A 72,089-nucleotide genomic window follows, 5' to 3' on the forward strand; every position below is an offset into this window, starting at 1 on the left:
GTGAGGGGTTGTCTGTTAAAGCCAAAAGTCCCTTATATAATAAAGTAGGTTTTCTGAATGCATATGTTAAAAAATTGACAAATTAATTTACCTGTTTTTACTTATGTAGACACATTTGTATAATTGAAATTATGTATGAAAAGTTTAATTTCACAGAAAAGTTTTTTACATGTATTACTGTTATTATAAATTTATACTGAATAGGTCTAGTAAATGCGTGTATTCACCTGTCAGAGAGTAAACAAATGCACACGGCTGGGGCGAGGCTTAGCTTGGGATGTGGGGAGCACATGTTAAAATTGCTGCAGAAGATCTCACCAGGCCACAACAGAACCAATTACTGAGCTTGATGTGGTGTGATCACATGCTAGTCATTCACCCAACATTGTTTATGAGCAGTAACTCTTGGATTTAAATATGTAGACTATAGTTGTAGATATGTAATATTTATTTATGTCAGTGAAATTACTACAGTGTTTTTTCAACATGGTCTATTTGCTAAAAATTGTTAAAAATAATAGTGAATTAATAACAAAAATAACCTATTAATTTAATTATAAGCATTTTAAAATTAAACAAGATGTTAACTTTCACACATGACATATGGGTAGGAAATTTTGTCCATTAAATCCGAAGTCCAGTAAATCAAGGTCTGAAAAATCAAGGGTTTACTGTGTAATTAACAGTCAACCACACAATTGACCCTTGAGCAAAGGGGGTTTGGACTTTGCAGGTCAACTTATATGTGGATTTTTTCAATTGACCCCCAAAGTTCAAACCCATGTTGTTCAAGGGTCAACTGGTAGTTGAGATTCCATATAGGCAGAGGGCTGACTTAAGAAATATGCAGACTTTGCCTATGTGGGCAGTTGGCGCCCCTAAGCCCCTACATCATTCAAGGGTCAACTATATACGATCCATAGTGGTTTATTACAAATTATTGCCATCTTCAGTTAAGAAATGTCATTTTTCTACTTTCCCATTCATGAAAGCATTTTTTAAACAAAACAGAACAAGTTTAAACATATTTATCTAACAATTTCCTCAAGAGATTAAATGCAAAAACTAGATGTGTCTGGAAAGCATAGAAATCTCCTCAGTGTACTTTTTGGTTGTGTGTGTGGTGGGGGTAGTTTTGCAAGAGGGTAGAAAGAAAAAAAAGCACCATCAGGGGGTACCAGGAGAGAAAAAACTTCAGAATCATTGTCTGTATTGAAACACTGCTCTCTCTGAACTATGATAATGGAGGTACTGGAACAACATAATTAACTCAGGTCCAGTACATTGACTTATCTGGTCTTGGCAACGTGCACTGAGAAGGAACCATAATGAGGCAGCCACTCACATCCTTGGGCACATTCAACTCAGCAATGGCTACTGGGGTCATGAGAACTTTTCTAGGGCTCAGTGTTTAAGATGCCTTCACCATTTGATCAGTTTTTAAATACAAAAGAACCACAGCCACACTCTCCTGTTTAAAATGTGTATTTGTTAGTGGGATTAGACTTAAAAATTTTAAGAGAGTGAACTTGTTCTGTCCAGCCTTTCATTTTGAGGTTTCCAGATACGTCTCACCTAAATAAATACTCTGCCTGTATCAGTTAGCTGTTGCAACATTAATCTCAGTGGCATTAAACAAAAAACATTTATTTCTCATAGTTTGTGGGTCATTAGGTCAGGTCAGCTAGGGTAACTGTGTTAGTTTGTCTGGGCTGTTATAACAAAATACCATAAACTGGGTAGTTTACAGACAACATATATTTTTCACAGTGCTGGAGTCTGGGTATTACAAGATGGTGGTGCCAGCAGATTCCACGACTGGTGAGTTTCCTAGTTCATAGACAGTTGTCTTTTCTCCGTGTCCTCACATGGTAGAGGGGGCAAGGGAGCTCTGTGGAGTCTCGTTTAGAAGAGCGTTAATCCCATTCATGAAGGCTTCACCCTCCTGACCTAACCACCTCCTAATACCACCATCTGAGGGACTAGCATGTCAACATATAAATTTTAGGGGACACAAACATTCGGATCCTAGCAGTAGCTCTCCTCCACAGGTCTCTCACCCACCTCTGGGGTCAGTGGGCAGCCCAGGCTGATGTCTGCTAACATCCCATTAGCTAAACAATTCATATGGCCAAGCTTACAGTCAAAAGCTAGGGAAATACACTTCATCTGTAGTAGGAGGGATTACAAAGTTCCACAGTCAAATGGATATAGGGAGAGAGAAAGAACGGGGGACAAGAATTCAATTTACCACAGGGCCTGGAAAGAATATCTGTCAAACAGTACATTCTAACAATGTTTACAGGAGAATTTCTGGCTTTTACCTGTTCTACAACACTGTAAGTAGGACACCTTCCAGCCAGACAGAGGGTGACACTCATCCACAGGCTGTCTGCCACAAGGCAATGGAGGTAATGTTGACTTTCTTGACTATCCTGGCCTTTAGAACAGCAGAACTATCTCGAAAGATGTGGGAGGGGAGAGTTATATAGGTGAAGCACAGGGGATATATTGGTGAAACTATTCTATATGACACTGTAATGGTGGATATGACACTGCTTTTGTCAGAACCCATAGAACTTTATAGCACAAAGTGTGAACTTTAATGCATAAATATTTTATAAAACATCATTTAGGAGATCAGGGATCCCTTTTGGGCCCCCCAGTGTATACAGCTTGCTCCTTTTGGAGGTGGGTAGAAAGCTTGAGATGCATCCATGACATGTCTGCAGAACTGTCTGAAAACTCCAGTTCTGGACAAAGCTTTGCTAGCACAGTTTGAAGAATAGGATTAGCACAAAACTCAACTGTGCTCATGAGTGAGCACAATTTGAATCAGCAGAAATGTACTGAATATTCTGAAACCTAGAATCTAGAATGAGAGTCCATGCTATCAGAAACCAATGGCACAGTCAATGGAGATGGTAGAGGGCAAGTTTAACAAAACATATGTAACTCAAGGAGATACAGTCATAGAGAAAAAGACAACTTTCTAAAAGTAAAGCTAAAATAAAATTTGATGCCTGGATTTTAAAATATGGTAAGCAATCACTGCTAAGAACCAAACTAATGTTGTGAGTGAGCAAAAGGAACAAAATGTCACATAATGAAGTCAAAAACATTAAAAACTAGAAACTATAAACAAAAAGATAGAAGACCTGAGGGACAGATTCAAGGGGCTCTTATGAAAACATTACTACATTCAGAAGCAGAAAACATATCACAGGGAATAACATGGGTAAGAAAAGTAATAATAAAAAAGGCAAAATAAAAAGAAATTTCTCTAAGTTAAAGAGTCCAAATGAAACTGAACATACCCTCAAAAGATTACTGAAATACTCCAAGGGTAAAGAGACAATTTTATAAACTTGCAGGAAAAAAATCCCAGATCACTTATGGTGGTAACTGAATCCAACTGGTATCTAACTTATAAATTATACTCTAAATTAGCAGGCAATGAAATGACAAAGCACTATTGAGAAAATATTGGAGTAATATTCTATTGAGAAAATTCTTGAAGTGAGATCCAAGAATTCTATGCCCAGCCATGATATAATTTAATGCAAAAGAACATTTTGGGGCAAGTAAAGATTCAATGTGTTGCTGTCCTTGGAACCCATCTGAAGAAATACATAGAACTATTCTAACCAAATAAAAGTAAATCAGAACATGAATCTCAGGATTTGGGAAAATAAGAGACTGCAAGAAACAGAGTTAAATATAAATGGGTGATATTAACGATGGTACTGGGAATTTATAATATGCCTTAAGACTTTTTTAAACAGAAAAGGAAATCCCTAATAAAAGTTTGAAGCAAAGATTCCCAACTATCTCATCAATGAAGTATGTAAGCATGTGTGTCCATGAGCATATGCACATGCTGGGGATGCGGTGGATGTACAATACAAAATAGAAAAATGAAAGATCTACCAGTAAGTAGGGATGGGAGGAACTGTGAAGGGAGGGGTACCGGGAGCATGGGAATTATGTAATTTTTATATATTAGTTGAGAAATCAAAATTTAGTAAGGAACAAGTGTGATAAACTACTCGTGTAATGAAAAATAGTATCATTTAAAAATTAACAGTGTGATAAAGAGATAAAGAAAATTAAGAAAAGTAAAACTAAAAAGAACAATAAAGAATAGCAAAGAAAAATATAGAAATCATAAAATCAAGTGTGTCAGGCATAATTACTGTGTACTGACTAGGTTCTCCTATCAAAAAACAAAGACTCTGATACTAGTTATAATATGAAACCCAGACATAAGGTATTTCTGAAAACACACAGAAACAAAATTACAAAGAAAGACTGAAAATTAAGGGAAGGCAAACATATACTTAGCAAATACAAAGGGAAAAAAATAAACTCAGCATTAATATCAACTAAAATGTAACTCAAGGTCAAAAGCGTTAACAAGGCCAAAGAGGAAAAATGTAATGAGGAAAAATTAATTAACAAGTTATGTATAAGTCATAAACATTAATAGATAAACATTACAGCAGCCATATATAGCAAAATCCCAGAAATACAAGGAGATATTGATGAAAACATTTTTAATGTGGAATGTTTTCAACATTCTTTCAGAATTTGACAGTTCAAGTATATAATTAAAGAAAAGACACAAGGGATTTGAAAAAATACAATAAACTATACAGGTTTTTTTCTTATATTCATGTAATACACAAGTTAACCATGTACTTGGCATAACAGAAAACCTTGTTAAATTTCCCAAAGCAGGTTTCTTTTTACTTTCAAACAGGAAATCAATATTAAAAAGATTTTTTTAACCCTCTAATTATTGGAAAATTAAGAAACCTCTTCTACATAATTCCTGGTTCAAAGAGGAAGTCAAAATTGAAATCACAAATTAAGTATCCAACAGAGCACAGAAAAGCACTTTATATCAAAACCTACTGGATACAGTTAGAGCTTTGTTGGGGGGTGGGGTGGAGATTTATAACCTTGAAAGAAAACAAAATTACACAAAGTCATGAATATCATATTTGGAACAATTTAGATATTGTCTTTCCTTGATTTTTGATAAAATGGCCCCTGAGGCCCTTTCATTGATTTTCAGGATTTCTTCATTTGGACTATTTTCCTTTTTCATTCCGTCCCTTTGTCAGCGTCACAGTAAGAGCGAATAAAGCGATCGAGAATTTTTCTGTCTGAAATTGTGAAGAAAAATAGGATGAAAATTTCCATTTAACTATTTAAGTGCTAAATAGAGAAATTCTAGGAGGCAAATATCTTACAATACTACTCTATATCCAAATCTGATGAAACCAAAATGACCAAAGGATAGTATGTCTAGTGGCTAAAAAGGCACAGTTGTGTGATTATTGAGTAAAAAGAGCAAACTTAACGTTCCAAAGATCAGCAAGTTTTCATGGAAAGATCACAGGTTTTAGAATGAAACATGTACGTTTCAGTTCTGCACTGGCAAGTATTGGCAAGTCATTTGACCTCTCTTTTTTTAAATTTTCTTATGTTTGAGTGTAGGTAATAGCAGTTACGTTTCACGGGGTGGGAATGGATCAGGAATGCTGTGTGCGAGGCACCTACACAGTGCTGGCCCATAAAGACACTCAGTAAATACTATAGCTCTACCCATTTATTATTGGGTTCACAGTAGTACATAGTGATGATAAATAATAAGACAATTATTCCAAAAGTTCCACTGAAGCCAGGGCTGTTTTTCTTCCCACCAATGTGGGTAGACTGCAGTTTTCGAGTGATAAATGACCATGGGAAGGCCCTTCAATTCTCTCGTCTCTATTCCCTTGTCTGGAACACAAAGAATCTTGCTTGGCCTGAACATCCGTGGTTCCCTGGTCCTAATTACATATTTTTTAATAGTATGGAATGGAGCTGTAAAACTTTGCTAGTGCCCAGCAATTGCCACCTCTGCAGCCCAAACCAAAAGAACCAAAAGAGAGGAGGAATGCAAGTGATGTCATGTTACTACCGTCAATGTTGCAAAGCCAGCTGAGGTCTATAGATCAGGTGTTTGTGTGTGTGTGTGTTCCTGTTTTCTCTCCAATTGGGTTTGCACTTATTTGTTTTTATGATCTCACATTTAATTTTGAACCATCCCTACCCTATCCAGACCTTTTCTGAGCCCAGCATTTTTAAATTGAAAATCTGTGCAATGCACTAATCTTCCAGTGCAATTCCACGGCTTGACCCCTGCATACATGTAACACACACCCCTATCATAGTGTAGGTCATGTCCACAGCCCCAGAAAGACCCATCATGCTCCTTCCCAGTAAATACTTCCTACCCCAAGACAGATAAGGTTCTGATTTCCTTCCTCATAGATAAGTTTTACCTGTTGTGGATCTTCAAATAAATGAAATAATACAAAATGTATTATTTGGTTTCTGGCTTCTTTTGCTCAGCACATGGTTTTGGGGGTTCATACCTTGTGTTGACTATATCAATAATTCATTCTTTTATTATCTAGTAGTACTTCATTATGTGAGTATATCTGTTTATGATGGAGATTTGGGTTGTATGCAGTTTGGCACTATTAAGAATACAATTGTTCTAGACATTTTTGTACAAGTCTTTTTGTGGGTCTTGTTTTCATTTTTCTTGGGTAATACATAGAAGTGGAATTTCTGGGTCGTGGAGTAGGTATATGTTTAACTTTATGAGAAACTGCCAGATGTTTCCAGAGTAACTTTACTATTGTACAACTACCAGCAATGCATTGCTCCATAGCCTCAATACTGGCTACTGTTAGTCCTTCTAATTTTCAGCCTAAAATGTCTCTATCTTTCAATCTTAGATTTGACACAATCAAATCTGGAGTTGATTTTAAGAGAAGTGAAAAATAATCTTTTTCATACCAAAGATAAGCATATAAGATGAATCAAGTTTGGCATGAATTAATAAAAAAGATAAGATTATGTCAAATTTAATGTCAATTTAAATGTTCAAAAAGGCTGCCAGGTGTAACCCAAATACTATCCATATTTATTATGTATAGATGCAGATTTAGGCCCCCATGACTTTGTTTATGCTGTTCTCTCTGCTTAGGAATGGCCCTGCTTCTCCTTGTCACACAATTCATCCTTGACATGTAAAGAAGGCCTCCTCTGAGCAGCCTTCCCTAACCCACTGTCAGCCACAGGGCTGGGAGTACCCCTCGCAGGCATCTACTGGACCTACAGAGCACTTGGATTGCCAAGCCATCACAACTACGCACAGTCTTCCCCTGACACTGAGTTCTCTGAGAAGGAGGATTTGCTTTTTATGTATCTTTGTATCAAGTAAGCGTTACATATACTCAATCAATAAAGCTGATTGAGTGAATAAATGCATTTTTAACAATACTGAATACACCCTCAGAAGAAATACCCTTTGAATAGCCGTATTTGTGGAAGTTTTAATTGGAGGAACACACAGGGAGGGAGTCATAGCTGAACAATTCTGAAAAGCAGATTTCAGATAATTTTGTCTTTCAAGAGAGGGATAAGCAGGGAGATGACTGTCTTCAATATATAACAGAGGCCCAAAAGGTGAGCTCTTGGGTGTCTGAATCACTCGGAGATTAAAACCATTTTGAAAACAGAATAGCCACTACAGACATCTAGTTCAATTTCTTCAGGTTGTAAATACAGAAAGTCAATACTAAATCCTTCCTTCTTCCCAAGCTTTATTTTGTGTCTTCCTGGAGTTTTCTCAGTCCCCCTCACCCTGCCACCGCCCCAACCCCCTGACTTAGGCCATTATGTTGATCCTGCCCCTTCCCCTCTCTCTTTCAAACTATACCTGAATGGACCCCTGTGCTGTCTAAGAGGGATAATCCCATAAAATAACTTAAGCTGTGGTGATAATGAGTCAGCCTAACAGATCTTCGAGGTTTGTATTCTCCTGCGTACCTGCTCAGCCCTGCCACAAGTGAGCACTGCTGAGATATTCGCCAGCTGGAAAGCATTGGTGTCATCCCAGACAGTGGAAATGACAAGAGCTTTCGGCTTCAGAATTCAAAAGGAGCCTCCAATTTGCTTGTCAGCCTCTGGCACAGCTGGCGTTGATAAGTAGGCCACTCTAAAGCAAAGCTAAGACAGAAAAACTAGAACCCACTGGAAGCAGATCTGACATGACCCAAGTCAGTGCAAAATGGCAAGGCTGTGGGGTCTGAGCATTGGGGTGCCTGCCCTCCAGGCTGTCCCAAGGAAACGAGGGAAGCAGACCAGCTAAGAAGAAACTAAAGCCTAGAATGGCCCTAAAGCTGCCTTGTCAAGTACCAGGTCATGTCTCAATTGTCCAGGGAGAAAAATCCAACTGGGGGACAGTGTTTCCATGAAGGATCAGCTTACCCAAGGAATCTGGAGAAAGCCGATCCAAGTGGAGCACTCTGAAGAGTTTCTTTTCACCCTTAGGGGACATGGCTGAGGCTCCTATTGCAAATGACACAGACAGAGGGTCCCAGCACCCAGCATGGTTTTCATGAGGGCCAGAGAAGGGACAACTCCATCTGTGCCCCAAGTTCTGCTTCCAGAAGACAGAAATACTCAATCTACATGGTCAAACATATGTGGCTCCTATAGGTGAGCAGAGCCCTGAAAAATGCAGATGATGGTTTTATACATCTGAACTAAAGCTGGCGAAAGTCTCAAAGAGCAGGCTCGGGTCACTGCATGCTTCTGCTCTGCCTCCTGGGGACAGCTGAGCAGTGGACCCTTTCAACGAGCCCTCGATGTCCTTCTGAGCTGTCAGACTGGCCTAGAGGCATCTGTTAACAGGAAGGAAGTTCCCGGTGGGAAATACAGACTTCTGCTTCTGCCTTAGAGTGAGGCAGGATGTCTGCTGCTGGTACTTCCTTAAGACCCAACACTCAAGCTCTGCTAGGGGCTTTTGAGGCATCAGCCCTCAGTTTGTAAGGGTGGGAGATACCCCTTTCCCCCAAACACACACACAGGCATACCCATGCATATAGACACGCACACATGCACACACATAAAGCACACATATAACCAAGCACACACACACAAGCACATTCATGTACATCTGCTTTTCATTCTTGCCTCCAGCGGGGTTTCAGTCCGGTGTGGGGCAGCAGATCCACGAATAAAAGGGTTTTATCAAGGATTTCAGAGGAGCAAGCTCTTCTGATCATGGCTGTGGACAAAAGTTGGGGACCTGGAAAGGGAGGAGACAGAGAGCTGCGGGAGGGTTACTGAGTAGCTGGTGGAAGCTCTGAGCTCAAGCCTGACCACAAGGCACAGAACAAGGCAGTGACCCCCAGGTAACCTAGAGCACAGGCAGGGTGAACAAGAGGGCCCACTGGGTACAGGGAGGAATATTAGAACCTCTATTATGTTTGTTTTTACTTCCTCCTTCCACATTTTGTCTGCTTTATAATGTACGTAATACATTAGTTTAGTGGTATATGCATACACTTTATATAAATATACAGGTCTGCATTGGGTCATGTGCTCAAAAATGAGGAGTTATAGGGCACGAACACTAGCCTTGGGGGCTGAGAGGCAGCTGTCAAACGAGTATAATTTCCTCTCCTTCAACTCCTGTTCTCTGAGTTGACACTTTCCACACTCAGACTGACCAGTTGCCCCTGAGATGTTCCTAAGTAGATCCCTGTCACCAGGCCCCAGCCTGGGATAAGTCCTTGTTACGTGGAATGAGCCAACAAGGTCCTAGGAATGGCACTTGCTCTCTTTGAGGATATGACATGTGAAGATACTCATGTACACTAAAAAGCCCGTCACAGAAAAGCACCACCACACAGGAAATAAAGGTTACACAGAACAAAACAAAACTATGAGACAGTATAAATGGCCACTGGAGAAATCTATTAACTATAAGAAAAAGTCACCCTGGAACAATTCAGCCACAGGCAAGTGAGGTCAGAAATGAACAAATAGTTCTGTTTCCCTCGTAATAAGTGGGGCTACTGTTACTGGGGCCTCTTATAAGAAAAATTTATTTTCAATGGGTGAGGTTTGCATAAAAATTATGGATTTTTTGAGGCAATATTTTTCTTTTTGTGAACATTTTACTCCAGTGTCTGGAAGCTGGAACAATTTCTACTTGGTGTAAAGCAGTGTATTATGACCTGCAAATTCATTAACAGGTAACTCAAGACCTCATCTTACCTTTGTAGGAAACACTTTGTAGGTACTCATCTAATTGAGAGGGAGTAAATGAGTTCAAGATCGTTAGGAAATCCAAGTAGGCTTTTCCGTAGTCACTCTGGTACGTGCTCTGCTTCTTTGTGCGGTCCTGATTCTTCATGTGGCTGTACAGTACGGAAGGGACTGGGGACGCCAGGGAAGGAAAGACACGGAGGCCGTCACCAAGCAAGGAACTCCTGCCCTTACTGGTTGAGCACATCCCGGACAGCCCTGAGCCCACCCTGGTGCCTACTTAACGGTACTGGAAGGGAAGGCACTGTGTGAGTGACTCGGGGCAGGCAGAGTGGCTAGGACTCAGCGCTGTTGCTGTGGGAGTGGGAGTGGGAGGGGTTGGAGATGATTGCCAGAAGGTTGAGTTTGACCACTATTTTCAGAAAAGAAGTTTTCCCTGGAATTGACTCTTCTGCAGGTCAGCATATTAGGATGATAGCATTCCCCACCTGCATTTGTTTCCCTTTCATGCCATCTCCCAGGCAGACTGAGACTCACACATGAGAGGCCTCCCCCAGGTACCATAGGAGCAGCAGTTTGGAACAAAGATGACATCTGTAGTCAGCACTATTGCATATTCAGACAATGGAGGTGTGAGGTGCAGACCACTTACATTTGATTCTGAACATTACTCATTTAATGAAGGTTCTGATAGTCATGGGGTTATGAGAAAAAAAAAAAGCAATGAAAATGATGTGAGAATCTGTCCACAATTTGTCCAGTCTTTGTAAACCTTAAGGACACCTTAAACACTGCTTCAGTTCCAGGTTGCCTCCTTAAAATGAACCATTGGCCAGGTGGAGGGACAGGGTGGGTGAGGGAACCAGGCACCACCATCTGAGGAGTGTTTAGCATGCAGGAGACTTAGAAGGCAGACACTAAGATTTTCAGGGAATGATAGACTTACACTCTGTGGGAAGAAGAGAACCAATGGCTGGAAGTTGAGCAAGGAAGATTCTAGCTGCTCAGAACCTTCAAACAGTTGAAATACTACGAATGAGGGAGCTCCTTGGGGACAAGCACTCCTCTGAAGAGTCTGAGCAGGAGTGAAATTGCCCCTTGGCAAGGATGGTATAGTGGTGACTGGCACAGACGTGAGGACTTAGAACAAGTAACTTCTCACCTGCCTTCTAGCCCCAGGTGCTAAGCTGATTTCTGTGTAAAGTGCTACTTGGCCCCAACTCCATGCCAGGAATCAATCACTCTCTCAGCATGACCCCCAAGAATCCTCTCAACCAGCAGTGTGGAGGTGGCTGGGTCACAGAACTTTTAAAAACTTTTCTGTTGAAAACAATAGAAACCTGGGTCATGCACACACTCCTCTTAAATCTAAAGATGCTTGAAGGGTGTGTCTTGTGGATAAACTTTCAGTGAATAATTGACAAGACTAATTTGATTCCCCCCTAATCTTTTTCCCTGTCTATTGATAGCAGATGAATCCTTACCTTCATATTATAATGGAGGGGGGTGTCTCTCAATCCTAACACCTCCCAGGTTGAGGATACACTCATTTCTTGGAATAAGCAGTCCATTCTCTGTGTGGCTGACTCAATCCTTGAGTTTGAGGCAAGTTACTATGGAGGCATAGTTTTAATTCCATTCAAGGACCACTGGCATTCTCAGCGACTCTTATTAAGATTAAGAGGAATTGTGGAACAAGAGGATAGTATCTATGAAGTTGCTTTAAAAGCTACAGGTGAAAAATAAAATAAATAAAAGATACAGGTTCACTTACCTAGACCCTGAGAAGCAATTGGTAGGCTTGAGTAGCATCCATATTTGAAACTAAAATCCCGAAACTCAGGAATTTTAGCTGGAACTTGGTAATTGCGTCGAAATTCAGTGTCTGCAGGATGAGGAAGTAAGTTTTTCCATTCTAGAAACATCTGAGAACTTTGCTTAATCTTCTGAGCTGGAGTGGGGTAGAAACAAAAGGCAATGATTACTCCTTGTCATTTATTTCTAAATAGTGTCATATTTTCATTCCATTTTGCTTCAAGCACTAGTTTCTAACTTATCACACTAAATCTCACTCTTTTTATATTTAGAGGTATGGTCAATTTCAACCAAGAAATAATTTTCTGCTTTATCAGGCACAGGAAGTACATGCACAAGTGACTGGAAGGAGTTTCTAATGAATATATGTTGGTTGGGGAGGAGTGCTCTTTGTTCTCCAAGGACACAGGGGGCATTCCTCACTCCAGAAGGCCTGTGTTGTCCCTGGGGCAGGCACAGATGTTTTAGTTAGGGCTAGGGTTGCCAGGTAAAACATAGGATGCCAGTTAACTTTGAATTTCAAATAACGTATAATTTTTTAGTGTAAGATAGGGTAAGTACTTGGTATTTATCTACTGTATATCATTCAAATTTAACTAGACATCCTGTACTTTTATTTGCTATACCTGGCAGCCCTGGAGCATGCATATCATCCCCATTATCTGGGAAGAACAACTCAGAGCTTATCCTTTACTGGTGGAGGGTTAGGCAACATCATTGTCATTAGTGGACAAAAGCACTTATTTCTTTGAAATAAATCTGCTAACAAATATTCACTAAATCTATAATCATTAGATATTTATTGAGCACTGATTGAATGCCAGGTTCCACAAGCACTCTACCAGATCCTAGAGGAGACAGTCATAAGCCATCTCACTTAGGTGAGTTCACCTTTAATTCTTGCTACACAATGTTGGTTCAGAATTACACAACTCCAACTTTATTCAGGACAAAGAGGTTAAAACCATGGATGCCATGAGCAATGTCCAAAGAGTGCCAGTTTCTATTGAAGCTAAACTTAATTCTTGTTCCCAATTAGTATTTCAATAGGTCTTTTCAAAATATATCCAAATGTACATTGTACATCATACAATATGTGATGTCATCTACTGGCACCCAAGAGTGTTTTGTTATTGATTTTTTTAAAAATGATCTCTGTCTAGATCAGCATACTTTTAATTTAGATGACTCAGGAAGAGAGGACGAGGGTACTCAATGATCATGATGAATCCATAAGGTGTCCAAGGAGAAGACAAGGTTATAAAGAAGAGGAAACTCTAGGGCTCAAAATCAGAGATCTCTTAAAATATATTAGAAAATCATCTAGCATTGTTCCTAGTAAGCACCATGTAATTACTAATAGCTTTATAGGAGAAAAACAAACAAATTTCTGTTGAAATACTTAATGCTCTTACTCAAAAGCAAATGTGTTCAGTTCCTAGATGTGTTTCGTGCCAAGGTTAAAGATAATTAAGCCATTATTCCACCTTAAGACTACCTCAAACAAATATGATTAGAAAGATAGATACAAAACAAAGACACATGGAATGTGATATCTTGCAAGCATAACACTTGGAACAATAATTATTACATGGAGATAATCCATCAGAAGTACCTGGGATAGTTTTTCCAAATTATATCTGCTGAACCTCATCCCAGACATTGAAAATCTCTAGAAGTAGGAATTAGGCACTTATATTGTGAACAAGCTTCTCATATGCTTAAGAATCATTGACTCAGAGCCTTGAATAGGTGCTATAGAAGCCCAGAGAGAGTATAATGAGCTCTATTATGGAAAGGGAAGGAAGATGAGAATTAAAGCAGACATAGCAAAGGGAGTACTTTGACAAAGGACCAGCACTGAAGCAAAAGGTGCAGTGTATCATGAAATGTAGTCTGGTTGCTGGGTGGGGAAATGTGTAAGGTATGCAGGGTGGGGAAAAGTAGCTGAGGGGGGAAGCAGGAGAGATAAGTTAGGAACCAGGCTGTGAAGGGTCTGAAGGGGTTTTTCTGTGGACCAGCATGGACCAGCATAAAAGTAGAGCAATTGGAGATGAAGACCCAGAAAAGACAATAATCAGGGCCTAGAATTACTCCGAGTTCCTTTGAAGATAAAGATGAAGCTATATTTTTCATTGATCCTTAGTACTTATCACAGTAATAGACCTCATTAAATATTTACTACATTAATGAGTGAACAAAAGAAAAATTAGGACATAATTGCTATGGATTAGCAATTAATCTGAAGCACACACTAGTGACTGCCTATGTGATATATGCTTAAAATAACTCTTAGTTCTTAGTTCTCAACTAATGCTTTCATTGGTTTTATAAAATTCTCTTCAGCATTCTTAAGAAGAAAAGTTCCTGATACAAAGGGGCCCAACGAACACCTTAAGTCCCCATAGTGATACTGAAGTATGGACAGACAAGACAATGGCCTAGGGCTAACCACCCTTCCGAGGCCTGGATTGTCCCTGCTCCTCAGGAGCTCAGGCCCCATTAGTTTCTTTTCTGTTTAATAATGGTGACATATATATACTACAGCACTTAGAGACCAAATAGAGAAACTGGCCCCTTCAAGATTAAACATGGCATCTGTTGAAAGGCCCAGTTCAAACATAAACCTACAGCAAGGACTATTCAAAACCACTAGGACCCTTAATCTATAGGCAAGTGAGAACCAGTTTTGATGCTTTTATCTGTTGTTCTAAGTCATCCAAGTAGAGTTCTCCAAGCCTGAATTTCTTGAGAAAACAAGCACCTTTTAGTGCTTCTCAATCATTCACCATAATTCAATAATGAGGATTCTCAGGTAAGACTTGATCCCTGAGCTTCCGAGGCTTAAAGTATTAGAGAAACAGATACAGAAAAGATAATTACAATATTATGTGATAAATGCTGCAGAACAGGAACTATCCAAACATTTCAGAAGGCAATTGATCCCAACTTGGGGGATGAGAGAAGACTCCTGGGAGAGAAATGGAGCTTACATTTATACTTAAATGATGGACAGACATGGGCTTAAAGAAGAAAAGGAGGGGCAGTCCACAGGGAGGCAGCAGTGTGTGAACAGGCATGAGGCTGCAGGGGGCTTAGTGAGTCTGGAAGATGGAAGGCAGTCTCATAGTGTGGGGACTGTAGAGGAAAAATGCTGGAGCAGTGGGCAAGGACCAGATTGTACAGGACCCTGAGGGCAATGGGGAGTCATTGAAGTGTTTTTAGCTAGAAAGTGATTGTCAAATTGTACCCTGGAAATTCACTATATCTATAGAATGGGCATTGGACTCAAGGAGACAAAACGAAAAAGGGAGTTGGATTCAAGGTCATCCAAGGGAGAGACATTGGTAACCTGAACTAAGGCAGGGGCAGTAGGAACGGAGAGAAGCAGATGGAATTAAGAGATTTAGGAGGAGTCTTGATAGGTTGTCAGCATTTATTTATACAAGGGGACATGGTAATTTGCATATGCTGAAAGGACAACTTTGGAAGCTCAATGACATCTTTTAAGAATGCTGGCATTTCAGATGTTTTTCTGTGACCCTTAATGTTTATCTGCAATTTGGAGATCTTCTGATTCTATCCCCTTCCTAACCAGAGATCTATTTAGCACAAACTTGAACCAAAAAAGCTCTGGATTCTGGTACATCAGAAACAGGAGAAGGGTGTAGGGAGATTCTGGACCTGAAAAAAAGGAGAGGTTCAGGGAGAGTATGCCCAACAAGCAGGAAGCTCTCAGTCCCTTCCCCAGTGCTGCTCTCAGAATGCAACAGCCAGTGTTTATCTTTCTGGAAATGATCTACAAATACTGGCATTTGGGGGTTTCCCAACAAAAAGGAAGCTCACCACATAAGTCAAGCACCAGCCAACAAGCCTCATCTCTGTATGTAGTTTCCAATCAGATTTGAGTATACCCCTCCCTTGTAAATTTTGTGAACCCTGGAGCTTAATATTTTGGGTAAATCCACTTTAAGGAAAAAAAATTCCACAAAAGTAAGACTTAAATTTTATTAGCTTCATAGTAAACTGCCTTCACTCCCTTGTAAATATGAACAAAAAGCCTCCAGATCTTCATTAGACCATTAAGACACAGAGAAAATAGAGGCAAAGCAAAGAACAGATGAAAACACTAAAAATTTAGTATATCATAAATATTCTAAAATTTATAACAGAATTACTACATCTATAAAACAAGAAGAAAACAATATTTTTACAAAATAATCAGAGAGAAGAAAGAAAGCTTGGAAATTTAAAGCATGAGAGCTGAAATTAAGAATTTAATATAAATTGGATTAAAAAGTAAAAAATGTTTCAAATAAACATAATAAAAATACAAAGAGAAAGATACCAGGAGAGAAAATTGGAGGATCAAACCAACTCACAGGAGTCCCAGAAGAGAACAGAGAAAAGTAATGGGAGACAAAGAGGAAAAGGGTATATGGGAGCTATTTCTAAAATCGAAGGACCTAAGTCTCTAGATTGAAAGATCCCTGATTGTCCAACATAATAAATGAGATTCTCACTAATGCATGCAAATGTGAATTTTTACAGTGTCAGGAATAGAGAGAAGATCTTAAAAACTTCCAGGAAAAACATTTGAAAGAATCAGGAATCAAAATGGCATCAGTCTTTTACATACCAGTCCTGGGTGCTAGAAATCATTTGGGGGACCTGAGGGAAAATGATTATCATCCTAGAATTCTATACCCAGCCAAACTATCAAGCAAGTATAAGGAAGGAAAGAAAGACATTTCCAGATTGGGAAGAACATACTCAAAAAAGTTCCTCCCACACCCTTTTTCATAGGAAGCTACTAGATGATGTGTTTTAACAAAATGAGGGAGGGGGAACAAGACAGAGAAATATGTGGACTCAGGAAATGAGATTCAGGGCAGGAAGAGACCAGAGAAATGACCAGAATGATGAAAAAGGAAGTCCCAGGACACAGTTGGGCAGCAAATTTACAGAGCAACTCTTTTAGACTAGAGGAGAATGATGGAGGGTGTCAACTCTCCAGTGAAATCTTGAACTGATAGAATGTCTAAAGCTGTATTTGGGAAAAATCTTGGTAAGTGTGCAATAAAGTATTTGAAAAAATTAGTGACAGGCACATAGAAAACTAAACAAATGAAAAAAATTAACTCCAATAAAAAAAAGTAAAAAGAAACATAATCATAAAATACCACCTGGCTCAGCAGTAAATGTTTACATATCGTAATACATCATATCATCATAATCACAATAACCCCTAGCATTTGAGTTAACCAAAATTTTGTAATATAATTGTATTGAGAGGATGGACGGAAGGAGAGTGAGGAAGAGTTATAGGAGAGACAAATCTTCAATTGCCATACGGGAAGTCAGTAATAATGTCTAAAATTGATGGACAAAAAAATAGCAGGATGAGCACATTATTTTAAAATACAGAGGATAACATAACAAAAAACAGCTGAAGTGACTGAAAATGATTGTCAATGTGGAGCAGGACTGGGCATGGGAGGGGTGGGTAAAGAAACTTCTGCTATTCATTATAAGCCTGTAGGAAACTTTCAAGTATATGCATGAATTGGTTTAATAAAAGTTCTAATTTTTAAAAATAGTAAATAAGCAGTTAAGAATTGGAAATAGGATGTTTAACTCAATCCCTTCGTCTTCGCCCGGCTCACTTATTCTTGTCCTTCAGCCCAAGAAGCCTTTCCTGGCCCTCCTCCCCAGGTTCAGCTAGATGTCCCACTGTGCACACCCACAGCACCCTGCATTTCCCACAACATGCACCATTTTATACTTGACTGTTTCTGTTGATAAATTGCCATTTTTCCTTGTCTGTCCTGTGAGTTCCTTCAGTAAAGAGACAATTGGGACTCCAGTGCCTAGCGCATTAGCAGGAAAGAAGAGAAATTGACACACTTACCTTCAGCTCTGTCCACAAAGTCTCTCCTAGTATGGGAAATAAACTGATTTGATATGGCCTTCCTGACCTCATCCATCGAAGCAGCGATTTTCCAAGGGAGGTAGCTCTTCACTGACTTTGAGTGACCTGGTGGTAGTGTCCAGTGAAAGACATCCTATCAATAAAAACATAATTTTCAAGAAAATTCTCATGAGTTCACCTAATGGTGTGTTAGTGCATGTGTGTGTGTGTGTGTGTGTGTGTGTGTACATATTCTTTTAAGTCTTTTCTGCTCAGGCACCATGCAGATGCTGTGTGTGCAGGAGCCTGTCCACAAAAGCCATCAGTTTACCTAGCTATTGGTTTACATAGGCACATTGTCACTTCTTTAACTTTTATGTTGATGAAAAAATATGTGATTGAAAAGTCAAAAGAATTGTGTGTGCCTCCAACTAGAAATCTTCAAATAAGACCAGAGGAAGAGAAGACCCGTGAATTTTAGCTCTGGCCACAGGTAAGATAGCTGCTACTTTGCCTTCAGAGCCCCAAGCCCTCTCTCCTCTTTGCCTCCAAAGAGATTTGCGATTATAAAACTTGGAACCTCCACCACGTCTTTCCATCTTCCCTCTCTTTCATCTTGCTTCCTATTTCCCTGAGAAAATTGAAGCCAACAAAGAGAACCCACACAGCACACCACACCACCTCCCAGCCACTGCATCTGTGTTGGCAGAGGAGCTGCTGGTCACCCAGCAGGGCCTGACCCAACCTGGTACCCTCAAGCCTGCATTTACTTGGTCTACTCCAGCACATCACCCCAACAATTCTCACCTCTCTCTTGGAACTTTCATTCCTCCCTCTCTCCTGGGAGGTTGCCATCAGTATCCAAGCCTGCCTTTATTTCTCCTATCTTAAAAAGAAAATTCTCTCTTCATCCTACTTCCCCCTCTGGTTACTAAAATATTTCTCAGTTTGCCTTTACGCTAAAATCCCTCAAAATAGTTAGGGACACTCACTGTCTCAAATTTGTCTTTCAAGTTTCTTTTAATCTTCAGGTTCTCCCTCCATCCCCTTCTTTCCCTTATAATTTTTCAATGTGAATTTCACTTTAATTTAAAAAATATTTTTAAAAACGAGGGGACAGGGGAAACGTAGTTAGAAATGAATGTGAAAAGGTGGACAAAAGAGTCTAAGAAGAACCATAACTGTAGGTGATGAAGGATCTTTGGGATATATTTAAATTCTCAGTATTGGATTATTGATACAGTATTAAATTCAGCAGATATGCAGATGTTATCTTACTTGACTGAAGCGAGAACTGTGGCTCCCAGTTTCTCCTGGAGTCCCAGCTTTGATCACATCTTCTTTGGAACGTAACTTCCAAACGTACTCATCATTGTGCTGTGTCTGATTGGGGAGCGGGTCACTAAGTGAATATGTGTATCCAAATCTTCGGGCACTTTTTTGACTACAAGAAAAGATAGTGGAAATTAGAGGAAGGGATTAAATACTAAGTCTCACAGCAGTACACATGTCAAAGAATTTCACTCATTACATTTTTTTTAAGATTGGCTGGCTTACGACTCAATGTCAGAAATCATTTAATTTCCAGAATTCCCTAAGAGAAACAAATCCTGGATCCATGGGAGGCCTAAAATGAGATTTTAAAAGAATAACAATAGGAAATTCATTAATTTTTTAATTCATTTTTTAAAGAGCTGAGTACTTTCTGTAAAAACAGTACTTTGGTGTCACCAAATAGTCGGTGAAGGAAAGTTTCTCTCTATAGAAGTATTCCAGTTAAGAAAAGGAAGAAAAATAAGCACTGGGTTATCACTGGCTTATGAGTCCCTGGGGAAATAAAGCACTTCAGGCAGTGACCAGCAGTTTTCATTCACAGCTCAAAAAGAGGGACAACAAGGTATGATGTGCTAGATGGACATATACAACATCACCCATTACATATTTTTTCAAAATATTCAACCTAAATATGATGAAGTTTTTGGAATGTCAGATTACAGGAAATACATGAAATGAATATTTTAATAACATGATGGGAGTGAAGTAAGAAAAATGCAGAACAATTATCCATTTCTTCAACAAAGAAATTTTCAGGGAAAAAAGAGGGGAAACCTGTAGATTAAATGATGAAGAAATATAATAACCAAATGGAATGTGTAGACCTTATTTGGATTCAATTTCAAACCGACTATTTTTTTAATTATGACACAATTGGGCAAACCTGATTGCTGATTGGCTATATTTGATATTAAGAAAAATTTTAGGTGACATACTAGTATTGTTAGATATTTTTAAAGAGTCCTTATCTTTTAAAGATACATCACAATTATTTAGAATAGAAATGATATATAGTTCCTGGGATTTACTTCAACATTACCCAGTGGGAAGGCTGGGTGGAGGGTGCACATAAAAGTGTCCATGTGTTCTTGATTATTGAAGATGGGTGATAGCTGAAGATTCATTGTATATATCTAAAATATTTCAGACTGACTTTTTTTCAAAAACAGGGCTGGGTTATGTTCAGATTATGTCTGTAAGAACAAAACATCTGAAAAGTGGGATACAGCTGAGTGATGGACTATTTTACTTGTCATCCAGATGTGTGGTCCTAAATCAAACAGAAGTGATCACAGGTACACAAAGATTCTCCAAAGGGAACAGAACACAAGTAGCTTTAAAGGACTGATTTTCAGATCTCCATTTCTGGGTATACTCTCCAAACAGTCACCTGCCTGAGAGCAAACCTGCATAGCTATGGGTCCTTTCTTTCCCACAGCCCTTTCTCCCTTCCCCACTCCACCATAGGGTCTTACTAAGGTGCATTACACCTCAACTGGGATAAGCCTCCAATCGAGAGAGGTGCCCAGTGGGGGAAAGCTTTGTCCTAGATTTCAGGGCAGCCTCCTTGTTATCCAATTCCATACACTTGCCTAGGTCTCAGGCTTACTTCTGAGAGAATGAAGGGTGAGCCTATAGACTGTGTGGGATACTCTGAATTTAAGTACATGTAGTGGCATCACTGAAAGTAATATCTAGTTTTTCATTTCCTAAAAATTATGAAATGTTCATTCCTTTTTAGGGAGAAGCATCTGGAAAGAGAGCAGAGAATATAGAATGCTTAAAATGCCTTTTTCCCTACATATTTAAAGTATTTTTTCAGCCTTTTAAAAATCTCTAGGATATGTCTTCATTGGAAAGAAAAGCTCCTCTGAGTAGATGAAGCAGTAGAGGATAGTAATGCTGATTCTTTTAAATATAACTGGACTCTTTCCCAAAGCTACCAAATTTTTGAAGATTCACTGGATAAAACTGATACATAAAAATCTTGTGATTTTTATTCAGATTTTGTGTTTATCTTTCAATAAGGTATTTAAATTTTATTTTTAAACCAAATTATATTATGAAATATTTACCCCAATGCAGCCAGTCTTCATTTTATTATATGTTGTAAAATATTAACAATACATGCTGGCTTGCCAAACAAATTAATTTTCAACACATACAACTTTATCTTTTTAAAATACATAATAAATGTTTAAGTTGGTATCTAAAGAATTCAGTGAAATTATTTCTGATTTCTATATGTGAGTATTACTTAATTACTCCCAAATGTTAGGCACCAAAGTTCTAGACACTTGAGAACATATTTAATAAGGAACATGTTTTTTTTTATCATACTCCTTACTTCACAGATAACATATATTTCATTGCATTATTTTTATTACTTGGATATAATTCATTATATTAGACCTGAATCTTTTTATAGTTCTCTGTCCACTTTCAATAACCTAACCTAAAATATGCATTCCATAATTTATCAGTAGTTTTCATAATATTCATCAAAATGTATATTAACATTTATTTGAACAGAAAGTGGAGTCAGATTTTATTTTGACTGTAAGTAAACCTAGTTTTTCTTGTTGGTTTGATAACAAGGGCTGATTTTACCAACAAGGTAAGCATGGTGAAAACTGTATAAATTAATCTTCAGCTCTAAGATTTTGATTAAAATGTATTTTAAGTATGTGATGATAAAAGCTTTTTATCAAAAAAGATTGTATTGGAAAACATGTATTGAAACTACTGTTCCCATTTTCTAAGTCCTTTTTGAGTATATAATATTAAACAGGTTTCCTCTGAGTGAAAGAGTAGCATGTAACTTATAGTCATTTGTTAAGATGTGCCTTTTCAGTACACTTCTCAGAAAATGAGACAGGGACTCAATAACTGGATGACAGATCACCTAATTATTTGCTTTCAATAAAATTGAATGAGTACCCATCCATGGTGTCACCAATCAATCATTAAAGATATAACTTGGAGTTTAGAGTATAAATGACACTAATGGAGACCCTCTATTCATGCCTTCGTATGTGAGCAAGGTTTCTCAACACTAGCATCTACAAATTTAAAAAATTTTTTTCAAAGAAGCAGAAAAAAATTAATGCTGAATGCAGTCTCATTCCAAAAGTAGTAATACTCAAAACTAGATACAAAAACTAATTGAAAACAAAACAGTCTCATTTATTTCATTAAGAAGAAATACCAAAAAATTTACTTTTTGTATTTAGTAATTATTAACATTTGTAATGTATTTATTGCTTTCAGCAAGTGTATTCTAAAAATAATTGTGATAATTCAAAACTTAGGGTCACACAACATGTTTAAAAATTAATTTCAATTAAAATACTAACATAGTTGCCAGGAAGTATAATGGAGCGATCAATAAATTGCTTTTAAACACAAAATATGTTATAGCAGGGTAACATTCTATGGAGGAAGTAGAGTGGGAGTAAGAGTTCAAGAAGGAAAAGAGATGAAATCAATTCTATATTAAAGAGCTTGTTTGTGCATTGTTTAAAAGGATCATATAGTCCAGCCGACATGGCTCAGCGGTTGAGCATCGACCTAGGATCCAGGAGATGGAGGTTTAATTCCTGGTCAGGGCACATGCCCAGGTTGCAGGCTCGATTCCCAGTGGGGGGTGTGCAGGAGGCAGCCGATCAATGACTCTCTTGTCACTGATGTTTCTATCCCTCTCTCTCCTTCTCCCTTCCTCTCTCTGAAATCAATAAAGACATATTTTTAAAAATAAATAAATAAAAATAAAAGGATCATATAGTGTGTATCAATTTGCTAAGGTGTTTAGATTACCCACTGGTTATATTCAAAGAAATGAATTAACAGTTTTATTTTTTAATGTCAATATTCAGGATGGGCTTGAAGTTTTATCTTTTGCAACTATTTAAGTTTATGATGAAAACTTTTCTTCGAAATTAAACATTTCAGTTTGAGGCCCACTGACCTAGAATTCATTAGTACCCATTTGTTTCTGGCTTTCATCCCAATTGTTTCTTCTTCAGATAACAGTTACTGTCTGGAAAGCTGGCAGAATCATTATTGTCAGAGGATACATCTCCCAGTGAAGGGACATAATGGGACTCAGTGGGATAGCCAATAACTCGGAAGTTGAGTCTTGCAGCCCTGAGGAACATCTTGCTCTAGTCACTGTGCTAGTGCTTTCATTCTGTCCTCTGAACCACCACCAACCATACCACTGAGCCACAGAGCCACAGATGACTTGTTACTTGCCTCAGGTAGCAGGATAATGCAAGTCAGAGCAGGGAGCTGAGGTTAGAATCCGTTTCTGCCTGACTCCACAGCCATGGTCTTGCCAATACTCCATCTGACTTCTTGATAATTTGAACTTTTAAGCTAAAAAGATCCCCTTTATTGGAAATAATTCACAGAGTAAACCCAGGCAAGTGAAGGGTCTCCATGTTAATTTCCCACCTACCACTGATGCCATGAAAGATGCCAGGGCTTTCCTGGTCCCACTCTCCCTCATCTGCCAATGAGCTCAGAGAGGCAGCTGACAGAAATTCCCACCGCCCACGATTCAGGTGGAATTGGAGAAGTTGCCAGCCAATATTGCTGTAGGAAGCAAAAAGTGGAGAAGTGAAGGTAAGGGTGAGGGGATTGTGGCACTAGTGTTGATAGAAATGCTAACAATTGGTTATTCATCCATTCGTTCCACTGTCACTGCCTGCCTACTATGGCTCAAGTGATGGATTCAACTCATTCTCAGTATTTACACGGCACAATTCTACTAGCCTACTTATGGCTTTACTGTAAACCATGACACACAGTTACTTGAGGAAGAATCCATGGGTCCATGTTCTTAGTTTTCCTGCAGGAGCTTTGGACACTGTTTGAAGGGGGAACTCTCTGGTGCTTGGAGAACTGGGCATGCAGTAGGTCCCAGCTGTGTGCATTTTTCATAAGCCCTCTCTGGTTCCTCCTGCTATTTGTTTTTAATTCTGAAGAATGGAATACAAGTGAACAAACTAAAGTGTGACTTAAGTGGGGGTGTACCGAGTTAAAGCAGGTGCTGCTCCCATCTTAGGCGTGAACGCAGCCTTCATCGTGGTGGCATAGGGGTCCCAGTGGGTATCACCTGCCAAAAGTACAGTGAAACACTTTTAAATGGATCAGACCAACATATATTGATCAAATGTTGTTTTAATAATTAAAATAATTTTGCAAGAGAAACACATTTTGGATTGTAATTTTGAGCCTAGAGGAATAAAGGCCAATTTGTGGCCTCTCCTAAGGGACAAAGCTCAATTTAATTATCTGAGTTTTGCCCCTAAATAAAAATAGGTCTATTGTTTTTCTTGAGAATTCATACATGCTATTTTAAAAACTTTAAGCAATATGTGAAAATATAAAGCAGAAAGTTTATTTGAAATTCTATCATCTTAAAATGCTCACTATTTCTGATATACTGACCAACTTTTCATATATCACATTAGACAAACCTGTAAACCCATGAAATGATTGTGCACAAAGGGGCTCAGAGTTTGTATATCAGGATTCATTATGAAATCTTCTCCTTGTTCTTTCTCCCTGTTTATTATCACCCGCCTCCCTGGCCCTCCTCCCAGGTAGCCCATGTGAACAAGTGTGCCTGTTTCTTTCCAGACTTTTATACCTGCTGATATAATCATATACTGACTTACAGATATATGTATAAATACATTGACATATGGCTTTGGTTTTCACTATTTTTTTTACAAAAATGGGCTCCTGAAATCTATATAATTAACCAATGTCACCCCAATAATTCAATAAAAAAGTTTTTAAAATGGGCTTGTATTCCACAAAGTGCTCTTTTCTTCTCTGTCATATAACAGTGTTGTATGGGAAACCCCTCAAACTCAGCCAGGCTAACTCTAATTCATCGATTGTAATGACTGTGCAAGATTCTGTGGTATAGATGTTATTTAAAATTCTGAGTGGGTGAGATCAACAAGGAAGGAAGCATAAGCAAAGGAGATGAAGCCTGGGGCATGCAAATGTCAAGAGGTCAGGGAGAGGAGGAACAGCCAGGGAAGGACACCGAGAAGAGCAGTCAGCGAGGTAAGAGGAAAATCAGGAGTGTGCAGTGTCCTGAAACCAGAGGAAGAAAGTACTCACAGGAGGAAAGGATCACCTCTGGCGAATGCTGTTGGCTGGGTCCAGGAAGATGAGGACTGAGAATTCACCATTAAGCGGACACTAGCAACAACAAAATCTATCTTCCCCACCTGCCCATTATCAACAAAGCACCACCAAATTTCTTGGGAATATATATTTTAAATTTAATTCAGTCCTCTCATTCTTCATATTTGAGCAGTTACCTGTTGCTTTTTACATTTCACTAGAACCTGGGTTGAAATGTGCCCTTTAATGTTTGAATGTCTGGGGTCCATCCCGCCACCTCCAGAACACTTAGCCACTTCATTGTATGTTTGCTCCCACTCACTCATCCTAAATACAACAGCTGCCAAGGATTGTTCTCAAATACCTCTTCAATTTTCAAATATTCGTAAAGCCTGGACTGGCCAGGGTGGCTCAGCGATTGAGCATCAACCTAGGTTCCAGGAGATTGTGGTTCAATTCCCTGTCAGGGCACATGCCTGGGTTGCAGGCTCGATCCCCAGTCGAGAGAGTGCAGGAGGCAGCCTGTCAATGACTCTCATCATTGATGTTTCTCTCTCTCTCTCCCTCTCCCTTCATATCTCTGAAATCAATAAAGACAATTTTTTTTTTTAAATCTGTATGCCACTGCTGAGCGTATAGAGCCCTAACCAAACATTTCATTTTTGCCACCTGTGTACTTCTTATTGTTCACCGCCACATCTCTTCAACCAGGGCTTGTGTTTAATTGATCCTGAGCAGGGGTCTGCTTATCTGTGACTATTTACCTGCCACCTTCACACAGGTTGAGTTTCACTTCCACCTAGAGGTTTCTCCGATCAACTAAAGCCTTAGCCCTACATGTCACACTCCATATGTCTGCTCACGAAGACTCCTGGTACCCACACCCTGATCTCATTCTACGAGAAATCACCTTATCCATTGATACTCCTGCTTTAGCGGGAATTATTTTATGCTTTAAAGCATTTTATCCCAAAAGCAGAATTAAATGTCCTAAATTAAGAGAATTTCAAGCATGGACAAGTAAGTGGAAAGAAATTGTGAGAAGGTGATGCTTTTCAAAGAAGTCATCATTTAATTGATTGGAACCTCTGAAAAATGCCAACAGCCACAAGAGGCTGGAAAAGGCAGGGAAGAGTCCTCCCCTAGGGCTACCAGAGGAAATATTTCTCCAAAACCTTAATTTTGGATTTCCAGGCCTTCAGAATGTGAGAAAATAAATTTCTATTGTTGTAAGCCATCGGTTTGTGGCAATTTATGGCAGGCCTTGGAAGTAATACAACACTTAAGAGCTCAATCTATAGTAATAGCTTGATAGTAGTTAGCCCATAGCAGTCTTCCTCAACCTCATTTTGGGACAAAGCTGGTAGTGACACATCAGGCCTACCTTCTGAAGGGTGCCACTTCTGTAAGGGAAGATGGAGTAGCACTGAGTGGCTATAAGAACCCTAGACTGAATGTGAAGAGGAAACTCACCTAGGGGAAGGGAACTTTGGAGCAGAACTAATGAGACCTGGTAATCAAATCAAGGTGTCAAAAAGCTGCCCTTCCTTCTATTCTAAGCAGCTGGGATCCTCCTAACCAAGTTCGCAAAGTCTAGGAGGACAGGAGAATAATTTTGTGCATGCTGAGTTTGAGGCCCTACATGACATCCAAATGGATCTGGTAGACAGCTGAGTATTTTAGGAATATCCCAGTTAGAGTAAAGGCTGGAGAGCCATTGACTTCTTCATGGGCTTGAAGTTTTATGGCAGGGATGGTCACTCACAGAAGGGTAAACCCAGAAGGGTACATCTAGAGGATGCCAACATTTCCCAACAAGAAGGAAAGAGAAGACAGTGAAAGATACCAAGACAAGGTGCCTCCTCTTTGCCCTGCCACCAAATAGAAACTAGGTGTTTTACGTATTTTTTGTTCTTAGTTATTTTCATTTTCTATCCTCAGTTTACAAAGCGATTGAATGGAATGGAAAACATTTCATTCATTCTCATGAGACTACAATTCTAGCGAATTTGCGGTTGAGCAATCCCCATTGCTCTGTTGTCACTGTGGCACCGCAATTACCCAGCTAGAAGGCTGCAAGGGGGTGTTACTGCCATAAGAAGGACCAGGATGGAGCTGACTACACAGTAATTCATGCCACCAGCATCACAGCTAGAGTGGCTCTCCCTCCACTGACACAAAAAGCTGAGTTAGTAAATTTACCACATTTGTATACAAAATTAGTTTTAAAAGCACTACATCTGTTAAATACAAAATCGCTTTGAAAGAAAAATTAGCAAAGGTTACAACCAACAGCTGGAGGCCATAGTTCTCATTTTCAGCCTCTGCTACAGCCACTTGGTGTGTAGGTGGGGCACACTGCCTCTGTGGATCCCCTTGGGGGCTGTGTCCTGCGTCCTGCACCTCCCCACTCTCTGTTCTGTTTTCTCAGGGAATCAGGACGCCTCCTGGGTCTGCTGTCTTCAGAGCTTCCCAATCTCTCTTCCTACTTTGCCTTTGGGTTTTTTGTCTGGGAAAAGTCCCTGGTTTTTCCTGCCCCATCCCCCAGCCAAGCATTTCATGGGGTATTTAAAAGCACCTGAGCGTTTCAGGAGGGGACTGGCAGAAAGAATGTGGAAGGGTTGGAGAGAGGCAGCCTTGGCTCTAGCGCCTCCCATCTCCAGCAAAGACCCCTCCCGCCCCCGCCGGCCCGCAGGGTCCGTAGTCTTACCTGGCCGAGCCTTGTGGCCACACTGAGAGGGGTACAGGGCCTCGGGCCCAGGCTGCGCCATTCGTGCTCAGTAGGAGTCGTCGGGGCGCTCGCTCCAGCTCGGTGGCCCGCGGCAGGCGCTGCGACGCTTTGTGACGCGTCGCCATGGAGACGGACGCGGGCCGTCGGCCCCAGGGAACCTGTGCAGCCGGCGCCGAGGCTGCGGAGCCGGGCGCGGGAAGCAGGAGGGCGCGCTTCTAGACCTGTGGGTACCTCGCTTTCCTACATTTGTTTAGCTTTCTTAAACAGTCTTGTGTAGTTGGGGAGAGGAACAAAAGGGGAGTAGATGGAAGAGAAAGACGCCAGGTTTCAGCTGCAAAGTTTCATTTATTTATAGTTTTAAGCTTGAGCAAAAGAGGACAGATTTGTCACAGATCTTTGTAGGAACCAAGCAAGAGGACACAGCCACAAGAAGTCTCCTGTAGGTAGAGCCAGAACCAGAGTTCCTGAGATAATTTCACGCTCCCAGGCAGGTCAGTCCGCAGAGGAGTTGGGAGAGGACAGGAGGGTGAAAAGCGCTCTTGGGAACAGGAGGTGGCAGGCAAGTTTGTGACCCCTTTCTCTCTAAAGCCAGGTCCATCGCGTTTTGTAATTCTGCCCCTGCAGCTGAGACTGCGCGTCTCACCCCATGTGTGTGAGTTTTCCCAGAATGTGGAAGGTTTTTATCCTCATATTCTTGGCAACTACCTGGTAATTTGACACATAGTAGGTACTTAGTAATATCGAATGCCTCCAGGTTAAGACTTCTGTCTATGTTATTAAAAGGAATGAGTCTAATTAGGACTTAGTAGTGGCATCTAAATTAAGAAAGTTATACCCAATAACAGATTAATGTGTAGGAATGGAGAGCTAATTACCATAGCATAATTTAAGAGAAATGTTTTGTTTTTTGAAATACAGCAGTGAGTATGTAGAATTTTAAAAGTGAATTCTTATTAATATCTTACATTTGTCTCCTCCTGGGTAAGTCGTGAAGTGATGGGGTCCACACAGAGTGGAGAGCTCCTTGTACTTCCTGCCAGGGGACCCTTGGGGTATAGCAGAGACTTCTCTGAGCCCCAGTTTCTTGTCTGTAAAATGAGTCTACTAGCACCCACTTCACCAGTCTGTAAAAATGAATACTTCTCATGACAGTTTATCAATTGGAAAGCCACACAAACCTAAGGTCTAACTTCTCTGTCTTCTATTCTGATCTTCATTCTTATCATTTATTTCTTCTTTAAAATGGATTTTTAGGACAGGTTTATTTTATTGCGAGCACTAACAGCGCAGGGCAGGGCCTCCTGCCTTTGAATATGGACTGCTTGAGGCAACCCTTTTCAATGATAAAGTAGACTTTTTTTCCTTTCTTCTTCCCTTCCACAAATACATACTATGCACTAGAACCGAGCTGCATGATGACGTTAAGGGCAACACCCTGGGTAATATGGGAGCTCGATGTTGTTCTAGAAGAAGAAATGTCTGGGCTGAGTTCTCTCAGATGCCTGGAAGGCAGCCAGGGAAAGAAGGAGAGGTGCTGTTATCAGAAAGGGGACCTGGCCCTAGTGGGTCTGCCCAGGGCTGGCTGGTAGTATGTGGGTTCTTGAATTCATGTAGGAAAGATTTCACATCATGAGTCAGGGTGACTATGAGAGTCCAGCTTTATCAAAGCTGGAGACTGAAACAGGAAGGGCTTAGCATACAAGAAGCAACATGAGAGCCCAGGCTGGGCTGCTTTAGCTCATTGGGAAGTCAGAGAAAAGGGGGCCTTGGAAACAGGTTTAGGGAGTTAGCCCATTGCTTCCCTGGTTGCAAGTCTCATGGGAACCCTTAAGGTTTAGATGATGTGTGCCTGTGGGAGAAAAAAAGGAGGGGCGTGCTCCCCAGAGGGGGAGCACACACTGGGTCCTTTGTCTTGAGGATTTTCTCTCTCTTACAGGTGGGGGCATTAGGGGAGGGCTCAGGGGAGGGTTTCAGCAGAAAATTCATCAGTTTTTCAGGTGTGCCCTTTCAGGGTTGTGGACTTAACTGATTGGTCAGTGCCAGGACAGGGGGTCACTCATTAGTTTGCAGGTGGTCCTGGCATTGCCCACCTGGTTTTGCTGCTTTTCTGGGCCAGGAGCTGAAATATAACTGAGGCCTAGATGTTATCTCTATAGAAGTGACCTTCTGTATCTTGCTGTAAATTGCTTTGCAGTTTGTTCAGATGTTTGTCTTCATCTCCCTATTCCAATTCTCCTGGCTTGCTGGCCTGTCTCAGTGCCACAAGCCTGAGCAGGCGCCCAGGAGGCATGGGGCAGCACTAGTAGCCAAAGCCCCTGAGTGGCTTGGTATTGCCAGATTGTAAAGAGGGAAAGCTGAGAGACGGCTGGAACAGAAGGCCCTGCAGGCCATGCTGAAAAGCTTGGACTTCCTCTGAGTGAGAAGTTACTGGAGAGGGTTAAGCAACAGAGCAAAGGGGTCAGGTCAGAACTTTATATAAATCCTGGCCTCTTTTTCCAAGAGCAAGAGAAGCAAGTTTTCATATCACATGCCAGAATAAGTTAATCATTCAAAAATAAAGACATCTAGGTCACTAATATGCCCTTTACAGACTTTTGGTCAAAAACAATTGAATAGTTATATTGAGCGAGTTGTTGATTGGTTGTTTCCAGTTTAAATGATCACAGTAAATTTCTTTCTGCACACACATACACACATATACACATACATATACACACACAAACATACATACAGAGGAACATGATGTGAAATAATAAAGACAGGTGGGTTGTGGAGGGAGGAGAGACAGCAGGTGTAGAACACTCGCATTTTGTCTGTGAAGAAAGTCTCCAGCTGGGGGAAAGGGAGTGGGTCAGGTAGAGAGTCATTACTTAACAGGAGTGAAGAATCACCAAGTTCTTAAGCCAAGAGTAAAGATCAGGGAGAGAGAGCTGGACACTGCAGGATAGCAGAGGGGGCCTGTGGATCCCTATCTGTAGGTCAGCTGGGGCCTGAGATTCTGCCTGTCGAATAAGATCACAGGTGACTCATAGAGTTTGAGATGGACGGAACTAGAGCCTTGTCCCAGGACCAGAAGCCTGGGTGTCAACAGGGGACTCATTAGACATTTAGAGGCTCAGGCCCAGCCCAGACCTATGAAATCAGATCTGTAGCTTTAGGAGACTTTCAAGAGATTCTTCTGCTCATTCAAGTTTGAGAAGCTCTGTTTCAGGTAATATAAGGCTAGGCTGTCTCCTGATGATGGGGAGAGCGGGAAGAGTTGCTGGGAGAATTTAAAGAGGAAGTGATGTAGGGTGTGTAACAGACTTGGCAGGTGGCTGCTTCCAAAAGCCCAGAAGAGGTAACAGACAATCTACAGTGATGCCCACATACTCTGGATATGAATGTTCTGAGTGAAGTTTTCCAGCTTGGTTGTTATATTTGCACAAAAGACTTTCTGTTACTATGTAGTATGCAATACTTTTATTTGACTGTCTTCATATAAAATATAGTATATTTTTCTCCTTTAACTGAGTAACTCATACAACATTCTCTCAATTTTTGTGATGGACTCCGTACTATTCAGGGCTTCCTAGAGAAACACAACCGAGAGCTCACACAGCTGGGGAGCCTGGCAAGTCCAATATCCACAGAGTGGGTCACAGGCTAGAGGCCCAGGGCAGAGCTGATGTTGAAGTTCAAGTCCAAAGACTTCTGTCAGAATTCACTCTTGCTCAAGGGAGGTCTGTCTTTTGTTTATTCACGCCTTTAGCTGATGGGAAAGACCTACTTACATTGGGGAGGTCAATCTGCTTCACTCAAAGTCCACTGATTTGAATGTTAATCTCATCCAAAATCACCCTCATAGAAACATCCAGAATAATGTTTGACCACCATGGCTCAGCCAAGTAGACCCATAAAATTAACCATCTCAGACTCAGATCTTCCTGAGGTCATCTAGTTCTTACCTGCCACTAACATGGGTTGTGGTGAAGCAGTCCAAGAATGACCGCTATCTTTTTATTAAAAATTTCAGAAAATTCTACAATATTCTCTTTTATTGGGACAATTCAATTCAATGGAGAAAATTTTAAACTCTGCTTCTAACTGGCACTCACTAAACTTACATTTTATCCAAATTAAGCCATTACAGCAAGTGTAGACTGTTGATTCTATCAGAACCTTGTCAATCCTGTATAAGTGTCACCTCTCTCCTGGGCCATCCTGTCCTCTTAGATTCTTGTATTTTTCTCATCTCTGAACTCTCAAGAAGTAAGCTGATCAGGCAAGCCACTGGGTAATTAACAGTGCCTTAAGTTTTTTGGCCAACAGACATATAAAAAATGCTCAACATTATTAATCTTCAGAAAGATGCAAATTAAAACCACAATGAGGTGTCACCTCACACCAGCCAGAATGGCTACCATCAACAAATCAACAAACAAGTGCTGGCAAGGATGTGGAGAAAAGGGAACCATAGTACCCTGCTGGTGGAAATGCAGATTGGTGTGACCACAATGGAAAACTGTATGGAGGTTCCTCAAAAAATTAGAAATGAAACTACTTTTTGACCCAGTGATTCCACTTCTAGGAATATATTCTAAGAATCCCCAAACAGCAATTCAAAAGAATATATGTAGCATTATTTACAATAACCAAAGTCTGGAAACAACCCAAGTGCCCATCAGTAGGTGAGTGGATAAAAAAGCTGTGATACATTTACACAAAGGAATACTACATAGCCATAAAAAAGAAGGAAATCTTACCTTTTGTGACAGCATGGATGGACCTGGAGATTATAATGCTAAGTGAAATAAGCCAGCCAGAGAAAGACAAATATTATATGATCTCACTTGCATGTGGAATCTAAAGATCAAAATAAACTGACAAAATAGAAACAAAGGCATGGATACATGGAACAGACTGATAGCTGTCAGAGGAGAGGGGAGAGAGGAGTCCTGAATGAAGAAGGTGAAGGGATTAGCAAAAAAATCATATGTACATAATATATGGACACAGACAATGGTGTGGTGATAGCCAGAGGGAAAGGGAGGTGGGTGCTAGGTGGAGGTGAGCTAAGGGAGGAAATGGGGACTGAAAGAGACTTAGCTTTGGGGTGATGGGCACATGATGCAGTGTGCAGATGTTTTATTGAGTTGTACACTTGAAACCTGTATGGTTTTGCAAACCAATGTCACCCCAATAAATTCAATTAAAAGTTTATTCAAGTGGTGAATATCAAGTGTGAATACTCATTTTAAATTGGTTATACCAGCATTTATCCACCCAAATGAATGTACTCTTCTTCAAAAGTAATAATTTATTCTAATGACATTGCCATTGCTTAAAGCATTTTTAAAATTCTTTAGAGACTCCCTTTAGAAATGAATGCACATTCTTTTGAATTTCTTTTAAAATAATTTCCTTTTTTTTAAATAATATATTGATTTCAGATAGAGGAAGGAAGAGGGGGGAAGACAGAAACATCAATGATGAGAGTCATTGATTGGCTGCCTCCTGCACGTCCCCCACTGGGGATCGAGCCTGCAACCCGGACATGTGCCCTGACCAGGAATCGAACAGCGATCTCCTGGATCCTAGGTCAATGCTCAACTGCTGAGCCACGCCGGCTGAGCCTTTTGAATTTCTTAAGGAGGAATATAACTTTGCTCTTTGATGATAGATTATTTGAAACAGTAAAAAGACATTTGAGCTAATAATTAAAGTAGGCAATCACATTGGTCAATGTTATCCTTCAGCCAAAAATCAAACTTTCACCCTGGGGTAATGAGAAAAAACCTCCCTCATTCTGTAGATAATGACCAGATTTGCATTCTTATTGGAATAAGTTACTAGCCTCCAAGGCGACTCTTTCACTGAGAGCTTAGCTAAATCAGACATTTTGATAAATCAACCCTTACAGATTTAAAACTAAATTTTATAGTTATACATCAATTTTATCTCCAAAACTGTATCATAAGCATCGTAGATGTTTTCCACTTTGAACTTCTCTCATAGCACTTATTTTATTGTTCTTCATAGCTTGTACTCTCACCTGTCTTCTCTTACAAGCCTGGAAACTCCTTGAAAGCTCAGGCCATGTTTTAGGTACCTTTATATGCCAGCATCCACCTCAGTGAATTGCACATAGTAGGCACTCAATCATAATGTGTTGAATGAATGAGTGAATGACTAGGTGAATTACTTAGGTCACTAATAGCCTATAGATTTCTGTTGATCTTAAAATATCTGAATTTGGCCATTTATACCCAGACTGAGGGTGCTTTTACCCAGGAAGATCCAGTTTTAAAGACTGCCCAATATCCCTTCTCTGTGACATTTGCTAATAGAATATATTAGCATGGTATATATTTCCTTATAGGCAGTTGATAAAATTTTGCTGAGTGAATATTGAATAACTGCATTTGGTTCACATTTGACAAATTTTTGTCTTTGTTTTTTATAAAAGAAAACTTCTAGGCCTCTAGTTCATTCCTATCATGATTACTGATGGGTTTTCTTAACTCAGCTACTCTACAAAAATCTTCTTTGTCAATTTTAGTGAACAGACTTTGTATCTCCTTTGGAAAGCATTTAATATTTGATATCCACCCAAGGTTTGTTTGTCCAGGCATAACATTTATTTTATTGTTAACACTCACTTGGCACTGAGTTGAGTAACAGCTGTTTATCGTCTTCTATCACTAAGAAGCATTCTCTTTTCTGAAAGATAGTATTGAATTTTGTTTCTTTTCTCCAACTACTGCATAGCCCAGCTCTTCAAAAGGCTCTGGAAAGTGGCTGAGAAAACCACAATTCTCCTTGTCAATTAGTAAGATACCAGGCAAATATACAAAGCACAATGGAAAGATACACACACATACTTGGTCACAAATTAGTCAATTCTATGTTGAATAATAAGAAAGTTTTAATTGCACAAAGATAGTACATAATATTTCAAATATAAAAGACTAATGAAATACAGGGACTTTTAAAAGGATAGAAAAATTACACTCAGGACCCAGAAGTCTTCCTCATTATAGGCATATGGAGTGATCGCTCATGCAGGTTTTATATATAGATAGGATTTTTTTTCTTTTTTAAGAATTCCATTGTAGCTATGAACTGAGAAAGGAATTGATGTAACAATGTACTGTGGTAATGTTATAGTTTTATTTTATTTTGCTTTTAGTGTTAGGAATGCTAAAAAGCTTATTTAAGATACCCAACTGGTATGGGGGGATAAATGGTGATGGAAGGAGGCCTGACTTGGGGTGGTAAACACACAATACAATATACAGATGATGTGTTATGGAACTGTATACCTGAAACCTCTATCTAATTTTATTAACCAATGTCACCCCCATAAATTCAATAAAAAAGTAAAAACAATACCCAACTGACATAATGTGCTTTCAATAAAGAGGACATGGTCATAATCATTTTCCTTCCCTGATCACTGTTTGGTTGCACATCACCTGGCCTCTTCCTACACAGGCCACTTTGTTAAGAGGGAGACCAAGAGAGCTGGCATTTTAGGTAGCAGGTGGCAGGGTTGCCATCCTGCCAACCTGGCTAATTGCCAGCAAACCTTACCTGGAATGGTTCTCCTAAAAGCAGGATGAGAAACATAATTGCCTTCCAGTGAAAGATGCCCAGGCAAGTTTGCGAGAGAACAGCACAGCTAACCCGCTGCTGGCTGAGTTCAGGCTCAGACAAGAGTGTCCCAAGCAGAGGGCCAAACCCTGATTTATGAAGCATCATCCTCAATGCCCAAGTCAGACTGGTCCTGCAGAGGCTGCCAGGGAAACTCCCAGGATGCCAAGATCCTATGCAAAGCACTCAGGGTGGCAGGACCCCTCTGGTCCCTCTGCCTCTTTGGAGAAGTGTTCAAAGGAGAAGATACCTGGCCATGGGGACAGTGTCTTCCCATCCTGAAGTCAGCTGAATGGGGCCTGCCAGGGGGGCACCCACGGAAATGTGAGAGGAGAGCTCCGAAAACCAGAGGGATGGACCAGAGGGTGGAAGGCCTGCCTCCCACCTCCTCCCTCCTCCCCTCAACCTTCAGTTGGCCTGGAGTATAGGAGGAACTAGACTGGACCTGATGTTCAGTCTGATCAGACAAATTGGTTAGGTGTCTCTTCTGATTCCAGAACACTTGGAAAAGGTAATTCTGCCAAAAGAGGCTCCGTCAAAGATGATCTGGGTGACAGACTGCAGTTAAAAACTTCATCTACTGAACCTGAAAGAAGTAAAACAGTCATTATTGCCACTACTGACAAACAGATGCAAACCCACAGGCCTTTAGAACTCACGTAACACACGGGAACCATTTCCACACTGAAGAGAGAGACCTGGCTTCCTCAGAAATACTCAAAAGCTCAATAGAGATGGGTTGTATTTTGTTTACCAGATGGGTTGTCATTTTCTTTCCCACAGGTTAGGCTAGATTTGCAGTGAATTGCACAAACCTTTTCTCACTTGATGACAAAAGGCCCAAAGTTGGGACAGCCTAGGACAAAGGTTGGGTTTTGAGAAGGTGGAGCTGGGCTAACAGATACACCCCAGGCAGGGCCAGTAGAGGCCAGGCTGGGCACACCTGCCAGGGCCCTGGTGCATCGTGGCTATGCCCTCTGCCATGCATAATGACCGCTCTAGCCAGCCCTGAAGCGCCCTTCCCCACTGCTCTGGAGTGGAAGTGGCCCCAGGGCTGGCACAGAGTAAATTTTAAGGAAGCACCGCCCAACTTCACATGCCCCTGGTGTCCCCAGGATGGCAATGGACACCGTGCACAGTCTACATGACAGAGGGTGAGCGATGGTGAAATAGTAAAACCCTGCCCAGGCTGCTATGGTAGTGGGTGAGGCTGGAGGGGGTGTCACAGGAAGGACCAGGCACCTGCGAACTGCCACAACTGGGCAAGCTCATCTTCCCCCAAAAGGATCATCACCCCTTCCCCCCACACAGGGCTGCAATGGAAGAGAGCACAGAGGCATCTATGTAAGGAGCACCCAGACAGAGAAAGCTAAAGCCACATGGAGGGGAAGGACCGGAGGGGAAGAAGGGGAGGGGGAGGGGGAGGGGGAGGGGGAGGGAGGAGGGGGAGAGGCAGATACAGGGGGAAGGAGGGAAGAGAGGAAATGAGGGAGGTGCATGAGGAGGGAGAGGGAGCGAGAGACAGAGACAGAGACAGAGAGAAACAGGTGGGCGACTTCCAAGATAAGAACTAGCTAGAGTAAGCGTCTTTGCTATAAACATTGGAAGAAAGCAACTTATTAAATACAAGTAATGAAGACTGTATCCCACATTTAAACATTCTGAAAACTGTAGGTTCATAGAGACAGGTGGGGTTTTTCTGGTTGCTTGTTTGTTTGTTTTTGGTTGGTTGTTAGAATTAGCAGCAAAAGTCCTGGTTCAAGGACGTTGCTTTCCAGCCCAACTAGCACAGGACGGAGAAGGGGCTCAGAGGAGGTGTGACCAGGGCCAACTACTCAGCTCCACCAGTCTGACAAGTCCCCGGAGGAGCACTGGATATCAAAATGCAGAATGTATCACATTACAACGTGTCGCCTGCTCAGTGTGGAGAGCCCTTCCAACTTTTATCTTCACCCAAGGACATGTTGGCTGATTTTACAGGGAAAGGAGGGAGAGAGAGACATCAGTTGGCTGCCTCAGGTACGTGCCCCAGGTGGGGATTGAACCTACAACCTGGGCACATACCCTGACTGGAATTGAACCCGCAACCTTTTGGTGTACAGGATGATGCTCCAGTCAACTGAGCCACAGTGGCGATGGCGAATTTTTTTAATGGATGTAAAATTGATAGCTATCAACCATGTAGACTCCTCCTCCAGCTCACACCTTTGTTCCCATCTGTTGCCCAGAATATGCACATCAGGAAAGCATCATTCATAATATTTAAATAAATGTTAACAACATTCAAATGAGCATTAATATGCATTTAAATTAATAATATATTTTAAAATTATTTTCTGGGTGTGCTGCACAATGTGGCTACTATGTCAGAAAACTTTAAGTAGCCTAACAGGAAAAATCACTATATTTCTTTTTGGTAGTAAACATGTCTCACTTCTTACTTTCTGAATAATGTGATATATTATATTTCCCCTTTATCAAGAGTCTTACCTTCTCCAGCCATTGACTCTCCTCTTCCATTATACTATTCTACCCTTTTATTCAACTATGAGAATTTTTAACCTACCTCTAGAAGTTACACTGAATTTTCGGTCAGAGAAGCTGCTCCTTCGAATTAACGGTTCACTCATTTTTTCCAGAAATAATTTAATTGTCTCCTTCTTTTCTGGTCTTGTACTTGACAAATTCAGAACTTTTCCATTCACCTTTACAGTGGAATTGCTGAGCCCAAACCAATAGAAGAAATCGAATAACGCATCGGCTTTGAATTCATAGGCGAAGCTCAAATTTTCTCCATTAATCACCTCGTTTCCCGGAGGAAAAAAATGCTTTACTGCCTCTTGAAAATCAAACTGAAAGACGGAGAAACATCGGAAGAATTTCATGCATACAATGATGTTGTATCCTAGAATTCTATGTTACTACAGAATTATATTATAGAAATAACAACTGCCCAAAAGTCACACCCTTATTTCTCTATTATTCTGACAGATATTTTTATTTATTTTATTTTTAAAAAATATATCTTTATTGATTTCAGAGAGAGGAAAGGAGAGGGAGAGAGAGATAGAAACATCAATGATGAGAGAGTCATTGATCGTCTGCCTCCTGCACACCCCCGACCGCGGATCGAGTCCGAAACCCAGGCATGTGCCCTGACCAGGAGTTGAACACCAATCACCTGGATACTAGGTCGACACTCAACCACTGAGCTACGCCCGGCCAGGCCTGACAGATTTTTTTTTTTAATTTTATTATTGTTTAAAATATTACACTGACAGATATTTTTAAACAGTTGCCTTAACTTTTCAAAACAGACCTATGCATTTCCATCACATTACATCTACAGACCTTGAAGTGCTTGGTCAAGTTGACTGACATTCATTATTACCCCATTTCCAATAAGTTGTTAGAAACTCCGCTCATTTTATTGGTAGTGACGATGAAGCAATGGAAAATGCAGTCTGGATACAGCTAAGTTGTAGTTGAGCTCTAGGGACTCAGCCCTAAATGAAGTGCTCGAACCCCTCTCTGTGTGGTCACAGTCTTGGACTCAGACAGTCTAACACTCACCTGGAGCCGGTAGCTTTCTCCAATCACTGAGGAAATGACCATGTCCATCCCTTGCTCTATCTGTCGTCTTATCTTGGGGTGCCTTGTGTTCACAAGAAAGGCATATGTTCTTTCTAGAAATTTGGAAGCAGAATTCAAAAAGAAGTGTGCATGTGTAATGTAAACATACTTCTTAGTATTGGGCAAAGCAGTGATTCCCACTTTATTTGCAGATTTTATTCATCTTTATCCCCTCTCACTGCAAAGCCTTACCAGATTTCTAGAAACATTTCTAAGAATTTGCAGATGTGAAGGAAGCAGGCCCTCTGAGACTGCACTTTGTTACTCGTGTCTGGGAAATCAGAAGCTCTGTTTCATCATTATCAGAAGTGAGAACTGAGCCTCCAATGAAGTATGCAGCACAGGGAGCTGTTTTGGGAAAAGCTGGACAGCTGGTTTTCACATCACCATCACTGCCTTACTGGATATTTAAACAGTTACCTGTTGCCAGCATGTCCTCATTTGCAAAACAAAACATCAGCCAATTACAGGGAAGGAGGCTGCACCAGGCCTACCCCTCTTCCCCAACCCCTTATCCCCCCCCCCACCACTAGCTTTCATTCTGCCAAAGCGCTGGTCTAGGGTGCTAAGGATCAAGGCAATTTGAGATGGACTCTCTTCTGTGCCCCAACAATCCCCAGTGGGAAGAAAAAGTCCCTCCCGTTGCTTAAATTATACCATGTCTGTGTCCTGGCACAGTTGGGTTTTTGTTATTGTTTGTCTTGGTTTGGTGTTTTTGGTAACCTCTTAAATCCACCTGTGTCCAACTCTATATAGTCTAAGCAAAGGGAAGGTTGTTTACTCATTAGAAAACTTGAAATACTATTAACCAACAACCCCTTAATTTTTCAGCCCCCAGAAACCCCTTAATTACTCAAGTGCTTTTTCTAGGGAGACACATAACATAGATTGTCGGCCTCTATTTAAACACCATGGCCCAGCCATTAGGTAATTTTGAGAACTCAACATTTTGCCTTGGCTTTGAGCACCAAACCTGTGGTCCACCAACAACACGGGTTACATCCTTGAGGAACACATTTTGAACTAACCTTTGTAATGGCCTTATTCATCTTAATTTCCTACCCATCTTTCTCCCAAACTATTTTTTGGACATTTTAGATAAACTACTTTATATCCTCTTTGAATAAGAAATAATGAAGCAAGTAAAACAATCAAGCTATTTTATACCTTAAATTAACTTTTACACAAAGCGAACCAGGACCTGTAGGCTCATTACACACTCAGGGCCAGCACACTCCACAGCTGTACTGCTTGCACAGGTTGTGCACTGCACAATCTGAAGGAGGCTGTTCACAGTCACAGACCTTGGCTATTTGTATACTTACTATGAAAAATTCTGGGAAGAATTAGTAAATTGTCTTGAGTTAATGGTGGCTTTTTCTAACTTGTATAAAAGTACAGTTTAGGGCAGGACATCATATTACCTTAATCACAATTTTCACAGTTTAAGCTTCACCATCTTAATTAAGCTTTTGTAGCATAGAATCTCTCTTCATTTTGTGGGTTCCTCACAATGAACCAGCACTGGGTGTCTTCCACAATAGTTACACAACTGGGTACCTTTTGTAGGCTACCCCCATGTACCTCCTTGCACCACTTCCTGCACTTTTATGAAAATGTTAAAATAGAGAGGTCTCTTATTCTTACTTAAGATTCCTCCTGAGAGATGAACCAGGATGTGTACTTAATACATCTGTGAATTATATCCCTAGGGAACTCTCTGGATTCCTGGCCATCATCAGGCCAAATAACATCAGGGGCTCAGATGCCCTAACAAGTGTTGCTAGTTACTGTGTGTTCTGTTCCAGACCCTCCGCCCAGAGCATCCTGACTTTGAATTATGAAGTGAGCAGAAAATCTGAATGACTCTTGATTGAAATGAGCAGAGAATTGGCTCCAGGAATCTGGATGAGACTGAATGTTTAAGGAAGTTTCTTTGGAATTTGTAGATCCTTTCCTATTACCTTGGACTCACTTTAAGAATGTAATTTTGCAGGAAGTTTCAGAAATTCTATTTCTATCATTATGTCCATGATTTCTCCCACATATCTCTCTGAGCAAGAGGAAGAAGGTAAAATTGAGATAAATTCATATTGGAATTTGAGTTAATAAACCTGTTAACATTCAGTCTGATTTCTTGGAAGAAACCATAAAGAGACATTTCTAAAACTGAAATTCAAATATAATAGCATGAGACATAAAAGCATCTACAGGTACTTATTCTCTTTATCTTAGTTTTGCCATTTATAAAATGGGGATAGTACAAGTACCTCACACGTAGGATGACCATGCATCCTAGTTTGCCTGAGTTAGTCCCAGTAGAATTATTAACGGTACCTCCTTTCATGCCCCAAAATGTTCCCATTTGAATGATAAGCCCTGTGGGACTGTTGTGCCGATTGACGTCAGAGCAGGCCTGGAGCACCTAAGTGTCTCATACATGGTAGACAGTATTACATACCCTCATCTTTATCACTCCAGTCATTTTTGCAACCCCTGCAGGCTCAGAACGGCAAATCACTTCCTGCCTTGACAGAAAGTATGAAAGAAGACTCAAAAACAGATGGCTACTGCCCCAGGTTCATGCAGAGGTTTGTTCTGCAGGCTCGTGCTGTGCTTCAGATGGCCTGACATACTGGGCTTCTGGCTCCAGCCTTGTCACAGGCGGACATCCACCTTGCTATCTCCATACCCAATTTCTATGTCATCAGCATGCCACAGTACACAGCCAGAAAGGCAGAACCAAACCAAAATAGATACTGACCTTTTGAGGTGTCTTTTCTGGTCTGTACATTAATAAAGAACAGCATCGGTTTGCTCAGTATAGTTTCCCTGTAGTCTTTATAATCGCAGTAGTTGGTCAGTTCCACATATCTATGAAAAAAGCAGAGATAAATGCAAATGTAACATACCCACCCATCTAAGTCAGGAAGAGGATGTCTGGACATCCATAGTCTCTTTGAGAGAGGTCCCCTAACATGTGTCCTTGCGGAGGCAACCACATTTTTATCATACAAATAAAGCTCTCTCACTCTCTTTGTCAGCTGAGATCAATGTGCAACCCAAAAGTGGCCATGGTCCTAGGGTAGCCTGACACCAACACTTGGCTCTCAGGTGATGACCAGTGCCATCTACCTTCTGGGCTATAAGAGCTCATTTAAAGCCACCAGAGCTCTATATCTGTCTGGATTGAAAACAAATTACATTCAGTAAGTGGAGTTACCCGGGTCTTCCCCCGTGCAGTCATCCCGTATTACTAGTGGACCTACAATTTTCCTTTCCTTCTCTCTCATCCACTATGTCAGTTTTCTCTTCCTACTCTACACATCATCTAAGCTGTCTTTCTAGGTCTCTACCTGCAATGTTGATAAAAAGGCAGATCCAAGTGTAAATTAGCTTCCTTCAAAGAGATGGCTAATTTTCTGACCAAACCCAAGCTCAGGTGCCACGTGGACGTACGCAGTCTGAATGGCAGCCAGCCCAGCAGGCTGGAGGACACACTCTCACAGTCCTGCAGAGATGCTTCCACTGACCGCCCAGCTGTGGGACGTGTGCTCCGAGCGAATGGCTAGCCTGGCAACGATGTGGCTGCTTTTGCTACACGGCAGCGTGTCTGCTTCTCACACCTAGTCGAAGTCAAAGACAGCTCCAGTGTTTCTCTGTGACCTGTTTTCCTTTATTGTCTGACAGAAAATCACAGCCGCGCAGAGCTCCCAGCAGCAGGGACCTGTGGCCCCACAGTCCTCATAGCCCCCCTCCCTTCGCCCATGTCCCACAACCTCCTTAGAGGGGCCAGCACACAGGACCCTGACCCAGGCATGGGTCAAGAGCACGTGGGAGAATATCTACCCCCGAGTCAGGAAAACACAGCTTCTACTTGTCTGTCTCCCAGCTTGGTTTCTTAGAAATATTTGTCATCTTTTCTCTGGGCATGTCAGGCCTGATTTTGAGAGCTTTTAAAACCTGACCCCTGATGGAGCCTCTAAAATGCGTCCTGCCTTCTGAACTGACCAGGCTTTTAATGAAGTTTCCACCTCTCAACCCGTGGGCACTGGTGGTGGTCAGGTGGCGGTGGTGGGGGCACAGGGAGGAAAGGGGGTGAGGGTGTTGATGTTCAGGGGTGGTAGTGAGGAGGGCAGGAGTGGGGGAGGAGAGGGTGGGACTGGAGAAAGGTGGGGGAAGTGGGGAGTATTAAGGGGATGGACTGGGGATTTAGTTCCGCACTTTCTCCCACTTTCTCCGTCCCTCCCCTGCCCTCGCTCTCACCAGGTGGACCGGTGTGGAGGGAGAATGGGATGAGGTGGGGCGCCTGAAGGGGAGAAACACTTGTGCTCTGTATCAGCAGAGAGAATTTTTCTGTTCTTAGTTGCGATTGACCAACTGCCGAAAGATAATGGAAAAAGGAGGCAAAGGAGACGGGGAAAGGGGGCACCACTGCTGGGTTCACTCGCTCTCACTCATTCACTGAACGACATTCCTTTAGTACCTAAGATATGCTGGACACCGGTAGGCATCCACCTGGGCCTTATCACATCTGAGGAGCTCAGGGCCTAGGGAGTGAGGCTGGGGAAGAGGGTGCAGTACAGGGGTTCCCCGGGCTCTCCTGTCCCCTCTGCCAACCATCTGTTCAGCTGCCAAGGGCATGGCCTGGGAAGGGGAGGGGTCGGTGAGGCCTGTGGTTGCAGGAGGGGCGAGGAGAGAGATGCAGAGGGGAAAGGGGGAAGAAAACTCATAGCAATAGAAGAAAAGGGCAACACTTAGTGGACTAAACATCAAAAAGATAATTCGAAAAGTCAGGGCAGGAGTCAGGTGCCACATGTGAGTCATCCAACGTGGATTTGCCCAGTCTCCCTGCCTCCTTATCACAAGTTAATTACAAGTCACTTAAGCATGTAATAATATTTTCCTCAAAGTGACTCCTCTACTCTCTTACCAGCCATGATCTGATTGTCATTCTCCAGCGTAGCCAGAAAATCTGCAGTTTTCATTAGCATTCTGATGACGCAAATGACAACACTTGCCTCCGCCTATACAATCGATCAACATCCGATTCAAGGTGTCATCGGCAAGAAAAAGATAAAAATTTGAACTGAGAAATGATCACTGGGTGTGAAAATAACGGCTTGCTCCAGAATTCAGTGGAAGGCTTTGGGGACACTATGGCTCACAGTGCCGTATTCAAGTGCTCAGAGAAGGGGGCTGGCAGGGGCTTCGGGATAGCCACATACTGACTTTAATAGTTAATGGGCCACCTACATGACTCACCCTTTTAGAGTCCGAATTTGATAAGATCCCCCGAATAATATAGCTATGCTCAACATAATTTAATCTTCCTTTGACGATTTAGAGGCACTTTTAGGATCTTAACAGGCCTGTTAACGTCATGGCAGAGCATGGCAGTTATCCCTGTACCTCAAAGGCATGGAAATGCTGCTTATATGAGAGCTGATAATAGAACTCACAGACAAGAGATGGTAGCAAGATCCTCACTTACTGAACCGGGTAACAAGAAATACCTCAAGTCATCTATTTCCAGCCTCCCAGTTGTGGTCCAATCGTTGAACACCTCTAAATTCCAGAAATAAAGAAATATGAGCATTCCTTTGGAACCGTTATAAAATCTGGATATGTAAGTCACCAAAATGCAGAATGATTGAGAACCGAGGTAAGTCTCACAGATATTTAATAGACATACAATCACTTGTTTTATTTTAGGAGGAGGCATACTAGACTGTATTAGGGACTAGTAGTTTCATCTTTAATTATGCACATGTCTGAATTACGAATGCAAATATCACTCCTGTGTACTGTGTACTTATTGTATTTGCTGATGTTATCATTAGGGAGCAAAAGCAAACAGCTGAAGATGTCTCCTTTAAACTCTCATTTCTTTGTTGCTTTTACCCTGGCCCCAAAATGCTTCTAGCCTGGAACTTTTTACACCTGGTTCCAATCCAAAGACTGAAAAGCAGAACACTGGGATGGGGAGCACAGTGGTTCAAAATGAAAAGATCTAATTCATGCCCTAACTGCCTGACTGTATGGACTCAGTCCCACAGCCACAACCCACTGTGACCTTGAGTGAGTTACTTAACTGGCCTGAACCTGTGCTTTCATCTGTAAAGGGATACCACAGTACTGCCTTCTATCTCACAAGTCAATGCAGTGCAAGTAGTGTTGACATATGTACTTGGGCCCATAGGAGATGCTCAACAAACATGATCAGTATCTGTATTCTTGGCCAACTCTGCTGGCCACAGGGTGAATGAAGTTCTGTAAGCACCTGACATCCAACTAGGGCTGGATTCATTTGAGTTACCAGGAAAGGAGGACAATCTGAGTATCTGAAAAATAAATGCGGAAGACTTTCTCCTTCCTTGCTCCAGTTTCTGTCCTCATCTTTTCCATCTGGAAGGCTAAAGAGAACAGTTTAGTGAGCAATATCTGAAAGGTGGGACCAGGAAAACACACTGTACTTTTGCTTCTAGCAAATCAAGACTGGCTGAAAGATGACGCACCTTCTAAGACACTTCCATTTTTCTGGAGCCCCTTCAGGTTTCACATCACCTGTAGCATGATCTGAAAAGCTGCTCCAAATTTCCCTTGGCTCTGACAATTTCCTGATCAAAGATGAATGGGAATTCAAACCTATAGCTTCCATCTGAGGGGGTCTGTGTTCATTTAAAAAAAAATATGGAGAGAGGAGCAGAGAAAAAGAGAAACACATGTTGGAACAGTCCTTGTGTAGAAGACCCAGAAATTGCTTGAGAGTTCATAATCCTTTGCTGTTACACTAGCAAAAGCTTGCAGGTACCTTCTGCCCTTGGGAGCATGCAGGATGGCCTTCCTGTGTTTCTAGTGTTAACGTGATAGCTTTATACAAAGGCTCAGCTAAATTCTCACTTCTCTTTCACTTCTCCCAGTCTTCTTCTGTCCTACTATAGTGAAATTAAGCAAAAAAATTTTAGATTAATCATTATATTGTCTGTGCTGTGAATCAAGGATACACACAGTCATTCATTCATCAACTATTGATGCACAGTGCAGTGAAACATTGTGATAGTGCACAGAATGATTCATTCATTCATTCATGCAATAAACATTTGCTAAGCACCAATGATGTGCTGGGCACTAGGGACACATGAGAAAGAAAATAGTTCTGCTTCTAAGAAGCATATAGTCCACTAAGGAGAGAGAGAAGAAGATGCACCATTTCAATATGAAATGATAAATGTCTAAGACCTTGTTGTTTAAAGTGTGGTGCTTGGACCAGCAGCACTGGCATCACATGGGAGCCTGTGAAACTGCAGATTCCCAGGCCTCTCTCCAGGTTTATTCAATTGGAACGTACATCCACACAATCCCCAGGAAACCTGCATGCTTACTTAAAGTTTGGGAAACACTGGTAGAAGACAAGGTCCCTCCCACTCAGAGGCTTACAAACTAATCATTCAAACACACAAATGCTGGAGGAATGCACAGTTCTCTGCATTCAGTGTTTACTCTTCATGGGGTTATGTCCCAGTAACTTAAATAAAAAGGAGCAGCCCAGCCAGTGTTGCTCAGTGAGGGTCGACCCAGGAACTAAGAGTCACAGTTTGATTCCCAGTCAGGGGACATGCCCGGGTTGCAGGCTCGATCCCCAGTAGGGGGCATGCAGGACGCCGCGGATCAATGACTTTCTCATCATTACTGTTTCTATCTCCCTCCCTCTCCTTTTCTCTCTCTGAAATCAATAAAAGCATATAAAAAAATAAAAGAAGAGGCAAAGTGGGAGAGTCCTGGGGTTTGAACCGTTTACTGAGCTGAGACAGGCACTAAGAGAGTGATCCTTCTGTCAGGCTCAACATTCCACCGATGGATGGGCAAAGCAGCAGAAAGGTGGGGGCCCCAGGAGGAGGCACAGCTTAGCCACGGCTTGGGGACAATAGGGTGGCTGCATGCAGGCATCTAGTAGGCATGCGGCAAGCACCAGGCAAGCTGAAAGCAAGAACTAGAGCAGAGTGTCTGGAAGTCCAGAGCAAGTCTCCCGAGGAAGGAAGGCAGGAGAGAAGGCAGCAAAGACTCCTGGCTTTTCAGTCATCAGATCTGTATTTGATTTGTCTCTGTGACTTTTAACCTTGACAAGATCCATATCCTTACCTATAAAATCTAGCCAACAAAAAATAGATTGTGAAGTGGCTAAAAGATTAAATAATGTGTGTGAAGCACCTGGCTTTGGGGGCTGCTTAATAATAATATAAAAGCTAATGTTTATCAAGTAATCAATATGTGCCAATAATTATTTAAAAATTTTATGAATTTTCATTCTGAACAGCAACCCTATAAGGGTGATTTTACAGCTGAGGAAACTGAGTCACTGAGATGAAGCAGCTTTCCCGAGTCACTGAGGCAGTTAACTGCGGAACTCGGATTCCAGCCCAGGCCGTCTTCCTGGCCCTCCTGCCCACCCACACGTCCTCGAGGCTGACTCTCGTAAAAATCACGGCTCAACACATAATGAAAATTGCTCCATCAGTAGCACTCTCTGGCCTGTGAAGGGGTTGCTGATCTGGGCAGGTCACCAAATCCAAGACTCAAACATGAGAACCAAGGCCGAAGACTAGTCAAGAGAGCAGGACAGGAGCCCGCTGAGAGTGGCGGCAGCAAGGCTGACTGTGCTGCCACACCTGCTGGCCTCAGGGGCCTGGGCGGGCAGGCAGAGCCCAAGCACTTCCACTGCGCGGGGGCTGAGGCTTCCCCAGTACAAACATAACTATGCTCCAGCCCTACCTCGGATCCTCACTTTACCTCTGGGAGCCTCCTCCTCCAAGCCCCTGCACTCTCTGCTCCTGGCAGCTGCCCTCCGGGCGAGTGTGGCTGTTACCATCTAACAGCCTGTTGGACACGGGCAGGAGCAGATCGCCTCTCTGCTTTTAGTGGCTTCTTTGCAACCACTGGACTTACTTTTGCTTTTAGGTTGATTATACAAGATGATTACTGGCTGATGTAATTTCAGTCATATTTTTGTAGATTCAGGAAACTTAGAAGAAAGCTGCTGCTGTCTACAGTAATGTGGAATGATTTCAGGTTCAGGGCAGTGTGCTGAACACACGGGTTCGTAGTTAGAGGAGGCTGTATAGGAGCCTTGAATCCATGCTTCCCTGCATCCTACTTAGGTGCAGTACTTGACCTCTCCCAATCTTAATTTCTCATCTGCACAAGGGGGCCACAATAGTGCCAACTTCATAAACTTTCATGAAATAATAGCTGTGAAACACTCTGCCCCATTCCTGGTACTCAAGCAAACATTGGTGGCCCCTGTTATTGACAGACTTATTTTTATTACCCAAGCAGCCTCTTTCATGCTAGGGGAACACTGAAAAGCAGGGATTAAAGCTTCTCTCTGCCCAGCGTTCGCCACTACACCTCACTCAGAGGCTGCATTACAGGAAAAAGGGGTGTGTGTGATCGTTAATGGTGATTTACATCTGGTATCTTGAGCAGGCTTTGTTTATAACACCAATGGAAATCCAGAGCTTGAAGGAAAAAATAATAGTAAAGATCATGCCATAAAGTAGGACAAATGTTTTTAAAGCAGGCTCTCAGGAGCTTTTAAGCCCTGGGGGCTATCAGAAAACCTTCCAACCACCCTAGGTTGGGCAGTTGTTATTTCTATAATATAATTCTGTAGTAACATAGAATTCTAGAATACAACCAGAGTAAGTTGAGCTAGTGAACTAAGGAATCAGGTCAGGGTTAGTAGCTCTGAACCTTTCGCATTCCTTGGGAAAGGACCTTGTGAAAGCCACAGTGCACACTTCTGAGGCCCTGGAAAAAAATCTTGCTTACACTATGGGCGTATCCCATACCAAAAATATCTGTGCAATGAAAAAAAGTACTTAGCAGAGCAAGGAATCTTAATCTGAATCCAACTACCTCATAAACTACCTGAATGGTCAACAACATTGGGGTGTCTCTCTGTTTCTGGGGAGGTGTACATATGATTGATTTCCCAAAGCTCTATAGCCCAAAGTGATTAAGAATGATCACTTTGCTTTCTTGCCCCCCACCCCCACCCCCAGCCACCTTCTCGACTGCTCTTGGGCGGGGGCCATCACACCTAAGGCAGGAATATAGTGGCTACAAAGATGAAAAAAATCACTGGAGCCATCAGCTCTAGGCCCCAACTCATTATGAAAAGTGTAAAGTACATGCGGGGGTACAGCCAATTCTGAAGATGACAGACAAGGCAAAGAGAAACTGGTCATCCTCTCCAACTGCTCTACCTTGGGAAAATCCGAAATAGAGTACTACTCCATGTTGGCCGAAACTGGTGTCTGGCAGTACCCTGGAAATAACATTGACCTGGGTACAGCCTGCTAGAAACACTAGCATACGCACACTGGTTGGTATACCCAGGTGATTGTGTGATCTTTAGCAGTCTGCCAGGACAGACTGGTAAAGAGCAAATAGTGTAAAATGTTTCTTTAGTAAAACTGGTCAAAGCTTATTGAAGGAAGAGGAGAAAGAAGAAGGGGAGGGCAGGGGAGGGGAGGGGAGAGGAGGGGATAAATCACTGCTTTGGAGCAATATTTTGAGAGAGGAAATGTATGCTAGCCCCAAGGCCAAAGACAACTGGGTAAATTTGGCAGAGCTGAGCAGCAGCAGCTTTGGAAGTCTGAATTCTCACTATGTATCCACTTCATAATCCATGAGGGCAAACCTATCACTGCTGCCTATAACTCAGTCTTCCCTTTCTTTCTGGAAGGCTCTCTCCATTCATGTCAGGTTCCCTCCCAGTCATCTTGCAGGACTACACACCCAGTTACAAAAGTCTACTTCCCCTGCCATAGGCTGTCCAGGAGAGGAAGACAGATGGTCCCTTCCATCACCGGAATTATTCTCAGGTGCTCCTTGCTCTTTCTCATGGTACAAAAACCCTCACACAATTGTTTGTAAGAAGAAAATCTTACACCCTGGTCTGTGTTGCCTGGTTATTATTCATTCTGGACTCTTAACTACCAGGGTTCCACTGCTATTTAATTTTCTTTCAGGTAGGAGACATTTAAAGAGAGAGTTTAATAACCAGACTTGAAAAGTATTTAAAATTTTGCAGCACTGATTGCTAAGACTGGGAGAGCTGGCTCTGTCAAAAGCCTAACCCAATTAATTTGGGGCATTTTTATTATTTTTTGTAATTCTCAAATACAATACTTAACCTTTTCTAAAATCTCTGCAAATATGATTTCTAATTCAGTTCCTCCCAAGGCCCTGATTATGGGTCGGATTTTTCAATTCACCAAGAAAGGGAGAAATTCTTGTTGGGGAGTGGTTTTTCAAGCATTCAAAGCCCTCATTCTCTTTATGTGGAAAGCAAGGTTTTCCCAGCAGCTTGAAGAAGGTATTTCCAATGCCATTTTATTTGCTTGTCCCTCTTGGCTCCATCTCACCCACAGGGTGGCACAGTGCTGCTCTTTCCCAGTAGCAAAGGCTTTGTGACAGCCGGCGGGGGTAGTCATCTATGAATCAAGCTCTGGACTGCACTTGCCCGCTTCCTGGCAGTCAGTTCTCACACAAATATGGTGCAAGCACACTGGCACACAGCACTTATTCTGCCCACACAACCGCCCAGAGGACCCTGCTTAGACTTCATGGGACTCTGTTCCTTCTCAGCTCTGGTTTGTTTATTTATTCATTTATTTGAAACACTAAAAGATGGGGCACTTCGCACTTTTACACGATTCTCCACTAGATCTCGCTGGATAACGCTCGTAGTGCACAAAATTGAGCATTCCCTCCCCCCTCTCCCCAGTCTAAAGCCAGGATGTGTCTCTTCTCTGTAAACACCCCGAAGGGTGTGCCCCCAGTTTGAGCTCAACTGACCCAGTTAAGGACCAGAAAGGGAAAATCACTGGCCTGTGACGCACTCCCCACCCTCTGCTCCCCGGCGCCTGCCCCAGCTCCCGAGGGCAGCTTTTGGCACAGCTGCAAATGTCGGGGCGGAGGGCAGAAAAGCCGGGGGGGGGGGGGGGGGGGGGGGGCTAGCGGCCCCAGTGACGTCAGCAATGAGGACAATCTACACGCGCGGCACCAAGGAGGGGAGGCCGGCGGGGACTCCCGGGGACCCCGAGGCAGGGGTGCGGAGGGGCGCACCCACCTCTTGATGTAACGGCCGAGGCGGCAGAGCTGGCCGTCCAGGCGCACCAGGCCGTCGCCGAAGACGTTGAAGCCCCCGCTCGCGGCAGCCGGCTCCCCGGGCCCGAGCACGGCGAGCTGGTCTCCGCGCAGCTGGAGGGCGCCGGGCAGCAGGCGCAGCAGCTGGGCCACGGGCAGCAGGGCCAGCTCGCAGTCGCACGTCCACAAGCTGCGCAGCTCCCCGGACGAGATGGAGGTCAGGCTGGGCCTGGCCGGGGGAACGCAGGTCGCGGCCGCCATCCCGCTGCCCCAGAGGTCCTCGGAGGCCCCGGGTCTGCTGCTCCGGTGCCGCCCGCCCGCCCGTGAGGAGCGCTGCAGCCCGGAGCGGAGAAGGCGGCCCGGCGCCGCCCGGCCCTTTTATCGCCCGCAGCGCCGCCCCGCCCGGCCCGGGCGCGACCCCAGGTCTCCAGGCCCCGTGCGCACCACTCAGAGCTTGGCGCGCTCCCGCCCCACCGCGCCGGCCCCCAGCCAACGGTTACTCATCCCTCCACCCCCGCCCCGGAGTCCGCAACTCCTCACCCGGGGCTGGGCGGAACCGCGGCGGGGTGGGGACTGGGACCCTGGTGTCGGGTCCGGCCCTTGGTGGGCATGGGAGCGCCAGCATCTCCCCGGGCCACGGCACCGCACCTGTGCGCGCGAGCTCCGGCGACCTGCGGCCACTCGGCCACCGGAAAACAGCCTGACCTCTGAGCCCCGCTCCAGATCGGAGCCAGGAGCCAGCTGCCAACCGCTGTCCCTGGGCCTGTTTTCTGCTTGTTTTCTGCTCCGTATCGTACCTTGCGTTTTCTCTCCGCTCAGCCTTTCCTCACGCTGGTCCTTACCCTGCATTCCCTTCCTGGTACAGATTTCACAGATCCTCACGTCACCTTTTCATGAAACCTTTGTGAATCCCCTGTGGGTTTCGTCCCATAGCTTCTCCTAGCTTCTCTTAGCTTCTCCTGCGCGGGGACCACAGGCCGCAGGGTGCCTGCCCAGTGGTGGGAGTGGAGGGGAGCCAGCAGGGCGCCCTCCTGCCTGCCTCCGCAAGTCCCCAACAAGTTCATTTTTCTCTATCAGTCTACAGAGGTTTGACTGCTCATTCTGCGGACACACTTAAATCCCAGGGTATAAATGAGCTCCATTCACAAGTCCTTCCTCCAGACCTGGGTCCCTCAGCCTCAGGCTCAATCCCCAACATTGGGCTTCTCTGAACAAATCTAAATCACTCAGCATTCATTGCTCACAGCCAATCAATCTTTTACAGAGAAGAAGGGAGAAACCTGCCTGTGAAACCAGCACCTAAGGGGATTCTTTGGCAAAGTGAAGCCTGACCGCTGCACAGAGAATGGGTGTGAGGAGGGCTGAGGCCACAGGGAGGACCCATAGGCTGTGGCTGCATTCACAGGGAGGGATGTGGTACCATGGCTTAGACCCAACACACCCTGCACAGATGTTTGTTCTCTGCCCAAACATTGACATAGTCACTGCTATGCATCAGGCACCATCTTAAGCTCTGAAAGTACCACCACCAACAACAAAACAAGAATCTAGTCAAGATGAGTGCTATAATAGATTTATGGACCAAGTACTCTGAAAGTAAGGTCTAGAGAGTGGTGGCTGCTACCTGGGAGGCCCCAGAAAAGCTTCTCAGAGGACGTGACAAATGGTCTGGACTTTGAATACAGGGAAGGAGCTCCCAAGTGAAAGGGCACCATCAATAAGAAACTGGGAGAGAAGATTTTAGACCAGTCTCTGTAAAGAGAGAAGATATGATCTATTTGAGGAAGAGGGGGGAATTTTATATGGCTAAAGCAGACCAGGCCTATTTTGGGGTGAGAGAAGAGATGAGACCAGAAAGGGAGGTTGGAGCCAGACTATGAGAGGCCTTCTGAGCTGTCTAAAAATTTGAATTTGTATTCTAAGGCAATGGGGATGTTTTCAATGTTTTGAAGAAAGGAAGTGGGGAGTTTTTTAATGTTTTGAAGGAATTGTACCTGAGTTAAATAGATACCTTTGGTTATGGCCACATAGGTGATGTTTTGAAGCAGGAAGGCTGGAGGCAGAGAGACTAGTTAGGAGATGGATGTCATTATCCAGGTGAGATGTAATGAGGGTCTGAATTGGTTCACACAGCAGCTGTGGGAATGGAAATGACAGGATGAATTTGGGGTATGTTTGAACTGGAGTCTGCGGGATTTGCTGAGCAAATAAATGGAAGAGGGAAGAGGGAGACAAAGGAGTGGGAAGAGACATTTAGTCTTTCGCTTGGGCACCTAGACAGGTGGTATAGCTACTAATGGGACATCCAAGTGGAAAAGTTCATGAGGCAGCTAGTTAGCTGGGTCTGCAGTTTTGGAGGGAAGACAGGGTTATTGATAGGAATTTGAAAGGCATTAGCTTGAAAATGGGGGTAAAGCCAGAGAAGAAATAAGGTAGGAATTTGAACCCCAGCCTTTAGCTTACTTGCACAAATGTTTATTGAGCACCTGCTTTGTTCCAGTGCCGACGGTTTGCTAGAGATTCCGGGGTGATAAATAGAAGATGGCCCTGTGCTTCTGCAACGAGGAGGAATGCTGGGATGAGCACAGCTCATCTTCTGGCACCATGTCCAGACTTATTGCTGAAGTCTAGTCCTATTTTTCCTATAGCATATCTCTAATCTACTGATGAAATACACTCTCAACAATGGCTAAAAAGTTGCCTTCTTAACAAGGTCATTGAGGGCAGGTCCACTGTGGAGCTCCCCCGTAGCCCCAGACCCACATAGACCGAGCTCAATACTGTGGATAGCCCTTTAAACCCGCACTGTCTATGGGCGTTTTGGCTTTGTTGAGGGGTGAAATGTAACATCAATTTTATGTCAGAGTAAGATGTACTAGGTTAATATAAACATAGCAGTCCCTCCCATCAAAATCTGTTCTGGTTACTGTAAAACATCAATATTATCTGAATAGAAGAAATAATTGAGATTTTTCTTTGGTTCTCCATAGTTCTCTGATTTTACAATTTTCTGCATTTTTAAAATGAGTATGTTGTTTTGTACAGTAAAATGATGTTAAGCAGAATAAAAACATTTTGAAGATACTTTCCTGGTGGGTTATGTAGAGGTTTCACTTGATGCATTTTCAGGAAAACACCTGCATTTCTTCATGGATAATTGGTGCTCTACCAAAATACCAGAGAATGATATGAAAAGTGAACAGGAAAAAAATAGCATTGGTTATAATTGGCCATTGCTAATCAGTGGAGAGCTGTAGCAGTCTTTTCATGTTTAGTATCTTTTCATTATCAAAGTAACAGCCAGGCAAACAAAATCACTGCTAGTGAAGATATTTTAGTCTTTTTTATATGGCTGGCTTATTTACACAGTTGTGTTGATATTGTAGAATTTCTATCCTACTCTTCTCTCTTAACACAGTATGAATATCATGTTTCAAAAATTGTCTCTGTGAGTCATATTTTAAGCCACCATATTATCTTCTAGCAAAGTGGGTGCAGTAGACATTTCCTTACACATGAATGCTTCGATTGATTCAGTTTTTCTTATTATAAACAATGCTACAGTGAGTATCTTCACACTTTCATTTGTTTCTGCATCCAAACTCTCAGATGTGACATTATTGAGACAAGTGATATGACGACATGTGAGGCTCTTGAAACATGCACCATTGTCTTCCAAAAGAATTGTAGTAAACAGTCTTCTCACCAGCAGTGAATTCTCATGGTTTTAAACCTCTGGGATTATGGGTATGGCACCTCATCACTATTTACTAGCAGTTTAGCTGTGATGTTACCATTCAGACTTAGAGACTGTTTATCACAGAGTAGTAGCCCATCAATGAGTCTGTGGCTATATTTGCAGTAAAAGAAGACAAGGTGATGATCTTACCATCCCATGTGCCCCTACTGGGGTGACTGTACTTGGGTGACATCACCAGCTACAGGCTCAGCTTTGCCTCCCACAGTCTGACTCAGACACCCTGATTCAAATGAACCAAACCCACAGCAGACTGAAAAACAATGTTCCACCACCACTATCCTCATCCTTAGATTTCCTTAGTATACAAATATCTACAGGTTTCTCTCTCTTAAACAAAAAATATTTTTAAACATTTTTATATCCCACTTCTCTTTCTAGCCACTTTTCCACCTCTCATCTTCTCTCAATAGTCAAACTCCTGAAAGAATCATCTAGGTTCCCCCAACTACCATTCACACTTCAAGACTTTACAACCCAGTGGCCTCCATGTGGCCAAACCTAATGGCCGCTTTCTGTTCTAATCTCACTAGTTAACACTTGTCCCTGCAATTCTCTCCCCGCTTAGCTTGTGAAGAAGTTGCATAGTGTAAAGTGTGAAAGTTTTACTTTAGAACCTGACTCTGACATTACAGGCCATGTCTTCCTGAGCAAATTTCTTATCCTTCCCATCACTGAGGTGAGTGCAAGATAGGGTGAGGCAGAATTATAAGGTGGCGAAGAGCCCAGACTTTGGTGCTTGTCAACTGGGTTTGAGTTCATGTCTAACCTGAGACCTTGAGCACATACCAGTAGCACTCTTGTGGGCTTCAGTTTCCTCATGCATAAATATGGAATTTAATGAGCTACTGCAAAGGACTCCGAGTACTCCTAGTCAATGTCAGTGCTATTTAAGTGTCTGCTTAATGCCTACACCAGGGGACTCTGTAAGTATTCAATGCTAACAGTGTCTGGCACAGTTCCTTGTCTTCTCCTGGTCTTCCTCCCTTTCTGAGTCCCAGAGTTCTGTTGTTGGCCACCTTCCCTTTCCCCAGGTGACTTTGTCCAAATCCTTGGCTCCAATGACACCATAGAAGCTGATGATTCTTGAATCTCTTTTTCTAGGCCAAACCTCCTTTCAGATTGCTAAACCCACCTCCCTGCTGAGCTCTCCCTATGATTGTCCACTGGCACCTTTCCCAGCTCCAAATTTGCTCCGTTTCCATATTCCTCATTCGGTAGGTTGAAATTATCCTAGACTGCACTCTCACTTCCTCCCTCCACCCACGCCCTGCTCTGCTGTCCCTCCACCCCAGCCAGCTGGCTTCCTCCCTGCAGATCTTCCTCCTACAAATCTCAGGAATCTCTCTTTCTTCTCACCTCCATTGTTGACATTCGCTCATCCTTCCATTACTTTTCCCTTGGACTATTCCAGTAGCTTCACCCCCCTCAATCCCTCCTCCTCATGGCTTGTGGATGAATTATGTACCCTCCCCCCTAAATTCATGTGTTGAAACCTTAACCCCCAGTACTACAGAATGTGGCTGAATTTGGAGCAGAGCCTTTAACGGAGTGATTAAATTAAAATGAGGCTGGTAGGGTGGGGCCCTAATCCAATCTGAGTGGTGTCCCTAAAAGTATACAGCAAGAGACACCAGGTACATTTGCGCAAAAGGGTGACCAAGTGGAGACACAGTGAGAAGGCAGCCATTGATAAGCCAGAGAGAGGCCTCAGGAGAAACCTAAACTGCCATGGCCTTGATCTTGGACTTTCAGCCTCCAGGTTATGAGAAAATAATTGTCTGTTATTTAAGCCCCTGAGTCTGTGATACTTTCTATGGCAGGCAGAGCAGACGGAGGGCTTTACTCTAGACTGCTGTGGACTATGGCTTACAGCTCCCTGAAGGTGCAGGCTGACCCTCCTTCAATGCTGTGCACAGGCTGTTCCTGCTACACTGCTCCCTCCTCACTATTCAAGATCCTCACTCACCTTTCAAAATGAAATTAAACATCACCTCCTCAGGGTTGAGTGACAAATGATGTACACTGTGTATGTCCTTATTACTGGAGTTGTTATTGATGTAAGTGTTTGTCTCTCCCACTAAATCCATGAGAGAAATTTAAAAGCCTTTGTCTTATCCCTTTTTATTCCTAGCACAACGTGGACTCACAGACTGTATCCAATTTATTTTTATTGAATGAATGAGTAAATGAATGAAAGGCAGCCTGTGTCATGGTTATATATGAAGTTCTTAGAATGGTACCTGACATAATATGTACTAGTGAGTGTTTGTTAAGTAAATGAACAAAATTATACTGAACATGCTGCAGATCATTTTTTCTGGACTCATATCTGTTGAAGTCTTATGATAGCTAAAGCAAGAACATATGGCAAAATAAAAACCCAGCTCTGTGAAGAGATTTGCCCGTGCAAATCAGCTCAAATTGCACTGATTCCTGACAACCGTAGTCATGGCTGAACTAGAATGGAAAATTTGACCTTCTTCCCTGTGTGCTTAGCTCACTGGGCTCTGGCTATGTAATTCTCTGAGCTTACTGCTTCATGTCTGCCCAAACACTCCCTCTCTGGGCAGAGGTCACATGGAAGCCCACCCCGGCCGGTCCTCTTCTGTTCTTCAGCACTTTGGTTAGTCTCTTTGATTGCTGATGGAGCACCATGGGCTGTGGACACTGAGGGGAATTGGGTTAGGGCTTTGCAGCAGCCGGGAGCATCTGGCACATGGAAAGAGTCTAGAGGAAGCACAAACAGGAAGAGAGGAGCGATCCTGTTAATGAGAACCAAGTGTGGGCACAGAGGTGCAACTCAGTTCTATAAATGCTGACTGGGTGCTTGCATGGGCTAGGTTCTTGGGGCACAAAGAGGCTGAAGTCCTCAAATCAAGCCAGCTACAAGTGTTGGAGGAAGAGATGGAGGAGGCCAGAGAGCAGGAGGGAGGGGCTATGGGTGCAGCCAGTATGGGGGAGAGGGTTGGGTGGAGAGTCTTGAAGCCCAGGAACAGAACTATTGATTAGGTACAGGAGGCAACCAAGGACGTCACTAGAACTTTTAACGGGGTTGGTATAATGGTGGCTGTGGATAAGATTTCTGCCTTAGATGAGAGGTTGCACCGGAAGGCTTCTGAGAACCCCTCCACCTCTAAACACTTACTACTGTAAAATGAACAGATTGGGAGGCCAAAAGATGGGCCCAGTGAACCCCATAACACCCCTCCAAGTCACTGCTGCTCCCGGAAGACACAAAAGTGCCAACCAGCCTTGGGATTTCACATCCTCCTGGTATAGCATCAGCCACAACAGGAACCATAGTGATGCTGGCTGATATTTAGTGAGGGCTTGTCTGTGGCAGACACTGTTCTGCCTTCAATGGATCATGTCATTTAATCCTCCAAGCTGGGGATGACTCATATTCCAATTCTATAGAAGAAGAAATAGAGGCACACAGAGTGCCAGCAACTTGCCCGAAGTTACACAGGTGATACAATGGAAAAGCACTTGTCATTTTCATTTTCGGCCACTGAACTGACCCCTTAGATGGAAATGTCCACCCCTCCCATTGGCCTTGACTCCACAGCAGGTGGGCAAACTATAGCCTACAGGCCAAGTCCAGTCTGCTGCCCATTTGTACACCAGTGATTAAGAATATTTTAAATAGTTGGAAATATCAAAAGGAAAGTAATATTTTATGACATGTAAAAATTGTAAGGCCCTGGCCGGGTGGCTCAGTTGATTGGAGCTTCAGCCTGTGTGCCAAAATGTTGTGGGTTCAATTTTTGGTCAGGGCACATACCTGGATTTCGGGTTCAATCCCCAGGTGGGGGCGTATGGGAGGCAACAGATTGATGTTTCTCACATCAGTTTTTCCCTCCCTCTCTCTTTTCCTCTCTCTCTAAAATCATTAAACAAATCCTTGGGTGAGGATTAAAACATATGCATATACATATATATATATAAATTACATAAAGTTCAAAATTCAGTGTTTATAAATAAAGTTTTGTTGAAAACAGCCACACCAATTTGTTGACATACGGGTACGATAGCAGGGTGAGCAGTTGCAACAGAGACTGTTGAGCCCTCAAAGCCTAAAATTTTTATTGTCTGGCCCTTTACAGAGAAAATGTGCCAGTCTCTGCTCCTGAGTCCAGAATGGAATCTAAAGTAAAGTTGTTCATCTCTTGTGTCATTCCCCCTTCTCTAGGCAACACAGCTCCTCTACCTCTCCAGGGCCTAAATCATCCCCCATTGAAGAGACTACAGACCACAAAATAATAAGAGCCACCCCCAAAACCCACACCCTGGGTCTCCAAAGTCCCTTTCTCAAATTACGAGTAACTTTATTTAATGGCCATTTTCACATTCTTTGGCAAGTTGGTGGTGGCTCTGTTTGTGCATTCATTCCCCGTCATTTATTCATTCCCCAAACACTAGTTGATCCCTGAGCCCTGATGCTTTCTAGTGTGGGTGAGGGAGGTAGAAGTGAACCCTCAGTCTCTGCATAGTGCCTCTGGTCTTAGACACTGACCTGAGTGGTCAGGCACAGACTTTGAAGCAGGCAGAGAAGGTTAAGATCCTGGTTCCTCCTCTTCTGAGCTCGAACCATACATGAGACCCTGACCCATGGCACCCTGCAAGAGGTAAGGTGCTCTTACTTCCCTCCCATTCCTGTTAGAAGTGGTCAATAAAATCTCATTGCAAAGCCCTTTGCACAGCACAGGGCACAGAGAACCAACCCCAGTGAACTGCCTTAGCCATCAACACCCTTAGTACAGCTACTGTTACTGAATAATCTACCCGGGCCACCTCTAAGCAGATAAAGCTGATGCAGATTTAGAAAAAGTTTTCTCTTTTTAAAAAATGTAACACTAGGCCTGGTTGGTGTAGCTCAGTGGTTGAACATTCACCTTTGATCCAGGAGATCACAGTTTGATTTCCGGTCAGGACACATGCCAGGATTTCAGGGCTGATCCCCAGTAGGGAGTGTGCAGGAGGCAGCCGATCAATAACTCTCTCTCATCATTGATGTTTCTATCTCTTTACCTCTCCCTTCCTCTCTCTGAAATCAATAAAAAATATTTATTTAAGAAATGTAATACCAGGAAACACTGTACTACCTACCTCTAAGCCCCTTGGTATTTGTTACAATCTCAAGAGCAAAAATGATTTGAGTCAGGAGAAAAATGAGAATTTTCCTCTCACCACTGTCCTCTGGGATTGTGAGAAAACACAGAACAGAAATAACAAGGTTCTTGGCAATGCAGAGCTAACAGAAGTGGGAAGAGGAGGGACCCCTGGTCCAACGTCAGGTCTTAGGAATGCTGGGCCCAGCACAGGCATCCTTTTAGAAGAAAAAAATGATAGGTACAGAATGTTCAGAAAGAAAGAAAAATTTTAAAAGGAAAACACATTTTGTGTTGGTGTGAGGCATTACAGTCAAGGGCTTAGCAGAAGCAGGGGTTTGGGAAGCTGAGCTGGTTTCTTAATCTTATTTTAGTCTGTAAATTACCAAAGCAGTGGAACTAGGGGAAAAATGAATATTCCCTCACCATTTGTGAGAGCTAGGCAAATTTGAAAAACTTGCAATTCTTTACCACTGAGTAATATGTATTAAGTGCAGAAAAATCAGAATGTATTAATTTTTAATTTTTATTTATTTATTTTATTGATTTGAGAGAGAGAAACATCGATCAGTTGCCTCACTGTGTCACCCCAACTGGGAACTGAACCCACTACAGTTTGGTATGCTGGACAATGCTCCAACCAACCGAGCCACCCAGACAAGGCTGATTTAATTTTTAAATTAATAACCAGAGTCCCCCATTCTCTCCATCATCCCTCACACAGAGGTGAACAGTGAAAGCTGGTCATTGCATGCCCCCAAGCCTTTCTCTCTTGGTGTAAAGTGAGATTGGAAAGCATATGTTTTCATCCACTGTGGACAGTTAGTAGTGAAGACTGGGCACTTTGGAGCTTCAGGACCTGGATTTGAATCCTGGCTGTCATTGCCAGTTGTGTGACTTTACTTTTCTGCCTCAGTTTCTCATTTGTGAAATGGAGGGGTTTTTCCATAATATCCACTTCACAGGGCTGTAGTGAGGATTAAATGAATTATTATATGTAAAGCACCAGAACAGTGACTGGTACTGTTTTGTGTGTGTGTGTGTGTGTGTGTGTCTGTGTCTGTGTGTGTATTCCTTAATATATATGCATTTTCTTAAATAAAATTACATCACACTATTCATGGCATTTGGTAACCTTTCTTTTAATGTGTAAATTATAATTTATATGATACCATATTGTCAGTATTTTAAGTTGTTTCTCATTTTCACTATTATTTAAAAAATACTGTCATTTACATTTGTGCACTTGGATCTCTGGCAACTTGTCCAATTATTTGCTTAGAATTCATTCCAAGAAGCTGGATCAGCTCTTATGCTCTTTTTAAAGGATTTCGACACATAATGCCAAATTGCTCTCCTAAAAGTTGTACTAATTTAAATTCCAAACAGCACAGCATGAAAGTGCTGATTTCCACAAATCTTTGCCAACTTGAGTATGTTCATTCTATTCCATTTTTTCCCACCAGGTGAATTTCATTGTTTTAATCTTTATTTCTTTTATTACCAGGAATTTATATTTTGGGCTATTTTTATTTTTTCTATTGTGATTTTACTATTTATGTCCATTATTAACATATGGATTTGTCTTTTCCTTATTGGTTTGCCAGAGCTCTTTATATATTAAAGATGTTGATTTTTATTTAAGTTTATCATTTGCTGGTTAGTTTAGTTAAATACCAAAGCATATCAGAGCATATGTTTTCACCATTCAGAAGTTTTGCATGTGTTGTGAATGTGCATGTATTAAGTACTCAAACCTAGCCATATTTTCCATTATGACTTTTGTCCTGGGATTCATAGTTATAAAATCTTTTTCTACTGCTACCCCTCAAATTATAACAATGTTCTTTTTAATTTTCTTCCAAAACATTTAAAACTTTATGTTTACATTTTAAAATTGAATTTTTTCAAACTTATTTTGCAACTTGAATTTAAAAATATATGGTTTCTCCTTTAGGCTCAGTAATTCTAGAAACTGATAATTATTCAAGTTGGTCAATTTCTTTGAACATTAATGTTCTCCCCCCCAAAATTTTCCTGATTCTCAACAATCAATCTGCAGTGAGTACTAAAGTTTCCTAAGCCAGATACAGAGTCATTGGTACTGTTTGTGATAAAGGTATGGTTTAGCTATGTCAATGGCACCTTTATATCTTTAGAATGTCTCAAAATTGACTTTACATAGTGCAAAAAAAAGCAAAACCAAGCTCTATTACTTAAAAAATAAGTAGTTAATTATGTTTTTCTGCTGAAAAACTTGCATCTCCCTAGTTGCTTTGATTCTCCATAAACCTCTTGCCAAGTTTATCAGTTATTATGCAAACTCCCACTTCCATTGCACAATACTGGCAAACTTTCAGTATGTTATATTCTCTAATCAGAATAGTGCATATAAAGAATAGGTCAGAAGTGGTTGGCCAGGTCACCCCATTTCCTTCAGTGTTTGGGGTTCTGCCCACAGGGGCATCCACAGCAAGCCTTGCACCAGGACTCTGTGCTGTCACTTGGCTGCCTTCCCCGGAGTGGCCAGAGGGAGCGATGATGAGAGGCAACAGCCACTCACAATTCTGGTCCTTAACAAAAATAAGCCATTGCCATGAACAGCTGATACTGGCATGGACTCAACTTCAAAGGTGAGAGACACTACCTTAGGGGAAACAGCACCAAGTTTATGAGTGAATAGTTAAGACATTGTTTTTAGAGTTTCTGAAAGAATACCCAGAACCTGCTGAATAATCCACAGTCATCCATCTCTTTTATTGTTAGTTTGCTCAAGGTTCTGCAAGACATTATCAGAAACATGAGATATTTTGAATGCTAGTCAAGGATGTGAACTGAGGCCTCCCTCAATCTCTCAGATGAATTCTAGTAAAATTTGCAATAAGAGCTATAAGATGGCAGTGTTCCATCCTCATTATGCAGCCAAGATTGAATTTTGAGTACGAAATTTTAATTCTTTGGAAAGCACTATGTGTTCCTCATTTACTTTTTCCTTTCTGTGCTATTGGACACTTTCTGAAGTCACATAATTTTTTCTGTTAAGAAAAGCAAGAAATAAGTGTGACAACACGTTTTTAATGAGTCCAAATAGGTCCTGCTTATGTAAAAAGTACAAAATAACAGTGGCCATTTCCCACATGCTTGGTATATGCCAAGCACTTTATATACATGTATCTAATTGCTACAACACCTCATTAAAGTAAATATTGTCACTGTTTTCCAGGAGAGGAAAGGAATCTCAGGAGGATTAAGTAACTTGCCTAAATTGTCAGAGGCAGGATTTGAACCCTGCTCCATCTCACTCCAGAGCTTTTGCTGTTTCCACTATTTGGGACTGACTTTCCTAGACTTGACCTCCAAAATGCATCAAACATGCATTTCCCTCTTTTCTCTGCTCTCAGGCAGGACAGGAAAAGAGGAAAGAGAACTTTGTTTAGTTTTTAAATATTGAAACAATGTTTGTCTATTGATTTTGTGAATTTAATTTGTTGAGGTTCTATTAGATATAAGGAATTAAATGTGTTAGTTGTGTCTTCTTTCAGTTGTCCATCTCACCTCCAGGGGAATTACAGTTCAGGCTGTTTTCCAGACATCTCGGTCAGTGCCTCATCCCACAGGGTCATCTTCCTTCTACTTTCTTGTCATTCTAAAATCTGAGTCTCAAATCTATATAATGCCTTTTCTCCTGTTAAGTACTGATTTTCATCTACTATGATACATAATAAAATACAGTAGTAAAGTCGATCTTATTGGTTATCCAGATATTTGAATGAATGAACAGCTTAATACAGGTCCAAGAGAGACTTAGACATTGAAAAGACTGTAATTCAGTATTTGTGAGGTATTCAGACTGCACCAAGCACTTATAACATACAGCCACTCACATGTCTTTCTACCCAAGAAATGTCCATTCTCGAGGCATAGGAGATAGAAACCATGGACACATGCAGTAGAAAAGAGGTTTTATAAAACAGGGTTCTCTCTAGCAAACCATTGCAGGACTTTAAATATAAATAATCTCTTAACAGTTTGAAATTTTTAAAAGAGTGCAAAAATATTAAAAATATCAACAATTTTTAAAATTTTTTTTGGACTGGAGATGCTGCACCAAGAGTACTTAATTGAAACACTTAGTCTCATGCCTGGTACAAAGTAAACATTTGGTAAATATCTGTTGGAAAAAGAATGAATAATTAAAACAAAGCTTATTACTCTTTTTACCATCCCACCTCTGTTCTTTGATTTATTTATTTAACAAATATTTATTACATCTGGTTGACAAATACTGTAAAAGACTCAGAGGATACAACTACACCTTCTGTCCTCACATAACTTTTCTACTTAACCATGTTTAACCTAAGGCAATGCCTTCATGGCCCCTATCTTCTTTTGTTTTTTGTATTTCTTTTATTTCCAATTAAATTTATTGGGGTGATATGGGTTAATAAGATTATATAGGTTTCAAGTGTGCAGTTCCATGATACAGTATCTATATATTGCATTGTGTGCACACCACCCAAAATCAGATCTTCTGTCACCATATATTTGACCCCTTTTACCCTTTATTACACCCTCAGTCCCCTCCCTTCTGGTAACCACCACACTGCTATTTTCTCTGAGTTTTTATTTGTTTCTCTTATTTTTTCATTTGTTGCTTTCAGTTTTATATTCCACATATGAGTGAAGTCATAAGGTTTTTAACTTTTTCTGCCTGACTTATTTTGCTTAGCATAACATTCTCAAGATCCATCCATGTTGTCAAAATAAGAGAAATAACAACCTTTCTGAATATCCCTGTTGTAAAAATGAAGCTGGATAATGTGATTTGTAAACTGTTAAGTTGTATACTAACGTATCATTGATAAACTCTATCAGAATACAAGTAAGAGAGAGTTTTACAAAAAATGCTTAAACCATTAGGGAATTTGTTAGCTCAAGTAACCAACAGTGCTACAGGTAACAGGCAAAGCTTGATTCAGTAGCCCAACAATATCATCAAGAATCCAATTTCTTTCCAGCTCTTCACTTTGCCTTTTCCGGTGTCACATTCTAAGCTTACTCCCCGTAAGGTCCCCCATGGCTTACAGAAGCTCTCGGGGTAGGTATTTCCTCATTTTAGTCCAGAAGAGAAGAGGCACCATCCCTGCCCAGCCTTTCAAGGAAAATCCAAAGATTCATTCTGAGTGGGCCTCCTTGGGTCACATACCCATTGTGCAACCAACAAGCTGCCCGGTTGGCTGAATCTGAAGCAAGAGTCAACCCATAATACTGACTGAAATTCATTTTGTGATTCCACATGAACTAAAAAAAAAAATCTCAATTTTTGGAAAAATTAGAGGCATCAACAGACATTCTATGATGTCTATAAATGTTATAGATATATAAATAAGGCTCTGAAAAGTAAGATAATTAATAAAATCATTGATGTAATCCACTATGTTACTCCAAATAATGGCCATATAGTTTAAGTGAATTTTGACATTTATAAAATTATTAGAAAAAAATAAGGGTCTGCCCATCTGATGAAAGATACTTTCAAGGATTTAAAAATATTTTTTCATTTAAATCTCTTATTGAAATCAGGTATGATGGTTTTTCATTTCTTTAAAGAGATAAAATGCCTTTCACCTCTGAATAATTTATTTGGAGAAAGCTGGGCCACCCCTAGGGCAGCCTAATACAGTGAGACACCCAAAAGAAGAGTCTAAATCCTTAAAAGTTTGGAAGGGATATAAGTATCCACTGAAGGCATTTCAAAGGCCCAAAGGAAAGCCTTACACAGAAAAGCACACAGAAGTTCCCAGCAATGCTTTGTACTCAACCATCCTTATTGCATGGGCGAGAGACAAATGGGCTTCCTCACCTTGTGTGCCTCGTGTATCTGAGTCCTAACCATGGCCAGGAGATGTCCCCAAAAGGACTTGTAAAGAACAGCATCCACAGGTAGGAACTAACAGCCATTATTGTATCCACCGCATGTTTGAATGTTTTGGTTTGGGGTACAGGGACCCACCTTACTGTGTCATCAGAGAGACCTTGAGAAAGTAGAGGAGCTTAACGAACAGGGCCAGCAATGGCATCGTGACTTATTGAGCTTGGAAAATGTCAGTTCTCTGCAAATGGATTGAGATGCTGTCTCTCAGGACCAAAAATAGGACTTCAAAGAAGGTTCAAAAGATGACCCAAGTTTCAAAAGGGAAATAAAGCAACCTGTCACTGCTGGAGAGAAACAGGCTGCAGGGATTAAGGTGCCAATGATCAAGGCTCCTGTGCTCCTGACACCGAGTCAGGGTGCAAACACTGGCCTGCGGTTTCACACCACACTCTACAGGGCCTTGGGTGTTCATTGCGGCCTCCTGACAGGCTACCATGAGCCAGAGGTAATGTAGACCTCTGGAGTCTCCACCCCTGCTTTAGCCAAAGTGCTTCCCTTTATCTCTTTTACATCTCAAACTGCTGAATTACATTTTATTTGAAGACTTTTATTTTCAAGACGGTGGCCGCAGGGTGTGTCTCTACTTCCCCTCTGAAGGGCAAAGTGAATTAGAGGAGTCGCCCTGATTGGCTCCAGGGGGAATGTCTGTCCTGTCTGTCTTGTCTGCTGCCATCTGCAATGGGACAGGAAAGATGACTTAAGATAGATGACCACGGAGAAGAGACTAGATACCTCCTCCTGCATCACCCCCAGGCTAAGCACCCAATGGGAAAGGGTGCTTCACACACTGCAGAGGTGAGGAAGGGGCTTTAGCTCCTCCAAGGAGCTTTTATTCTGCAGAGCACCTCATTGCCTCTCTCTCCTCCCATTTCCTTTGAAGTTCTCTCTCTTCCTTTAGCTTTTCTTAAATTGCAGTAAAATATATGTAACATAAAATTTCCATTTTAACCATCTAAAATTTTTGAATGTTGTTAATTGTAGTAAAATACATATAATATAAAATTTACCATCTTAACCATTTTAAAGTGTATAGTTTCAGTGGCATTAAGTACATTCACATTGCTGTGCAGCCATCACACCATCCATCTCCAGAATATTTTCATCTTCTCAGACTGAAACTCTGTCCCCATTAAACACTGACTCCCCATTCCTCCCCCACCCCAGCCCCTGGCAACCACCGTTCTGCTTTCTGTCTCTATAAAGTTGACCACTCTAGATATGGTATATACATGGAATCATACAGTATTTTTGTGTCTGACTTATTTCACTTAGCATATGTTTTCAAGGCTCATCCATGTTTTAGGATGTGTCAGATTTCCTTCCTTTTTAGGATTGAATAGTATTCCACATTTTGCTTTTTCATTCATCATCAATGGACATTTGGGTTGCTTCTACCTTTTGTCTGATGTGAATAATGCTGTTATGAACGTTGGTGCACAGGTACAGGGTGGGTAAAAGTGGGTTTCAGTTGTAAGTACATGAAACATAGAACTTATTCTTGTATTATTATTTATTAATTGTTGTATTATTTATATGTATTATTTCCTTATGAACAACTGTTGTAAGCCTACTTTTGCCCACCTCTGCATTTATTTGAATTCCTGCTTTCAATTATTTTGTGTATATACCCAGAAGTACGAGTGCTGGATCTTGTGGTAATTCTCTGTTTAAGTTTTTGAGAAACTGCCATTCTGTTTTCCACAGCAGCTGCACCATTTTATACTCCCCCCAGCAGTGAACGACGGTTCCAGTTTCTCCACATTCTCACCAACACTTGTTATTCTCTCATTTGTCCGAAGACTTTTGTTTTTGTTTTGTTTTTCTTATAAAAGCCACCCAAATAGGTGTGAAGTGGTGTTACTTTGTAGTTTTGATTTGCATTTCCCTAATGATTGGAAATCAATTGAGCACCTTTTCAAGTCCTTTGCCCAATTTTTACTTGGTTGTTTTTGTTTTATTTTTGAGTTGTAGGAGTTCTTTGTGTATTCTGGATATTAACTCCTTATCAGATAAGTGATTTGCAATCTCACTCTTTGGGTTGCCTTTCACTCTGAGTGTGTCCTTTGATGCCCATGAAACCCTCTCTTCAAGGCCTCACCCCTGGCATTCAGCCCCTTCTCTCAGGCCCCCCTGTACTGCCCATGTGGCAGGATAGTAAGAAGCTAGGGGAATTCCTTGACAAGTGGGATAAGGGAAATTGAGACAAAATAATTAAACAAGGCCAAGCAATTTGAGCAATTTTCAGCCAGCTAATGAACCACAAGGTTTTATCTTCCCTAACCAAGGACACTTAAGAGCAAATGATTGCCCGGCCGGGAGTGGCTCAGGGCTTGAGCATCAACCTAGGATCCAGGCGATCGGGGTTCGATTCCCAGTCAGGCACATGCCTGGGTTGTGGGCTCGATCAATGGCTCTCTCATCATTGATGTTTCTGTATCTCTCTCTCTCCCTCTCCCTCTCCTTTCCCCTGTCCAAAATCAATAAAGATATATTTTTTTTTAAAAAAGAGCAAATGATTTACACATTTCAGACTTCCTGGGTGCAGACTGGCCTCCTTCCAGTCTGGTCCCTCTTTGGTGACATTCTTTGAAAATAAAACTAATCAGAAAAAAACTCTGACTTCTCTATATGCACATTTTGATGAATAAACATATTGAAGGACACACCTGGAAAGCTAATGAATATTCTATTAAGACACTCTCCTGAGATCCCCCCTAGGATCCCAGTCCCCAAGAAAGATAAAAAGCCTCAAGACAAAGGATCTATGGGTACACCCATGCCTTATATCTCTGCTCTCTCCTGAATTCTAAGGGACTCTGTGAGATTCGTAACCAGGGGAGCAGTGGGCAGTGGCAGCTTGTACTGAATTTACCCCCAGATCTTGTCTCCAAGGCCCCCTTTTTTTCTGACTTTCCAGTGAGCCAAAGCAGCCCCCCTAGGCTCTCTTCTGTTGCTTCTTCTATCCTAGGCCCTTCCTTCCTATCACTGTCCACAGCTTTAATAAACATACTCTCAAAATCACCTGGACGCGTACTGTGAAATGTTTCCTGCATGAAGCCAAGAACGCGCATGCTACCTGCTGGCCAGAAGCAGACCTGCTCCGGGCCTAGTTCTCACCTGGTGATACCTCCATGGGGTCCCTGGTGTTGAGGGGCGTCTTCAGCCCTGTGTCCTGCTTCCTCCCAGGGTGGGCTCCATCCTGGCAGAGGGTGGGAGAATGGTGGGTGCTCTGGACCCACTCAGGAATGGCCCAACCATCTCCTTCACATGTGAAGCTGAAGACAACATCTTATCATGAGGGTTTGCTACCAGCTTTTTTAAAATACAGAAATGGATGGTGAGCTTATTTCAGAGATTATTTTTTGTAGTTTTATTTTTTTAAAGAAAAAGCAGCCCTGGCTGGGTGGCTTAGTTGGAGCATCATCCCTTATACCAAAAAGGCTGTGGGTTCAATTCCTGGCCAGCATGCAAATGGGAGGCAATGGATCAATGTTTCTCTCTCACATCCATGTGTGTGTTTTTTTCTCTCTCTCTCCCTCCTTATCTCTAAAAAAAAATAAATCAATAAAATACATATCCTCAGGTGAGGATTAAAAAAAAAAGCAGCCTATACTTTTTAAAATTTAGGGAATGTAGCAATTCGTCTGCCCCTACTTGAGGGCAAAGGCTCTGTTGAAGAGTGATTGGCAGCAACTAAACCAGGAAAAAGGCAAGTCTCCACCAGAACCTGTGAGGGGAAGGCCGCAGGATCAGTGCCAGGGAACTCAGATCAGGAAACACACCTGTGGGCCCACATCAGGCCCACTGGGAAGCCTCTGGGTCCCAGGGGGTCTTTGGTCCCCTTAGAGAGAGCGCCTGGTGCAGAGGAGAGAGTTCACAGAGTAAGGAGACAGACCCCATATTGGCTCAGCTTAACTTCTATGATTTGGGGTTGCAACTCCCCGTCTCTGAGCCTCAATTTTTTACATGGAAAATCAAATCAGTAATTGTTATAAAATCTTACTTTTTTGTTACATGATTTACACAGTGCTTCATATGCATTATCCAATTTAACAAAATACTACAGAGCGAAGCACTTTAAAAAGAATAAAATGCTTAACATATGTAAAGAATTCTTTCCTTTCTTTGAAACCTGCCCTGGGTGGTTCCACTAATGTTTGGTTAAGAGAATTATACGATTTTGAGACCTGGTTCCTTATCTTGTATAGACCGAGAGGCAATTAAACAATTATTCATGTCAGAATCTGAGGTAAGGAGAAGGCTGCTTCAAAGGGCCCACTTGACAAAGTGAAAAGCAGTTGAGTAGAAACAGAGCGCTATCTAATTTCCTTCTGGAATAGCCACGCCATATGGCCCGAAGCAAGAATTTCAAACTCATCTGCAAGGAGAAAGAGACGGAAAGAAAAACATTAACTTTTTCGCTCTGATTTTTCTCAGCCATCTTCAGAAGGGCCTTTGGAAACCACACGTTGCTTTAAAGAGAAACCAACCCAGACCCTCCGAGGAAGATGGTTTTTTCTGTGGGTAGAGATCATTCAGTCAGGAATCAGCATCTTTTTCTAAGAGAGAGGTTCCAGCAACCAAAATTGTCATCAAAAGAACATTAAACCTTAGCGTTCTTCTCACTGTCCCCTCTCATTTCCAGTGCCAATAATGGAGACAACCCAGGGGTACAGGGAAGGGACCCGGCTTGGCAGCCAGGCCCAGGAGCCCAGCTCCCCTGGAGGAAGAATATGAAGTTAAAAGCAGACACATCTGCACGTAAACAACGCCACCCCCGCCCCACCACTCTCACCTCTCACCCTTGCCTGTTCGATAAACCCAGACCCCAATGTCCCCTGAGCCTTTGACCACTCTTGCAGGGTTCTTGTCCTTCAGTGCCCAGGTAGAAAGCCTTCCCCAGGCTGCCCTGGGGAGATGAGTGGCCTGTTACCCGCTCAAATGTGTGGTCCTTATAGAGTCTGGACCTCCCTGAGGTAGCACAACAAACAGTCCTGCCAACAAAAGGAATTTAAAATAACTCTAATCTTTTATTCCTGTTTCCCCAGACCCTGGGGGTTCTCTAGACATAGCCCACAGCACACTGTAAGGATGTGTCCTCCCTGTGTATGCCCAGCCATCCCCGCAGTTTCTCACTCCATAGCTCCACCCTGAAGTTGTCCAAACACCCAGCCCCTCTCTTTTCTGCCCTTCTCCATGCCCTTGTCTCCCTTCAGTCTTTAATGCTGTGGCCTGGCCAAGTTTCTTCCTCTTTGCAGGAGGTCAAGACAGTGACTGGACTTAGCTGTGACAGGAGTGTTTGGAGGCTATGAACACTATTTTCACAGAAGTGATTGTACCGAGTTCCTTCAGCTCCTTGGCTTCCTCCAAGCCATCGACTTGGGAGTAATGACAACCTCGAGGCCTGAGCTGCCATCCAGCTTTCAGGGTGGAACAGCAGCAGAGTAAAGCCTAGTTTGAAAGATCTGGAGAACAATAAAGAAAGTTCTCCTTATTGCCTCCGCATCCCCGCTGCAGCCCCTCTCTGGGCTGCCATTGAAATCCACTTTCTCCAGAGCAAAAGTGGTGACAGCTTCTGCCCATGAGGGGTGCATCACGAGCCCACTCCACAGCCATGCAGTCCTCAGAGTGTCCCAGAGGCACCGCGCTCGGTGGAACTCTGCCTGATGCCACTGAGATGCTCCATCGAGCTCACTTCTGAAATCTTCCTCACTGCATCCTCTGTGAGGTAAGGGCACAGCAGTGAAGAGGGGTGGGGACAGGGTTGGGACTTCTTTATTTAACTAAATTTAGCTTTG

General features: G+C 42.1%; 2 protein-coding genes and 1 pseudogene across 2 annotated transcripts; 1 reads left to right on the forward strand and 2 right to left on the reverse strand.

Moving 5' to 3' along the window:
* Positions 1-4,539: 4,539 nt before the first annotated feature.
* TEX26 (testis expressed 26) lies at positions 4,540-28,101 on the reverse strand. The gene is made up of 7 exons (XM_016213563.2): positions 28,041-28,101; positions 24,221-24,302; positions 19,127-19,292; positions 17,849-18,002; positions 11,897-12,073; positions 10,132-10,293; positions 4,540-5,171 (listed from the first exon to the last, which is right to left on the reverse strand). The coding sequence occupies exons 1-7, from the start codon at positions 28,099-28,101 to the stop codon at positions 5,110-5,112; spliced, it is 864 nt and encodes a 287-aa protein (XP_016069049.2). The 3' UTR covers positions 4,540-5,109.
* A 6,540-nt stretch (positions 28,102-34,641) lies between these two features.
* On the reverse strand, positions 34,642-51,817 carry MEDAG (mesenteric estrogen dependent adipogenesis). The gene is made up of 5 exons (XM_016213562.2): positions 51,469-51,817; positions 42,094-42,203; positions 39,270-39,382; positions 38,263-38,548; positions 34,642-36,282 (listed from the first exon to the last, which is right to left on the reverse strand). The coding sequence occupies exons 1-5, from the start codon at positions 51,744-51,746 to the stop codon at positions 36,158-36,160; spliced, it is 912 nt and encodes a 303-aa protein (XP_016069048.2). The 5' UTR covers positions 51,747-51,817; the 3' UTR covers positions 34,642-36,157.
* On the forward strand, positions 49,460-49,789 carry LOC148093760 (large ribosomal subunit protein eL30 pseudogene; annotated as a pseudogene).
* Positions 51,818-72,089: the final 20,272 nt, after the last annotated feature.

The sequence above is a fragment of the Miniopterus natalensis genome, chromosome 2 (genome assembly GCF_054644295.1).
Source record: "Miniopterus natalensis isolate mMinNat1 chromosome 2, mMinNat1.hap1, whole genome shotgun sequence".
Classification (NCBI taxonomy): domain Eukaryota; kingdom Metazoa; phylum Chordata; class Mammalia; order Chiroptera; family Miniopteridae; genus Miniopterus; species Miniopterus natalensis.

Bases quoted from the DNA above. Each gene is read 5' to 3' on its own strand.
- TEX26 (XM_016213563.2), bottom strand. From the start codon at position 28,101: ATGGCGCAGCCTGGGCCCGAGGCCCTGTACCCCTCTCAGTGTGGCCAC. The intron at 19,293-24,220 runs GTACACCCCCAC...CTTTTCTTGTAG, and splicing joins GCAGCACCTGCTTTAACTCG to TCAAAAAAGTGCCCGAAGAT. The intron at 5,172-10,131 runs GTAAGATGAGGT...TCACAATTTCAG, and splicing joins ACAAAGTGTTTCCTACAAAG to ACAGAAAAATTCTCGATCGC.
- MEDAG (XM_016213562.2), bottom strand. From the start codon at position 51,746: ATGGCGGCCGCGACCTGCGTTCCCCCGGCCAGGCCCAGCCTGACCTCC. The intron at 39,383-42,093 runs GTCAGTATCTAT...CCAAATTTCTAG, and splicing joins CAGAAAAGACACCTCAAAAG to AAAGAACATATGCCTTTCTT. The intron at 38,549-39,269 runs GTGAGTGTTAGA...TCCGTCTTTCAG, and splicing joins GAGAAAGCTACCGGCTCCAG to TTTGATTTTCAAGAGGCAGT.